The 63,106-nt window shown below is 38.3% G+C and overlaps 7 protein-coding genes across 7 annotated transcripts; 4 read left to right on the top strand and 3 right to left on the bottom strand.

Annotated features, from left to right (window-relative positions):
- Positions 1-11,257: 11,257 nt before the first annotated feature.
- LOC113448838 (olfactory receptor 5AR1-like) lies at positions 11,258-14,367 on the bottom strand. Its single transcript, XM_026719654.1, has 2 exons — positions 13,452-14,367; positions 11,258-11,295 (listed from the first exon to the last, which is right to left on the bottom strand). Exons 1-2 carry the CDS (start codon positions 14,365-14,367, stop codon positions 11,258-11,260), a joined length of 954 nt encoding a protein of 317 aa, XP_026575439.1.
- A 6,741-nt stretch (positions 14,368-21,108) lies between these two features.
- LOC148128047 (olfactory receptor 5AR1-like) lies at positions 21,109-22,096 on the top strand. The gene is given in 2 exon segments (XM_087930426.1): positions 21,109-21,149; positions 21,151-22,096. Coding segments are annotated over 2 exon segments (984 nt in total). The 5' UTR covers positions 21,109-21,111.
- Positions 22,097-26,216: 4,120 nt separating this feature from the next.
- LOC148128046 (olfactory receptor 5AR1-like) lies at positions 26,217-29,281 on the top strand. Its single transcript, XM_087930246.1, has 2 exons — positions 26,217-27,104; positions 29,195-29,281. Exons 1-2 carry the CDS (start codon positions 26,217-26,219, stop codon positions 29,279-29,281), a joined length of 975 nt encoding a protein of 324 aa, XP_087786372.1.
- Positions 29,282-34,434: 5,153 nt separating this feature from the next.
- On the top strand, positions 34,435-35,394 carry LOC148128045 (olfactory receptor 5AR1-like). The gene has a single exon (XM_087929636.1). The coding sequence runs from the start codon at positions 34,435-34,437 to the stop codon at positions 35,392-35,394; it is 960 nt and encodes a 319-aa protein (XP_087785762.1).
- A 3,972-nt stretch (positions 35,395-39,366) lies between these two features.
- On the top strand, positions 39,367-40,332 carry LOC148128044 (olfactory receptor 5AR1-like). The gene has a single exon (XM_087928406.1). The coding sequence runs from the start codon at positions 39,370-39,372 to the stop codon at positions 40,330-40,332; it is 963 nt and encodes a 320-aa protein (XP_087784532.1). The 5' UTR covers positions 39,367-39,369.
- Positions 40,333-49,751: 9,419 nt separating this feature from the next.
- On the bottom strand, positions 49,752-50,702 carry LOC113448828 (olfactory receptor 4S2-like). Its single transcript, XM_026719640.2, has one exon. It carries the CDS (start codon positions 50,700-50,702, stop codon positions 49,752-49,754), a length of 951 nt encoding a protein of 316 aa, XP_026575425.1.
- Positions 50,703-55,654: 4,952 nt separating this feature from the next.
- LOC113448827 (olfactory receptor 4S2-like) lies at positions 55,655-56,610 on the bottom strand. Its single transcript, XM_026719638.2, is given in 2 exon segments — positions 55,655-55,683; positions 55,686-56,610. Coding segments are annotated over 2 exon segments (954 nt in total).
- Between the last annotated feature and the right edge of the window lie 6,496 nt (positions 56,611-63,106).

The raw sequence follows: 63,106 nt of genomic DNA, 5'->3' as shown, positions 1-63,106 counted from the left end.
TGACAAACAGGAAGAATTTTACAAAAAATTGCATATGAAAATAATTGAACTGGACTATGCTAATATAGTTATGATGGGAGATTTTAATGGAATTGTAGACAATAAATTGGACTATACAGCAACAACAAGAAAGCAAAACAGAAAGACTCTCCCAAAATCCTTTTTTAAAATGGTTGATGAATTAAATTTAAAAGATACATGGAGAGAAAGAAATGTTAAAACTAAACAATATACCTTCTATTCAAATAGACATTTATCATGGTCCAGAATAGATATGATATGGATGTCAACAGAATTAATATCTAATATTCAAGAAATAAATATTGAAACAAGTACTTGGGCAGACCACAATCCAATGACAATTAAATGGAAAGGACAAAAAAGAAGATCAAGATGGACGTTAAATAATACTATTTTAAAGGAAAAAGACTTCACACAGCCGATGGAGAAAGAATTGGCCTTTTCTTTAGAGAAAATAAAAAAGAAGATACATCAAGTCAGAATGTATGGGATACAATACCATACAATACAATATCAAGCTAGAGGCTTGATAATACATTATACAAGGAAAGGGATTAATAGGAAAAAGCAAGCCTCTAAGGCTCTAGAGGATGAGCATAAAAGACTTGAAAAAGTGCTACAGAAAATGTCACAGAAAAAGGACATTAAGTTAAAAATGGATATAATTAAACACAAAATGGGTCAAATGGAGAAAGAAGAATTAGCACAGAAAATTAGAGGTGCTAAACAGAACTACCTTGAAGATGCAAATAAACCAGGTAGATTAACATATAAACTGAGAAAGGAGAAAGAATCAAGGAAAATATTGCAGTTAATAGATGATCAAGGCCAAGTTTGCCATGGCAGTAAAGAGAAGAAGGAAATCATTCGAGACTTTTATGGGAAATTATATAAGCAAGAGAATATTGATGAGGAAAGAGTTAAGCAGTATTTACAGAATGCTAATTTACCCAAAATACCTAAAGAGACTGAAAAAATGTTAGAAAGCAATATAACTATGGTGGAGCTAACTGAAGCACTTAAGAAGCAAAATAATGGAAAGGCACCAGGCCCAGATGGACTTCCGGCAGAATTTTATAAAACATTACAAGAATCATTGAATCTCCCATTGCTAGAAGTTATGAATGAAGTTATGCTAAAGAAGAAGATACCCAAATCATGGTCAGAAGCCTATACCACACTTATTCCAAAAGAGGAGGCTGATCCATTGCAAATTAAGAACTATAGACCTATTTCTCTACTAAATGCAGATTATAAAATTTTTGCTTCAATATTGGCAGAAAGATTTAAAAAATATTTAAATAACTTTATTCATTCTGACCAAAATGGATTTCTGCCAAAGAGACAAATTAAAGATAATATGAGAGTAATTTTGGATACCTTGGAATACTATGAGGCACATCCTGAAAAACAAATGGCTTTGATATTTCTAGATGCACAAAAGGCATTTGATAATGTGAATTGGTGATTCATGTTATTATTGTTGGAACAGATGGGTTTGCTAGAAAATTTATTCAAGCAATAGAAGCTATATACTACAAGCAAACAGCAAAGGTAATGATAGAGGGAGAATTGACAGACTCCATTAACATAAGAAAAGGAACAAGACAAGGGTGCCCATTGTCACCTTTGCTATTCGTGTTAACTTTGGAAGTGTTAAACAGAAATATTAGAGATGAAAAGAGTATAAAAGGAATGAAAATTAAAAAGGAAGAATTTAAGCTGCAAGCCTTTGTGGATGATTTGGTTTTTATCTTAGAAGACCCTCTAGAAACAGCACCAAAACTATTGGAAAAGATAGAGGCATATGGTAAGGTGGCTGGTTTGAAAATAAACAAAGATAAGACAAAGATTTTGACAAAGAATATGTTATCAAGTCAAAAGGAAGAATTGGCAGATCTATTGAAAATTCAAGTCACAAATAAGATCAAGTATTTGGGGATACATTTGACAGCAAGATGTAGTACATTAAAAGAGAATAATTATATCAAACTTAAACAGCAGATAGCGCTAGAACTGGTAAAATGGGAAAATTTACAACTGTCACTAATAGGGAGAATTTCAACAATCAAGATGAATATATTACCCAGAATTTTATATTTGTTCCAAACAATTCCAATTAGGCTTGGAAAAGACTATTTTGAAGACTTAAATAAAATTGTGTTGAAATATATATGGCAAGATAAGAAAGCGAGAATAAAGTTAAAGCTTTTGCAAGATGCAAGAATTAGAGGAGGATTTGGTTTGCCTAATTGGGAGCTACAAACCTGATGTGGGTCAAGGAATGGATAACATTAAGAAATACTAGATAGTTGACATTAGAAGGACATGATTTGTTGTTGGGGTGGCATGCTTTTTTATGGTACAAGGGAACTAAAATACAGGGGTATTTTAGAAGACATCATATACCGGAGTCTTTGTGGTTAAATTGGGAGAAGATTAAAAGACAATGTCATTTGAAAATTCCAGTCTGGTTATCGACTATTGAAGCATTTTCTTATCCTATAATATATAAAAAGGAACAAACAGTTAGATATGGGGAAATATTGAATGAAAAGGGTGAACTTATATCTATGCAAAAACTAGAGGAACAAGGTATAAAGATGAATTGGTTTTCATATGCGCAAATACATTCAAGGTATGATAAAGATTTTAAAACAGAAGGTTTCTATGATAAACTGACTGATCTAGATAAGATTTTGACAGGTACTGATGAAAAGGTGATTAAAAAACTGTATGGATATTTATTAGAAATTAAACTAGAAGAAGAACAAGTTAAAGAAACTATAATTGCCTGGGGGAAGAACTTTGGATATGGGATTGATTTAGAGAAATGGAAAAAATTGTGGTCTCAAAATTATAAAATGACAATGTCAACAGCTTATAAAGAAAATTTGTATAAGATGTTTTACAGGTGGCATTTTCCCCGATAAGAATTGCAAGAATGTTCAAGAACAAATCCAAAAAATGTTGGAAATGTCATCAGACACCTGGCTCATATTACCATATGTGGTGGACTTGTGCGGATGCTAAAAAATACTGGACTAAAATCCACATGTGGTTGGAAAAAATGACAAAAAACCATATAGATTTGAAACCAGAGATATTTTTATTGGGGATTTTACCTGAAACATACAGCAAAGATTTGAAATACCTGATTGTAAATGTATTAACAGCAGCTAGGATTGTATTTGCTAAAAACTGGAAAAATGAGAAAATACCATTGCAGGAGGAAATCATTAAGAAAATACTGGAATGTGCTGAAATGAGTAGATTGACATTTGAAATTAGAGAACAAGAGGATAAACAATTTTATAAAATTTGGGACCTTTTCTATCAATGGTTAGATAATAAAATACAGTAATGAAATATGTAGATTTTTAGAAAATAATAAATATATAAAGATGTATTTCTTTTTTATTATATCTACAAAATGTTTTTAGGATAGATTTGGGAGGATAATATGAATTGTTATAAAATAAACTAAGTAAATTATGGTTATCTCGTAAAATACGAATGAATAAAACTATAGTCAAATGATTGATTAATAATGATATTAGGGTATTTAATTTTTGATTGATAATATGAGCTTTTATGTAATGTAACTGTAATTGAAGACTACAAAATAGATGCACAAAATAATTTGTAAACCAACTGGCACACTGTTTGTATACCTATGGAAGAAAGTTTGATGTTTTTATGTTTTGTTTGTTTATGTTTGTTTTTAAAAACCAATAAAATTTACACACAAAAAATTATATATTAATTTTTTTAATTTACCTAAAGACATATCAAATACTTCAATTAAATTACATTCTCAAAGAATTAAATAAATAATATCTAATTTACAACTATATTATCTATTAATATATTTTGAAGAGTGTTCTTTACTTTGCCAAAATTAATAGAACTTTGTATACATGAATCTTGCTTTTGCATGCTTCTTTAATTCTTTTCTAATTAGCAAGCTTTGATGTCTTATTATTAGGATTTTATAATCTCTCCAAAATTTTACACATATATTTTATGTGATTTCAAAAACAGCTTATTTAATTGCAAAACCAGAAAATATAACCAAACTAAGTGATTATAATTAATGGTCCATCTGAAGGTCCTTAAGTAGTCATATATTCATTGCATGAAATAATCCTGTCAAAATACTATCCAAATAAGGATTTAATTCTCAATTTGTCTAGATTCACACAACGCAGGGACACAGGGCTTCCTTAATTATGATTTATTTCATTAATGAGAATGAATTTACACAATACACTAAGATATAAATCATAATTTATAAATGCAGAGACAAGATCATAGTTCGTGAAATACAGCAATTTATAATTTGATTTGATTAGATTTTAGCTAGGAAACACAGGTACTATGGGAGAAAGAGGGAAGGAAGAATGAAGTGTAGTGATCAAAGAGATTCTGTATTGTTCATAAATTGCCTATCACTGAGTTAGAATCTGCCCACTCTTCCCCAGCTAAGATCTTTTTCATTACATGTGATATAATGAAGCATTCAAAAAACATGTGACATTCAGAACTCTGCCAGATTCCCAGTCTTTCCATTTGCTAATAATTCTTAATGCACATCAACACAAAACTGCATTTCTCTACATTTCACACCCCAATGTATTATTTCCTGAGCCACCCGTTTCCTGGACATGTGCTGTGTCCCATAATCATCCCTCAAATGCTGTACAACCTCAAATGACAAAACCATCTCCTTTGGTAGTTGTGTTGTGCAGATGTTCATTTCCCTGTCTCTTGGAGGTACCAAATTCACCCTGCTGGCTTTCATAGCATATGACCAGTACATGAGTATTTGCCATCCCTTGTGATACAATGTTGTAATGAGACAATTGTTCTGTGTACAGATGGCGCTTGGACGTTGGCTCTATGGCCTGGTGCAGTCAGCGTTCATTCTATAATTGCCATTTTATGGGAATATGGAGGAAAAAAATTATCAACCATGTTTGGTTGTGACATGTTAGCTGTTCAGCAGTTGGCTTGTTCAAACACCTTCAGTAGGGATGCTTTGATGCTAGGAGCAGGTATCCTCATTCTGCTCACCCCTTTTTCCTGGTGCTGGTGTCTTACATGTTCATTTTTTCAACCATTCTTCCTATTCATACAGCAGATGGAAGGCACAACGCTTTCTCCACCTGCTTAGCCCACATTATTTATTCATTTAGCATATGGCATCTACAGAGGTCAAAATCGCCATAATTTGGAGCCATAGATTTTCAATGGGATACATGTTAAAATTCAATATCTCTCAGCCCACTTCACTGTGGTGACCCTGTGCTATGGGACAACTATCTTTGCCTACTTGCATCCCAGCTCCCACAATTCATCCAAGCAAGAGAGGGAAAATGGACTCATTGTTTTACTGTGTTTTCACACTGATGCTGAATCCCATGATCTACAATCTGCGGAACGAAGTGGTAATAGGAGCCCTGGGAAAAGTGGAAGTAGAAGAAATCTATGGGTCTAATTTCTCTACTTCATCAATCTTGTGTGAATATCACCAGAGAAAGCCCTGTCTGTCTGCCTTCAGTAAGAGAAATGGATAGATTTGCTACAGAGCATTTTTGTGCTGATTTTCTTGGAACGCCTTCTCACAGGAGGTACCTGCAGGGGTGGGATTCAAATTCCTTAAAAACCGGTTCTGTGGGCGTGGCCTAATTTGTGGGTGTGGTTTGGGTGGGAGTGGCTTGCTGACTGGGCGTGGCTAGGTGGTCATGTGACTGGTGTGGGCGTGGCTACATGGGCATGTGATGGGTGGGCGTGGCCATGTGGCCATGTGACTGGCAATCCAAATTTAAGTGGTCCTCGCTTAATGACCAGGTCCTCGCTTAGTGGCCAGTTGCTTAGCAAGTGTTTTTTGCCAGTTTCCAAGGCCTGGGGAACCCTGAAGAGGGCAAGGCGAGGTGCAGGCAGCTCAAGGAGGTATGGGGAGTGTAAGGTGAGGCCCGGGCAGCTATGAGGAGCTACATGGAGGGCAAGGCGAGGCTCAGGCAGCTACGGGGAGGGCTGCAGAGGCCAACTCACATTTCTCTTCTTTGCCCTAATGACTAAGTATTAAAAAAGATATACCAAAACAAAAGGTAGTTTATTATGTCATGTCTTTAATGCTTTAATAATAAAAAGCTACACAAAACTATATTGTTACAACATTTTAAAATATTAATCAAAAACTGTTACATAACAAAACTTTACAAAAAACAATCAAACTTATTTAAAGTACTCCCAATTTGCTTTTGTATTATCGTCCCAAGTTACAGCTTTCTTGTGTTTTACACAAGCATCATCAGCTGTGTGATGATGTGCCCATAACCACTTCTTTACTATAGGAACAGGGTCCCATTTTTGCACAGTAAGCCAATTAGACTGATGGTCAGGATGTTTGTAATATTGGAAACTGTAAGGCGATTTCTGCCCTCTAAACATATTATGTTCATCTGCGAGAAGCCCCTTTCTGCCTCATTTTTGGTAAGTTGCTTTTTTATTTATTTATTTATTTAATTATTTAGTATCTGTTTTGTTTTTATGATTAATAAAAACAAAAACAGATACTAAAAAAATCAATAAAATACATAAATAAGAAAAGCATCTTACCAAAAATGAGGCAGGCAAGTTGGCTAGCCAGCTATGCCGGGGTCCTCTTCAGTTTTCAAGCTTGCTGCAGTGAGGGCAGCTGGCCCAGGAGGCAGCACTCAGACGGGCTGGCAGAAGCGGAAGCAGCAGGCGAAGGTAGGCGACTGCGGGGCTTGTTATTTTGCCTCCTCACTCACCAATTGGTGGTGGGAAGGCAAGGAAGGCAACAACCCTTGGGCTGCAGCAGGTGAGGGAAGGTGGCGGCCAGCCTAGCCAAGATGGTCACCACCAGCTGGCCGAGCCAAGATGGTGGCCGCCGGCTGGCCTAGACAAACTGTCAGCCACCGGCTGGCCTAGCCAAAATGGCGGCCGTCAGCTGGCCTAGCCAAGATGGCGGCCGCCGGCTGGCCTAGCCAAGATGGCGGCCGTTGGGTGGCCATCCTGACCCAGGAGTCGGTACCGACCGGGGATGGCGGTGGCAGTGGCAGCAGGAGCAGGTAGGGGACCAGCAGCAGTGGGGTTTACTGCTTTGCCTCCTCACTCACCAATCAGTGGTGGGAAGGCAAGGTAGCTGCAATGGAGGCTGAAGGAAGATGGCAGCAGGTGAGGCAGGGAGCGTTGGTGAGGGCAGTGGGTGTCCTGGGAGTTGGCACTCGACGGGGGCTGGTGGCGGCAGGTAGGCGAATGGATCATACTTACTGATCCGTGTCTTTGGAGGCTGGGATAGGCAGTCCAGGCAGGTGAGGATGGCTAGCAGCAGCGGTGGCTGGGGCTTGTGTCTTCTTTAATGGCAGCTGCCACAGGAGGCAGTCCAGGCAAGACAGGCAGGCAGGCCTGGGAGGCAGGCTGGCCGGGCAAGGGCGGTTAGTGGTAGTGGTGACTGGGGCTTGTGGCTTGCCCCAGCAGGGCATCAGAAGGCAGACAGCGATGGCTGGCTGGCTAGATAGATAGCTGGCTGGCTGGCTGGCTGGATGGATGGATGGATGGATGGATGGATGGCTGCTGCTGCTGCTGCTGCTATGGGTGCTGCTGTTGTGAGCAATGGCGCCAGGCGGGAAAATTTTTGTAGGTATCGCACATGCGCTATAAGTGGGGTGGAGTGGGCAGGGGAAAATGAGGCAAGGATAGCCACACATGCGCAGTAAACAAAACCCGGTTTTTGGAGTGGAGGAGAGTGGTGGGGGTGGGGCCAGTGAAGGGAGGGGTGGGCGGTGGAGAGAATGAGGCAAGGTTTGCCATCCATGTGTGAAAAACATCACGCATGCACAGTAAAAAATCGCTGGTTTTTGGAGCTTAGGAGCAGCAGAGAGTTGCAGGGGCGGGGCCAGCAAAGGGAGGGACGGCGGGGGACAGAATGAGGCAAGGATTGCCAAAAAATGTCACGCATGCGCAGTAAAAAATAGTTTTCGGCCCGTAGGAGTGGCGGAGAGGAGCAAGGCCAGCCAGGGGGCGATTTTACCGGTTCTAAGAACTATCGGTGATGTTAACAACCAGTTCTATAGAACCGGTATGAACCAGTAGAATCCCACCCCTGGGTACCCGTGTTTCAAGTGAGACAGGTCATAACACAGATGAATACAGAACTTTAAGCTGGTTGACAAACTATTGAGCAACTAATGCTATTGCTTCTTCTTTAGATTGTAGCTACATTTCTTGTATTCAGTTTTTAAATGTTGCATATACCTTTTGGAGATTCCTTTTTGCTGCAGCTCAGCTATTGCAATAAATGTAAAATACATTCATAAGAAGATTGTTTGATTTATAATTTCAGAGAGAAAAATTGCAACATTTGGGGAAGCTAATTGGGGAAGATCATCTACTGACAAAAACTGCTCCAAAACTAGTAACTTGGATATTTTTCCCAACCCAAGTCAATCCTTACCATCCATCTATTGACTCTGTTCTAACTCTACCGTTGGATAATAAGTTCTATATTATGCATGTGTAATGTATGAGAAGCAAAGTGCTTGGCTGAGCCCTCCAGCTTCACTATACACCTTTTCCAGCACATCACCATCAATGACAACCCCAACGCAGAAATAGGGCAAGTGTGACTATACAACTCTGAATCTGTCCACATAGTCAGGTTGATGTATGTCAAACTATCATCTAAACAAATTACCATAGCATAATATACATATATGATTAATGGCATGATAAACAAAGACTGGAAGCACACAGTACTAGTACAAAGATTATCTTCTTACCCTTCTAAGAAAGAAAATAAGGAACAAAATGGGTTCCCTCAGGATAAGATTTCAACCCCCAAAGTAGTATGCTACTAATACTTTTAAAAAAAATTAGCACTGCTTACATGCTACCATAAATATTTCTTACTTGACTAGCAGGTATTTTGAAAGACTAAATTATTGTCCACTTCAATTCTTAAAAACATTTCCAGAATAAAGAATATCCTGTTTTACAACTCGTTTTAGAGGCTTTTTTTTCCTTCTAGGCAAATATCATCCCCAAGTTCTGTTTAAAATTTTCCAAAATAAATTAGGTTCCTCTGACAGAATGCTGATTGCTGTCCCTTCCTATAATTTCTTCTTTTGTGATACTTTGAATTTATCTTTCTGTTAACATAATATCTATGAAGAGACATGTCATTCTCTGGGCTTACTAGTGTTGCATTAATAATTATTATTACTATAATTGTTATTATGGTCTTCATTGGCATCCTCATCTTTTCTAGTTTAAAGTTAATCAATAATAGTGTCTTTGACATGCCTAGCTAAATCACATTGTGTTTCATCTGTGAATACCAGTACCTCTTTAAAATTCAAGTATAGCAGCTGATTTTTTAATGTAATATGAAAAATGATATCTTTGGATGGAGAGGATTCCCTTGTATTAGAACAATCTAGGAGAGATTAATTAGAACTGTTTATGTGGGTAAATACACTGCTCAAAAAAAATAAAGGGAACACTTAAACAAAACAATGTAACTCCAAGTCAATCACACTTCTATGAAATCAAACTGTCCACTTAGGTAGCAACACTGATTGACAATCAATTTCACATGCTGTTGTGCAAATGGAATAGACAACAGGTGGAAAGCATAGGCAGTTAGCAAGACATCCCCAATAAAGGAGTGGTTCTGCAGGTGGTGACCACAGACCACTTCTCAGTTCCTATGCTTTCTGGCTGATGGTTTGGTCACTTTTGAATGCTGGCGGTGCTTTCACTCTAGTGGTAGCATGAGACGAGTCTACAATCCACGCAAGTGGCTCAGGTAGTGCAGCTCATCCAGGATGGCACATCAATGCGAGTTGTGGAAAGAAGGTTTGCTGTGTCTGTCAGCGTAGTGTCCAGAGCATGGAGGCGCTACCAGGAGACAGGCCAGTATATCAGGAGACATGGAGGAAGCTGTAGGAGGGCAACAACCCAGCATCAGGACCGCTACCTCTGCTTTTGTGCAAGGAGGAACAGGAAGAGCACTGCTAGTCACTGCAAAATGACCTCCAGCAGGCCACAAATGTGCACGTGGCTGCTCAAATGGTCAGAAACAAACTCCATGAGGGTGGTATAAGGGCCCAATGTCCACAGGTGGGGATTGTGCTTACAGCCCAACACCGTGCAGGACGTTTGGCATTTGCCAGAGAACACCAAGATTGGCAAATTCACCACTGATGCCCTGTGCTCTTCACAGATGAAAGCAGGTTTACACTGAGCGCATGTGACAGACATGACAGGGTCTGGAGATGCCGTGGAGAACATTCTGCTGCCTGCAACATCCTCCAGCATGACCAGTTTGGCAGTGGGTCAGTAATGGTGTGGGGTGGCATTTCTTTAGGGGGCCACACAGCCCTCCACATGCTCGCCAGAGGTAGCCTGACTGCCATTAGGTACCAAGATGAGATCCTCAGACCCCTTGTGAGACCATATGCTGGTGCAGTTGGCCCTGGGTTCCTCCTAATGCAAGACAATGCTAGACCTCATGTGGCTGGAGTGTGTCAGCAGTTCCTGCAAGACGAAGGCATTGATGCTATGGACTGGCCCACCCATTCCCCAGACCTGAATCCAATTGAGCACATCTGGGACATCATGTCTCGCTCCATCCACCAATGCCACATTGCACCACAGACTGTCCAGGAGTTGGGGGATGCTTTAGTCCAGGTGTGGGAGGAGATCCCTCAGGAGACCATCTGCCACCTCATCAGGAGCATGCCCAGGCATTGTAGGGAGGTCATACAGGCACATGGAGGCCACACACACTACTGAGCCTCATTTTGACTTGTTTTAAGGACATTACATCAAAGTTGGATCAGCCTGTAATGTATTTTTCCACTTTAATTTTGAGTGTAACTCCAAATCCAGACCCATGGGTTGCTAAATTTGATTTCCATTGATAATTTTTGTGTGATTTTGTTGTCAGCACATTCAACTATGTAATGAAACTAAAGGCCCAAGGGCTGGATGCAGCCTGCAGGGTGCTTAGATCTGGATCACATGGCTGCCCTGGAAACAGTGAAGGACCAGACCTCTGCCAGCAAAAATCTGCCTCTGCCAGCAAAAATAGAGTTTGGGAGGGCTGCAAGTGGCCTCCCAAGCTCCATTTTCAGCTGTGATGGCTTCCTGCAACCCTCTGCCAATGAAAATGGAGCTTGCTCAAATTAATTTTACCCAGACATCACACTGGTGAAATAGACACTGAAATTTTTGCTCTTTCTATATTTAATAAAAATAGAAAATTAAATTTAAAAAAAGAAGAAGAAAAAGGAGCTTGGGAGGGCCATTTTTGCTGGCAGAGTGTTTGGGCCACCACAGGGGCCCCTGACATAAGTGACATCAAGCTGACCATTCTCATCCCAACCATGCCCCCCCTGACCCCCCAAGATCAAACAAAATCCTAATGCGGCCCTCAATGAAATTGAGTTTGACACCCCTGCTCTACATAAGAGAAATTAGAAATATTTTGGGAGTTTTAGTTAGCATTTCTTTTAAATTAGAATTCCTGAACAATTGGGAATATCATGCATGAAATTACAACTCCAATTTGCACTATGGATTACAGGTGTTTCTCAAGGTAACATTGTCAAGGTAACATTAGGACAGATTGCATCCTAAATGAAGAGGCCAGTTAACAATATATTAACATAGTTTTATTGACCATGTCGCATCAATTTAAGTTATAGAAATATAATTATGATGATGATGGCCACCCATATACTAAAGATAGTAGTATTGTTGGCCATTATGGGAACCAAACTATGAGCTCATTAGCACTGCCACTTTTGAATGGAAGTGTGGCAAGTGTCTTCCCAAATCTATTCCCAATGTTTCTATAATGTATTTCTCTCTTGTTAACATCTCCATGATGTGCCTTGTCATGGCCATTGTGGCTTAACTCTGAATGTCATTTTTACTGGCTATTTTGAAACTCTATTCTTGCCTAAGATCACTGGTCAGGACTGCTGGCTTCTTCTAAATGGAGCTCCCAGAAGATGTAGGAGGTTCTGAAGTGAAACAATGAAGAGATCTGTAATAATTCTGGTAACAGATTCATTTCTAATTCATTAATTATTTTATTTAAATTTATTGGCTACCCAGCTCTAGTGGAGATATGAATAAAGCACACATAACAAAGACTGTTCAAAATGAGACCATGAGAAGTTCAAATATCTGTAACTTTTCAATGCAGTCAAACAGAAGCCGATAAGGAGATTATATGTAGCATAAGGAAAAAAAATGTATTTAAGGTCTTGACCAGAAGATGTTGAGGCTTATATTGGGAGGGTGGTGGTGGCTAAAGTTCTCAACTAACTGTTCTCAGTCCTATCCTCTATTAATTGATATAATCTTCAGTACTTTTGATGGAAATTAATTATATAATTTATAGGAGTAGCTTCATTGATCTGTCTAAAAGCTCTTCTGAATCAGTTTTGGTGTTATGAAAAAGAGTGAAAATTGTTTTTCTGCCAAGGTTCCAAAAACGCTTTTGTGGTCCTGTCTCTTTGATTTTTTTTCCTATGTAAAATGTTCCAATCGTTTTGTTGCTTTGAATATTTAATTTGTTTTTACTATTTGTATCTCAGTTTTTAATACAGCCCTACCAACTGTTGCAACTTGTAGAATTCTATAGGGATTTTACAGAAATCAGTTCATTATTCCAGCTCAGGATTTTTTATGCTTTGTGAATTACAAAAAGGTATCCTACATTAAGGGGGAGAAACTCAGATTTTAAAAAATATTTTATTTTATGTATTTTGACTGGATATGTTTAATACAACTCTTTGGATCATTATCCCTCCATATATTCCAATGCCTTCTAATCAATATTGCCATAGACTGAACAAGGCTAACTGAGCGTATAGTGTTTTTTTTCCACAGAAAGAATTTGGGTATTTTAAACATAAAGGTGAAAAGTATGGTTAAATATAAAATCTGACTGAAATATTTGGTTTATTACATGTTAAATACTTGCAACATGTCAAATTCAGAACTAGTAACAACTTTTAATTTATTAACCATCTTGCTTTATGAAACTAGGGACTCTCATTTTCTGGACTCTTGCTATACTATCATTGTTTGTGGCTGAAGAGCCTGGGAAGTGGCTAAGAGCTGGCAGTCAAAGTTTATCTGATTAAATTGAAACAATTTCAGCAGGATTGAGACTATTGTTAGTTAAGTCTACTATGTTAAATAAGATGTGATTGTTATTGAAATAATATTCCAATGTATAAAAAATAACAGAACATTACGGTACAATGTATTGCTTTTACCGAGTGATGTCATTTCTCTTTAGAAGGGTCAGAGGTTAATTCTGAATGAAATTGTCCCTTAGATTTATTTGGGTTTCTTGCTTTTAAAAGTCCATACGATGCCCACTGATTTTACCAGAGCATCTTTCACCTCCTTGTTCCTCAGGCTGTAGATCAAAGGGTTGAGCATGGGGATCACAACTGTGTAGAACATAGAGGCCCATTTATCTTGGTCCATGGAATAGCTGGAGGTGGGCCGGATGTACATGAAGACAATGGTCCCATGGAATATCCCAACAGCTGTCAGGTGAGAAGCACAGGTGGAAAATGCCTTGCGCCTGCCCTCAGCGGAGTTCATTCTTAGGATTGTAACCACAATATAAACATAGGATATAAGACTCATACAAATGCTGCATGCTTCAATGAATCCATCGATGATAAGCAGCACAAGCTCATTAACAGAGGTGTCAGAACAGGAGAGTACAAACAGTGGAGGCATATCACAAAAGAAATGATTAATAAGATTTGACCTGCAGAATGTGAGTAGGAATGTAGAGGAAGTGTATACTATTGTATCCATTAAGCCTATGCAATATGCAAAAGTAATCAATTGTTGGCAGAGAGTTTTGGACATTATCGCTGAATAGAGTAGTGGATTACAGATGGCCACATACCTGTCATAGGCCATCACAGCCAACAAAACACACTCTACGTCTACAAAAAACACATAGAAAAAGAGCTGAGTAGCACAGGCATTGTAGGAAATTATTTTAGTTTCACTTAATAAATCAATCAGCATTCTAGGAGCAACAGTTGAGGAACAACAGAGATCAACAAAGGAGAGGTTGCCCAGGAAGTAATACATGGGTTTGTGAAGTTGAGTGTTAGTGCATATCAGTAGAATCATCCCAATATTCCCTAACACAGCAATGAGATAAATTAAGAGGAAGATAAAAAAAAGTACAAGTTGCATTTTGGGATTGTCTGTGAATCCCTGAAGAATGAATTCAGTAATGACAGAATCATTTCCTTTATCCATGATCTTTCACAATGGGTGCTGGGTTCAGAATATTAGCTGAATATGAAATGTCTTTTTTTTTAATCTATCAAAGGAAGGAAAGAAGATTGGCTTTCTTTAGAGTTCCATCTATCTTGGCTTCTCTACAAAAATAACAATGAGGAGCAGGATCATATTTCCACTGTATTTATCTAAATCAGACATGTCTAACCCATGGCCCAGGGACCGCATGTGGTCCTGGACAGCTAGTAATGCATCCCTACAAAAAACCCCAAATCAAGGAGGTTTGTTATTTATATACATAAACTACATTTTACATTTTATATGTGGCACAAGACAATTTCTCTTCACTAAATGCAACCCAGGCAAGCTAAATATTGGACATGTTTGATCTAAATGATCATTACATTTGCATTAAACAAAAATACAAGGCAGAGCAGTGTGCACAGCTATTTAATGTTTATTTCATTTGCTGAGGCATTGTATGTGAGAATTCATATTAATGCTGTGTGCTAGTTGTGTGACTATTTTTATAAAAATCTATGATGGGATATGTTAAAAATATTATATAAATTTTGAGTTGCTGAAAAACCTTCTTTCCCCTTTTTTCTTGAGAAGCCTCTGAATTAAAAAAAATAAAATAAAATAAAATCACCTGCGTTCAGGGTACTGGTAGATTCCAAGCACTTTCATATTTCTTGTTTAATGCATTTGACTGTCATATTTTGTAGATGATGTGTTTTAAAAGCTATTTTCATTGAATGTCATTGCTATCCTTCTGATTCCAGAGTATCTTCTGAATATGTTGAAAGTGCTACTGATATTTATATGGTTCCAAATATGGATCCAAATTTCATCTGAAAACATCTAAGTTGAGTGCAATAACTTCTCATCTGATGTAGTTCTCTATATATTAATTCTTTCCTATAAAAGTAGCCCACAAATATTTTAATATACAGATTACTAAAACCTCTTATTTGAAGTCCTTTATTCTCTCTCAAATCCAGAGGCAAATAAGAGGTTTTAGCAACCTATGTAGTAAAATATTGGTAGGTCAGTTTTCACTGGTGAGGCAGCATCCAAAAGTAGCAGAACTGGTTAGACAATTGTAAATGATTAAGGGCAGAAAGGGGGAGCTGTCTACATCTCCTGCTTAAAAAGTAAGAACAATGGACTAACTGGCTGAGATGCTAAACTATCTCATGATCTATCTCATGATAGTTTAGCAATTCTAAACAGATGCCAGAGAAAACTATCCAGTTAGAAAGTGGGGTTAACTTGTTACCATTTGGGGGGCAGGGGAGAAGGTGTCTCCTTGCCCCCCCCCCCCCAATTTGTGAAAGATAAAATGAAAAACACAAGACCACTGCAACTGTGAAACTTCCTTGCTTTCAAATGACTGGACACACCATAGCATAGAAGAGAACCATACACAATGTTTCACTGCAGCACACACTTCACTTTATCTTTCTAACATAGGGTCCTGTACAACCCCCCTTCATTATGGCACTCTTTGTTGAAGGGGTCATTGCAGTTGATTATCTTTTTTTCTCTCTCTTATATTACTAGAAAATCATCCTTTTTCGCACAGTATAGCAGAATACATCTGTTAATATTCAACACTGTTGTTTTAATATCTTAACATGAGTTCAGAAGAAATCTTGATCTTAATGGTTCAATCCAGGATTCTCAAACTTTGCAGAATCACAAATGCACATTGTGGACAGTATCTGTGATATACAGATTAAAATTCAGTTCTTAAAAGTAAGTTCTGTATTTAGTTCTTCCCAACCTTGACATTAATCAAATCATTAGTTTTATTTGTGGTGTTGTGACAAACGAACTTGAGAACTACTGATTTAATCATTAAGTAATATCTTAAAAATGAATGTTTAAGGCAAGGGTTAAAAAGTGGAACATTGGTATATTGTGCTAAGATCAATGGCAGATCAGTTTGGTATCTCTTGTATTTTTACCAATCTATATTATAATTAAATAATTATAAACAATTGCTATTTATAGCTATTGCATCTTTTTAGGAAAAAAATGGGCAGATTGTATTGTGGGGATAAATAGAAAGGAGCATTAAATATGTTCGCATTTTTATCTTATATCTTATCTTATCATCTTATTTATAAAAATAATAATACTGAAATACTATATTATACTGAACTAGGCTACACCATATATATCATAATATATACCATAGTTTATATTATAGACACATATATTTATAACTTTAGTAATCAAGTTATTCTGAGAACAATGTGAATTAGAACCTTGTCAATATATGAAATCCACATAAATTGCTATGGCTTATACATATGAAAATTGTAAAGGCAAAATATGAAAGTCTGTCTTTAGAACCAGTACATGTATTAAAAATCCTTCCCTGAGTTAACAAACATACCTGATGTTGATGGAGTTTTCTTTCTTACAGACTCTGTAAGTAGGCAAAAAGATCTTATATGTCTTTAGAGACCATCTGGGACATGTTCCCTGATGGACTTCAATATATCTTTTAGATACAAACACCAAGTACCAATAATTAACTTTCTTGCTTTGTTGTGATTTAATCTTTTAATTGCAGGTTAGTTGCAACTGAATAACATTTAGAGAATTATCCCCCCCCCCCGAAAGTTGTATTGTCAAATTGAATCACTAGTTCTAAAGTTTTGTATCAATTTTTTCCACGGGTAATGGCCATTCTATCAATCAATGTCAGCATTCCTATCAAAATGGAAGATGACCCTACACATTGTCCTCTTTTTTCCTTTCTCAAGAAAACAGTGGGTATTTCAGATAATAGATGAAGAAGGTCATCTGCATTCAAGTGCACCCTGACCAATTGATTGCAAAGTCTAAAAACATGACTGATCCTTGAGAAATGCATATAACATACAACTTAACATGCTATTAAGTTAAAACAGTAGGCTTTAATACAGGCTACGTAAGAATACATGTCAAAAGCAAGAAAGCAAAAAAAAAAAAGGCAATGGCTATTGATTGATTGATTGAATGAATTTATTTGCCGCCCATCTCTGGGCAACTTCCAGCATTAAAACATTAAAATCCTAACATAAATATTGTAAAAGAATCAAAATAGAAATACCAATTAAGATAAAATATAGTCAAAAGATGGGGAGGGAGGGAACAGGATGAGTGGAGGGGGTAGGTGGGATTGCCTCTTAATTCAGCTATCACCTCCAATTGATGCTCCTCTGTTATGGCCCCAAGCCCTCTCTTCAGGCTCCTGTGGAAGGATAGAAGGGTGGGAGCCAACCTCACATCTGGGGTAAGTTGTTTCAAAGGGCTATGCTATATCGGTAAATAAACCTAAAGACATTTCTACATAATAGTATGAATATGCATGCCTCCTGTGCTGAACTTGAAACTGACTTGAGAAATTGCTGTATTAATTCCAATTTTTCATCAGTGATGCCAGTCAGGCATTCAATCCAGACCAGGATTCACCAAACTTTTGGACCTCAGGGACCACCAAACTCATAATCTTAAATCCCGTGGAGCAGAGACCCTAGGAAAATCCCCCCAAAAGTCTGCAGGTAAATTTCTCACCACGTTTTCCTATCAATTGGTCATTCTTTATTTGGGATTGCAGGATACCGTCTCCAAGCTCTGTTCTCAGGGAGAGAGAGAGAGACTTTTGGCTTCATGCAAGGAAAGCAGCAGAAGCAGCAGAAGTCTTTCTTTCTCTCTCCCCCAAACTCCACCAGAAATGAGTCTTGTGAGACTTGTCACACCAATGCAGCCTCTTGCACCCAATTTAGAACATCAAGAATGTAGAATAATAGATTGGAAGGGTTAATGGCTTTTGGCAGCACACCCAGGCTCTTAGTTTCCCTCTCAGCTGCTGCATTTGCTTTTTAAAAAAGGGGGAATGACTGTTTTGAGTCTTGGAGCAGGATGCCTTGCAGGGTCCCAAAGACTCATTTCTAGCAGAGTTTGGGGGAAAGAAAGAAAGACTTTTGCTGCTTTCCTTTCATGCAGCCAAAAGCAGAAGAAGAAAGAAGCGGAAAGAAGCAGCCAGTGGTGGCCAGGCAAGATGCATGGGATGAGTGGAGCAAGTTTCCCCCCCTCTCCTCTTTCCCCCCCCTCTCCTCACTACCTTGTGTTGTTTGCAATGCAAGTGATGCAAGCCTTGTGTTCCCACGGGCCATGTGGGCGGCGCAGCCTTGTGTTCCTGCACAGCCTGGATTAATTGCTTTGGGGAGTGCTTTGGGGGTGACATTTCTCTGCTCCATCACTAGAAGCTTTCAAAAACAGTGAGGGAAGTATACCCCAAAGGGATATATTTTCCTATTTTCCCCACAAAAACAACCCTGTGAGATGAGTTGGGCAGAGAAAGACTGTCTAGACCAGCAATTGCCAACCAGTGGGCCGCAGCCCACTGGTGGGCTGCAAGAAAATTTTGGTGGGCTGCAGAGAAATCTCACCACCAGAGCATCCCCCAAAGCAATTAATCCAGGCTGCGCAGGAACACAAGGCTGTGCCGCCCACATGGCCCACGGGAACCCACCCCACACTCACTCCTTACCCGGAAAACTTGCCTGCTAAATTGCTATTTTTTCTGACCATCAGCTGTTCTGCTGTGCTGGGAGATTTAGATTAGTTAGAAAGCAGGAAATGGTTGGATTTCTTACTTTCTAGCTCATCTTTAGATCTTCGGCTCTGCTTTTAAGTACAGCTGAACCTCCCTTAGGACTGAAGGTTCTATTATTCAGTGCAGACTCACAGCAAGCAAATTTTATGTGACAGACTGAGCTAGCTGATGGCAGTTAGATAGATCACTGAATGATTCTGGGAGCAACTCAATCTGCCTGCCTGCTTTGCATGATTTTGGGTAAAAGTTGCTCTTTTTTATAAAAAATTCAATATTTACATACATGGTGTGTTGTCAGTTAATTTTATGAGTTTGCTTGCAAGCAAATTTTATGTGATAGATTGAGCTAGCCGATGGCAGATAGATAGATCTCTGAATGAATCTGTGATTCTGTGAGCAACTCAATCTGCCTGTCTGTTTTGCCTGATTTTGGGTAAAAATTGTTCTTTTTTTATAAAAAAATTCAATATTTATATAAATATAATATTTACATAAAGTCATGCCCAGCCAGTCACATGACCACCAAGCCACGCACACACAAATTAGGCCACGCCCACAGAACCAGTTAGTTGTCCCTGGGATTTAAAATTATGAATTTGGTGGTCCCTGAGGTCCAAAAGGTTGGCAACCCCTAGTCTAGACAAAGGTTAATAAAGAGTTAATTGTCTATAGAGATTCTCAGTCATCCAGGCCCTGGTTATCTCAAAGATGCTTTTTTCAAAAGGCAACTGGATTATGTTTTTGCTTCAGGAAGAAATGTTTCACACCTCATCCAAGAAACTTCATCTATTCTGACAGAATGGTGGGGTGGATGATAGGATTAGTTTTAACAGGATGGGAGTGAGGAATGGAAGGATCATATTTCTTTGTAGTCATCTGGTCATTATCATTCTTTCTGGGAGCCATTGAGTCTCTTGGAGGTTTATCTGTGCCCTCAGGGTCACCTGAATCAGAGTGCAAATGGCAGTGGAATGTTCTTGGAACTGCTGAAAGGACTGTGTTGTAGACAGGAAAAAGATGTTCTATGGTTTCATATCTCAGGTCCACTACAATAGTCCTCTATATCCATGTTCTGGATAGAGAGGACCATTGGTTTGGGTAAAAGAGGCCATCTATGTTAAAACTGACCAGCCTTGTCTCAATAGAGGCAGAGGAAAAAGGCACACACCTATGATAAGACAACAATATGATCCTTCCATCTCCTACCCATCAGTTCTAATCCTTCCATTTCCCCTCCACATCATCCTTTCAGAACTGATAAGGTTCTTGGATGAGAAGTGAACCATTGTCTTCTTCAAGGAAAAAAACATTTCTTCTTCAAAAAAGAAATAGTCCAGTTGCCTTTTGGAAAAAAAACACCTTTGAGACAGGTTAATTGAATATCTCTACCTTCTATGTTATTTGTCTCCACATAAAAAGAGATTCAGCTATGAACAAAGGCAAGAGACACCCTAAGTACAGGAAGGTATATCACTTGAGAAATATGGAGGAAAAAATTATGAAAAAGCAAAAATTTGTTTTCTTGCACCTTAAAAGGACATGAAATTCCATATTGATAGAATATTGAGAGCAAGACTCTTTTAAGGGATGGAGAAATCTTAAATTTGGAACCCAATGAATGGTGTGGGAATTTCATGTACTCTGCTACTGTCAATTTACCATCTACCTTTTGAAGGGGATATTTGCATAAAAGAAACCTGAAATAGGAGACCTAGAGCCTTCAAATGATCCTGCTTTCTAGGAGATAATGCAAAGTTCCCAAACAGATGGAAAAGGGGAAGTATGGCTGCCAGCAGATATAAATTAATTAAAAATTGATATATACATTTATAGCAACAAATCTACTGTAGTAATCTATCAATCTGCAACCTTCACATAACTGGTACAGGTAATAAAGTAGATGTATTAGAATAATAGAGAGAGAGAGAGACTACATTTTTGCATAATAAATATATTGCAGCTAGCAAATATGCTTTATACTGACTTAAGTATGGTCCTCTTCAAATAAATCCTGATTATTGTTGCATGAAGATAGGAACAGGGATGAAACTCTAAGAAAAAATATTTTTTTTTCCTAATAAGCAAGCAAAAAGACATTTCAGGATCAGCAAATCACCTGAAACAATCCATCTACTCAGCAAAACATGGATAAAGAAAATAGTTCTGCCTTTTCTGAATCCATTGGGATTGAAAGATAATCCCAAAATGCAGTTTATTCTTCTTACATTCCTCCTCTTGGTTTACATCATCACTGTATTAGGGAATCTGGGGATGATTCTGTTGATTTTCACTAAACCCCAACTTCACAAACCCATGTATTACTTCCTGGGCAACCTCTCCTTTGTTGATCTCTGCTGTGCCTCCTGTGCTCCTAAAATGCTAATTGATTTATTAAGTGAAACTAAAAGGATTTCTTACAGTGGCTGTGTTACACAATTCTTTGTATTTGCTATCCTTGCGGATGCAGAATGCCTTTTGTTGGCTGTGATGGCCTATGGCAGGTATGTGGCCATCTTCAATCCACTCCTCTATCCAACTGTAATGTCCAAAAAGGCCTGCCAGCAAATGATCACTATTGCATACTTTACAGGCCTGCTAGATTCAATGATACAAACTTCCTCTACATTCCAGCTATCTTTCTGTAGCTCCAATGTTATCAATCACTTCTTCTGTGATAAGCCTCCACTTCTAATGCTCTCCTGTTCTGATACATATGTTAGTGAGATTGTGTTATTTACCTTTGTTGGCTTTGTTGAAGCAAGTAGCATTGGAATGATTCTTATATCCTATGTTTACATTTTGGCTACAATCTTGAGAATGCGCTCCGCTGACGGCAGGCTCAAAGCATTTTCCACCTGCGCCTCTCACTTGACAGCTGTTGGGATATACCACGGGACAATACTCTTCATGTACTTTTGGCCCAGCTCCAGCTATTCCATGGACCAAGACAAATGGGCCTCTATGTTCTACACGATTGTGATCCCGATGCTCAATCCTTTGATCTACAGCCCGAGGAACAAGGAGGTGAAAGATGCTAAGTCAAAATCTCTTGGCCGAATCTGGGTTTGGAAAAGGAGAAACTTCCTTTTACAACCACTTGAAAAGGTGGCCATTGGGGGATGGGGGTGAACATACAGAAGATCTATCTAGAAGGCATGGTAAAATCATGTAAATTTTTAAATATGTGAATGTTTAAAGGCAAATTTAATAGGCAACTTAATAATAATCTCTACCAGTTAAAAAAAAAGAGGAAATTCAATGGAAATAAGATACAGGTCTAATGTGTCTTAACCAAGTGTGAAAGCCACAACCTGTCAGCTAGTTTCTATAGAAGACATTTGTGGTCAACCTAGGGAGTGTTTGTAGTCGACCCCTCTAGCTCTTGCTGATAGGTGTTAAAGAAATGCTACTTTATGTCATCACATCAAGACATACTTAAATACATAATAATTCTCCTTTTATTGTAATTTTTAATTCCTTCTATCTCCTTCTAATGTCCAATATTCAGGGTCCCATCCTATCATTTTTTAAAAGATCTCAAAATAAGAGCATGTTCCCATGAAAAAGGGTCTTATAATTAATTCCTAAATCTTATTTCAAATTCATCTGGATCTTTAGTCCATTTGCAATATTCCAAAATCAAGAAGCAGAAACAAGAGTCACAAGTTGGGAAGCCAAATGGTTGTTTCTAACAAAGACTGCAACCAAGCCAGCTACCAAAATCTGTCTTTTGACAACTGGCTCTAATTACTCGTGCTTTGTCAAGTGAGGAGTCTCATTGAGAACCATAGTTCTGCTTGCCTCTATAGATGTCTAGACCTAAAGCTTGGCGATTGTGCCTCATCACCTGATTGCTCCAGACAAGGAGAGAACTTGAGATCACCCACAAGCGCTCCAAATAGTTGCTCCTCATAAGGGGGACCACAAGACAGGAGATGTCTGTGGTTGATCAGAATCAGTTGAACCCTAGCTTACCGGTTCCTGAGGTTGACACAGGATCAGATGCAGCAACATTGTCAGAGTCAAGATCAGAATTGTGGCTCATAACAGTTATATTTAAATTTTCTTTCATTAAGGACTGAATAAAATTCACACAGTGCTGTAAAACTTGTTGGTCCAAAGGTCTCTAATAGCGGAAAAGCCATTATCATCAAATTTAAAAAAGGAATTGGAAAAGAAAATATAAGAAATTAGATAAGACAGCATGCAAATTCATGTAGGTATTAACCTCAGTTTGAGCAAGGGTAGCTTTCCTTCCTCAATCAGAGCTCTAAAACTGATGGTGACTGGTGTCTTGTGGTCTCCTTGTGAGGAGCAACTATCTGGAGCACTTGTGGCTGATCTCAAGTTCTCTCTTTGTTTGGAGAGCAATTATCAAAGAGTTGGTCTGTTTGGCTGCATTCTACCATGACTTATCAACTCTGCTACCAGTTCCCCTTTTCTTTCCTGGAATATTATTAAAATCTTGGCAAATTCTAGCCTTGAGACATAGTATGCAGGTTATTTTGTTCATGAGATTATGAGAAGTCAAACATGTTTGAGTTGTAGAATGATGTGATAGATTGTGTCTATAAAGGGGGAGGTGGTGTGATGAACTACAGCAAAGCCACAGTTTTCCAAGGATTAGGAAAGCACATTCCAAGGAGTGGGGGTGAGACAAGAGAAACAGCCTGGAGTTAAATCAGAAAAAAGGAAGAGAATTAGGATAGCCACTGCTTGGAATTTCCCAGGATATGTACTGTAGGTAAGTTTAGAGTGGGACTGTCAGACTAACTAGATTCTGTCTATATGATTTCAGCAAATAAATGACTGAATTTTGGCTGAATTGTACAATGTCACTCATTGGTTGCCTGAGAATTGTTGAGTTGTAGCTTGGGACTCAAGATATTATTTACTTAACTCTAATTTCTAATTAAAAGTATTACAATGAAGTATGAAAATACAACTACTTATCTCCAGGAGTATTGAAGTACATAAGGGACAATATCCCAAGTGATATGAAAAGAGACTTAAGATCTCTGCCCCTATTTACAAGTTTTGTAAGAGCAAAAAAGCAACTGACTCAACTCCAGGTATGTTTGCTAATTCACAATAAAATTTATTTAAATGTTGAAATTATCCTTTACATTGAATATTTATAACAATCCATATGGGAAATATTACTGAGAAGTTTCTGAATTGTACTAAAATCAATGGATTTATAATGGTTTGTAGTTTTCAGATATAAAGCTCTCTTAAGAGTTGATTCCAGATGCATTATTTTGCTGTAAGAAGAGATAAAATTCATAAATAAGAATTAATGCAGATCAAATGACTAGTATCAGAAAGTTTTGTTTAACAAGACTGACTCATCCTCACCTTATGGAATTCTTTCTTCCTTGATGTCTGATCTAAGCTTTACTCAGTTTAATTTAATCTAATTTAGTTGAATCTTTCCAATTTGAGACCCATATAAATCTAAATAAGAATAAGACATCAACTAGAAGCAAAATTAGGAAAATACATCAAAGAGTGGCAGGAAATTGCTTGAACCATTGTCATGAAAAAAGGAAGAGATATGCTTCTTGTCTATGGGATGAATTGTCCAAGGGAGCTTTTCAGGATTTCTCATTGGAACACCAGCCTCCATGGTTTGTGTCTATCCAAACACCATCTAAAATCCATCATGAGAACTTTGGAAATTCTTTGTGGAGAAAAAAATACATATTTATGACATACATTATATCTTTTGAGGGTGCATTATACCTAGGGTATCTATTTTGCTATCTGTTTCAATTAAGTGTGATTTCTTGTCTTCTCAGAAAGTACATAAAATTTTTAATCTTCATCCAGTTTCATTTATTAGGATGTCTAAGGACTTCTCCTTGATAACAGCTAGTCAGATCACCAATACCTGGTTTTCACCCTGCCTCCTTAGAGGAGGCGTTATAAGGTTCTTTATTAAGAATAATCTCAGACAAATATTTGAAATGTAACTAGACCGACAGAGAGGTTTCTATTGAACCTACAGCTTCAAGAATTCATAAATTAAACAAATAATCTTGAGCAGGCATCAGCCAATGATTTGACATACAGAGCCTTTGGTTATCATGATGAATATATCAGCAGAGACATCAGGAGAATGTAGCCCTCTTGGTGAATCTACCTCTTTTATTGTGTTTTTACATCATTGATCATGCAATATTAGCAATGAACTTTTGGAGGCACCACTTTGCAAAAGTTGAACTCTAGCCTTTTGAAATGTCTCTAGAAATGGTATGGATTAATATTTCAAGTTGTTATGATTGAAATATTTTGTCTAAAATTTATTTCTTTGTGTATATCTTGGCTTTATTATTTTTACCAGTAGCTCAAGGTGGTGAACATATCCAACACACCTTCCTTTTCCTATTTTCTTCACAACAACAATCCTGTGTGGTGAGTTGGACTGAGAAAGAGTGACTTGCCCAAGGTAAATAAACAGATTAACTGAATATCTCTACTATACCTTCTATATTTTTGGCTCCACATACAAAAAGGTTCAGCTATGAACACAAGCAAGAGACATCCTAAGTACAGGAAGGTATTGGGAAATATGGAGGGAAGAATTATGGAAAAACAAACAAATGTTTTATTGCACCATAAAAGGACATGAAATTCCATGTTGATAGAATATTGAGACCAATTGAAGCCAAGAATTTTTTAATGGCTGGTAGAACCTGAAATCTAGAACCCAAAGAAACAAAACTGGCAAATGAATGGTGTGGGAATTTCATGTACTCTGCTATGGCCAACTTACCATCTACCTTCTGAAGGGAATATAAATAGAACATAAAATAGGAGATCTGGAGCTTTCAAATCATCCTCCTTTCTAGGATATATTGCACAACTTAGGAATGTGTGGAAGGGGGGGATTATGGTTGCTCTACATAAATTCATCTAAATTTGACACAGTTCTTTTGCAACACATTATTCTTGCAATAAATTAATTTGCATCCTTTACTTAACTGAAATAAGAAATGAAGCAGATATATTCAAAGACTACATTTTTGCATAATAAACAGATTCTACCTACCAAATATGTTGTATACTGAATTAAGTTATTAAAATGTGGTCCCAGTCCTCTTGAAAAAAGTTCAGATTCTTGTGGCATGAGGAAAGGAACAGGGATGAAACTCTAAGTAATATAATTTTTTTTTCCTAATAAGCAATCAAAAAGACATTTCAGGATCAGCAAATTACCTGAACCAAGCCATCTACTCAGGAAATCATGGATAAAGGAAATGGTTCTGCCTTTTCTGAATTCATTCTTCAGGGATTGACAGATAATCCCAAAATGCAGGTGGTTCTTTTTACAGTCTTCCTCTTGATTTACATCATCACTGTATTAGGGAATCTGGGGATGATTCTATTGATTTTCACTAAACCCCAACTTCACAAACCCATGTATTACTTCCTGGGCAACCTCTCCTTTGTTGATCTCTGCTGTGCTTCAACCATTGCTCCTAAAATGTTAGTTGATTTATTAAGTGAAACTAAAAGGATTTCTTACAGTGGCTGTGTTACACAGCTCTTTGTATTTGCTATCCTTGCGGATGCAGAATGCCTTTTGTTGGCTGTGATGGCCTATGACAGGTATGTGGCCATTTGCAATCCACTCCTCTATCCAACTGTAATGTCCAAAAAGGCCTGCCAGAAAATTATCTCTATTGTGTACTTTACAGGCCTGCTAGATTCAATGATACAAACTTCCTGTACATTCCAACTATCTTTCTGTAGTTCCAACGTTATCAATCACTTCTTCTGTGAGGAGCCTCCACTTCTAATGCTCTCCTGTTCTGACACATATATTACTGAAGTTGTGCTATTTACTATTGTTGGCTTTGGTGAAGCAAGCAGCATTGGAATGATTCTTGTATCCTATGTTTACATTTTGGCTACAATCTTGAGAATGCGCTCCACTGACGGCAGGCACAAAGCATTTTCCACCTGCGCCTCTCACTTGACAGCTGTTGGGATATACCAGGGGACAATACTCTTCATGTACTTCCGACCAAATTCTAGTTACTCCATGGACCAAGACAAATGGGCCTCTATGTTCTACACGGTTGTGATCCCCATGCTCAATCCTTTGATCTACAGCCTGAGGAACAAGGAGGTGAAAGATGCTGTGCCAAAATCTCTTGGCTATATATGGATTTGGATTGGGAGTAAAAAATGTTACAATAACTGGCAAGGGTGACCATTTGAGGGAGGGTACATACAGAAGATCTATCTAGAAGGCATGATAAAATTAGTTGAGGCTATGTGGATTTTAAAAAAATGTTGCCCTAGACAAATGTAATAGACAATAATACTCTCCACCACTTTTGGAGAAAAAAAATTCATGGAGAATAGAATATACATTGTGTTGTCTTCTTTCTTCAACTGTGTATGCACGGAATTGCACAATGCTCTGAATATTATCTCAATATAAAACATATGTTTTTTTAAATATGATATAGTACACCAATAGAAGTCTCCACTTCTGCCAAAGGCCACTATTTCGGTTTCATCAGAGAAACCTGGCACTTCCAATTGGTTCACTCCTTTAGTCCCTTCCCATGATATTCATCCATTTAAAAATGGTAGTTTGACAGCAATCTATTCGAAAAAAGGGTTCCTGGCAGTCATAAATCAAAATCATTTATTGTAGAAAGCACAGAATCAAAATACATTTATAACTATGGGCTTTAAAAATCAAAAGAATGGAAGCATATATAATAAATCATTCCACAACTGTAAATTAATACTGTTGTTGGTTCTGAATTCGTCACGTCATAAGCAGTTTAGTATGGGATAAACCAAGTATTTCAGATATTTTTATTTAGTCATAATTACACAAATTGCTAGGCTTAGCTGGCCAATGTCTCTCAGACCAAGGCTAGTGTGAGAGTTGCAAAACTCCCACAGTTTTAAAGGAAGGTGTGCTGCACAAATTTTGATGACATACCTACAAGGTGCTACAACAAATGAATTTCAGGAAGAGATCATTAAGTCTCTTTGTTCAGCGCCATTGTTATTTTAAATAGTTGCTGAAAAAACTGTCATGTCAAGAACTATCTGCAAGGAACAGTAGTGCTTTCAACACATGAAGAAGATACCCTGGAATCACAGAAAAATAGCAGTTGGGATATTCAGGGTAAACAGCTTTTTAGAAAACTTAATTTATAAAATGTGAGAATCAGTTGTGTTAAGTGGAACAAGAAACATGACAACAATAGCCTAAAATCTATCAGTTCCCTGAAATCAGCAGAATTGTCAGATGATTTTTTCTTAATTCAGAGACTTCTCAAGAAAGACAGGAAAAAGAAGGTGTATCAGCACAGGGTCGGCCAGAAGTTGCAGGAATCCAGTGTGAAGAAGCCAATGCTCACACAGGATCAAAGAAAGATAAAATTCTTTTATTTCTGTACAGAAGCAGAAGAGTCTTCCTTCCCAGAGAGCACACCAAAACTCAGGCACAGGTGTGTTGTTGTTGTTTTTTTCTTTGGTTTGTTTTGTTGTTTGGTTTTGTTTTGCTTTTTGCCGCAGGAAACAAAATAAGAGAATTGCTGATTGGTACATGGTAGTCACATATGCAGACAAATAAAACCATTCCATAATATCCAAAATTATTTAATTCTATTTCATTCTCATATAAGCTGCCATAAAGAGGAGGGGGTCAACTTATTTTCCAAAGCACCAGAGGCCAAGACAAGAAACAATGGATGGAAACTAACCAAGGAGAGAAGCAACCTGGAATTAAGGAGAAACCTCCAAACAGTGAGGACTATTAACCAGTGGAACAGCTTGCCTTCAGAAGTTATAGGTGCTTCATCACTGGATGATGAAGAGACTGGACATTTCACTTATCTGAAATGGTGTAGGGTCTTCTGTTTGGGGAAGGAGTTGGACTAGAGAACCTCCAAGGAGCTGGAGGTCCCTTCCAGCTCTATTCTGATTGAAGTTCGCTACCTCTGGGTATGTTTTTGCTGTGCTAATAAGTTTTGCTTACCTCCAGGGCTTCATCTAGATGCCTGTAGTCACTGCTTAAGCTAAATATCATGTCACCTTCTTTGATTCCAGTAAAAGATTCACTTGCATTGTATCTTAGTGAAGTTCACTTGCAAGTTCCCTTGCAATGTCCCAAAACCACAACCTGTTGGCCAGTTTCTATAGAAGACATTTGTGGTCAGCCAAGGGAGCATTTGTGGTTGACCCCTCTAGCTCTTGCTGACAGGTATTAAAGAAATGCTACTTCTGGCAGGCAAAAGCTCCAATAAGTTAATGCCTCTGGCTAAAATTAATTCATAATTCACAAAAAAGCCTCTAAGTACTTATTAATAAACTATTAAGTCACCAGGCCCTCCAGCTGGAAAGATAAGTAAGATCCAAGCAAATTTCTATCCATTCATCCTACAGTAGCTCAAAATTTACATAGTATTTTTAACATTCATTCCAACATGGATTTTTGTAGAAACATCCACACCAATAGCACAAAGCATTAATATGAGTTCTCACATGCAATGCTTCAGCAAATGATGTAAATATTAGAATACCTTAAAATACTGCCTTACTTTGTATTTTTGCCCTGGTCCTCTGGATTATTGAGAAGCCAAAAAAGGTGGAACTCTAAAGAATGCAGATCTTCTTCCTTCCTTTGATAGATTTGATCTTTCTATGATTGTCCCCTCAGTTTGTGTCACGCTGTGTATTTGAGAACGTTAGGATCTTTCTATTGATTTGCACTAAATCCCAACTTCATAAACCCATGTCTACGGAGTGCCCAGTCATCCAGGTCATGGTTGTCCCAAAGGTGCTTTTTTTCCCCAAGAGGCAACTGGACTTCCTGGTTTTTCCTGTGAAGAAGTTTCAAAGAAAAACGTGAAATGGGATAAGGCCTCCTGCTCAAGCAGGATATTGGACTAGAAGACTTCCAAGGTCCCTCCCGATTCTATTATTCTATGTTCTGTGTTCATGTACCTCCAGTCTTCTACCAGCTATTCAATGAACCAAGACAAAGGGGCTTCTGTGTTCTACACGGTTATGATCCCCATGCTTAATCTATGATCTAGAGTCTGAGGAACGAGGTGAAAAATGAGAATATCACCAGATTAAAGCAATTATCTGCAATAACTATACATATACTTTGTAAATTACAAAGAAAGGTCCAACCTTGCTCTCGTCCTACCGACCAGACATTCCAAGTTCCACTGTCTCTTTGCTCTCTGTGAAAGAGTCCTCTTTCCTGGAACTCCTGACTACATTTCACCACATCAAGTCATACTTCAATACTTAATTCTCCTTTGATTGTAATGATGGCTCCCTCTAATAGCCAACATTTAAGGGGCTCCCAGTCAGGCTGCCCAGCTAGATCCCTAAGAAAAAAAGACCTTTGACCCCATTTGCTTGAAGTGATAGGTTCTTTTACTAAGGATTAGTTATTGTAGCAAAGGCAAGACAAGATCTGAGATTTCCAAGTTACATCTCTCCTTGTTCAGTTTCCATCCAAGGAATAATGGATGGAAACTGAACAAGGAGAGATTTAACCTGGAAAGGAGGAGAAACTTTCTGACAGTGAGAACAATCAACCAATGGAATGGCTTGCCCTCGGAAGTTGTGGGAGTGCCATCAGTTGAGCCTTTCAAGAAGAGATTGGACTGCCATTTGTCAGAAATGGTGTAGGGTCTTCCGCTTGGGTGGGGGGATGGACTAGATGACCTACAAGGTCCCTTCCAACTCTGATTATCTGTTATCTGAGACTCCCATGCAAAACATTACATTCTTCCCTCTTTCCCCAGCCCTCTGCCCTTGACCGGTCCATCTCTGTCCAATGGCATGCTGTTTGGTGCAATTTCACATTCTTTTCTCAGGTTAGGTGTCCTCGAAGACTGAAACAAGTTGGTCTCACACTTCTGGTTTCCATCAAACCTACCAATCCCCTCCCCTCTCATCTCTACTCTCTACATTCTGATTGCCTCCCTCCACCCCCTTAACAATTATGGCAAGATGCCAGCAAAGCACAGAGCTGAAGGTGGCTGATATGACAGCCTCACCCTATCATTTTTATTAAAAAAGATTTCAAAATTATTTTCCCATGGGAAAGAATCTTATAATTAATTCCAAAGTCTTAGTTTAACTCCATTTGGATCCTTAGTCCATTTGTGATTTTCCAAAAACAAAGAAGAAGGAGGAATAAGAGTCACAGTCGTCTCTAACAAAACTGCAAACAAAACAGCTACCTAATGTGACTTTTGACAGCTTCATGCCTTTGACAAGTGAGGAGTCTCACCGAGGACCTTAGTTCTGCTCACCTCTGTAGATGATTAGACCGGGAGCTTGTGGATTGCGCTTCATCATCTGACTGCTCCAGCTACACAGGAGATGCTTGTAATTGATCAATCTTAATTGAACCCTAGCTTATTGGATCCTGATGCTGACAGTCCTAAAACGCAGCGTCATCTGCAAAAACATTGTCAGATCCCAGGTCAGAGTCAAGTTCTGAATTGTGGCTCATAACCCTTGTATTTAAAACTTCTATCACTAATGACTGAGAAAAAATCACATGGTTCTGTAAAATGCGATGATCCAAAAGGTTCGCAATAGCTGAAACGCAGTGAACAAGCAACTTCTAAAAGTAATTAGAAAATGAAATATGCAGAAATAATTATAAAAGAAAATATGCAAATGCTTGTAGGTGTTGACTTCAGCATCCCCCAGAGCTCTAAAGCTGATGCTGACTACTGTCTTGGGGTGACCTTGTGAGGAGCAACTATCTGGAGCACTTGTGGTTGATCTCAGGTTCTCCCCTTGTCCAGAGAGGAATTATCAAACAGCTAGCCTGCTCTTCATTAGGGTTAGAGTTAGAGTAGCATTGGATTAGACTGACAAGATTCTGTCTATGTGGTGTCAGCAAATTTAAAAAATGAATTTTGGTTGGATTTTTCAATGTCATTCTTGGGCTGGATCTGAACATGGTTAAGTTGCGCATTAGGACTCAAGGTGTTATTTACTTAACGATAGTCTCTCATTAAAACTATTGCAACAAAGCATGAAAATACAACTACTTATCTTCAGGATCTGGGGTATTGGAGTACATAAGAGACAATATCCCAAGTGATTTGAAAAGACATTTAAGATCTTGGTCCCTATTTACCAGTTTTGTAATAGCAAAGAAGCCACTAACTTAATTCCAGGTATGTTGCTAAATGTTTCACCTAAACATTTATACTAGTGTTGAACTTACTCTTTACAAACAGCATGTTTATATTAACAATAATAATCCATGTGGAAAATGTTACTGAGAAATTTCTAAACCATAATAAAATCAGAGACTATCTTAGTTTAAGAGTTTCAATGGATTTATAATAGTTGTACTTTTCAGATATTAAAGCCTTCTTAAGTCTTGATTCCAGATAGATCATTTTGCTGTAAGAAAAGTAAAAATGCATTGGTTGCAAGGCTCCTTTCAACAGAGTCCCATGATGTAGAGAAAGTCTCAAAAAATAAGAATTAATAAAATCAATTTCTGATACTTTCTGATTAGTATCAGAACGATTCTTTTAATAAGACTAGTTCGTCCTCACCTTAAGGAATGCTTGCTTCTTAAAAGTTTAATCTAAGCATTACCAAGTTTAAATTAATCTAATTTAATGAAATTTTAAATAGGAATAAGACATCACCTGGAAACAAAATTAGCAGTCTCTATCAAGGAATGGCAGGCAATTGCTTTGGACCATTGTGGTGAAAAGGGGAAGAGAAATGCTTCCTGCCTTCTTGTCTATGGAGTGAATTGTCCAAGAGAGTTCTTTAGGATTTCTCAGTTGAAGACCAGCCTCCAGGACTTCAGTCCATTCAGACACAATCTAAACTCCACCATGAGAAATTTGGAGACTCTATGTGGAGGAGAAAACCCATATTTAGGCAGGATGTCTTTTGAAGGAATATTATACCTAGCATATCAAGTTTGATATCTGTTTTAATAAGTGTGATTTATTTACTCCTCATAAAGTGCATAAGGTTTTATCTTCCTCCAGCTTGGTTTATTAGGATGTCTAAGGACTTCTCCTTGACAACAATCAATCAGATCACCAATACTTGGTTTTTACCCCGCCTCTTTAGAGGAGGTGTTGGGAGGTTCTTTATTAAAAATAATCTCAGACAAATATTTGAAATTTAACCAAAACCGACAGAGAGGTTTCTATTTATCCTACAGCTTCAAAAATTCATAAATAAAATAAATTATTTTGAAAAGGCATCGGGCAGACATTTGACATACAGAGCTTTTGGTTGTCATGATGGATGGTTTTTATCAGCAGGGACATCAGAAGAATGCTACCTACCTCTTTCAATGGCATTTTACATCATTGATGATAGAGAGATATATCAGTGAATATTTGGCAGCACCGCTTTGCAAAAGTTACACTCTTGCCTTAAAGATCTCTCTTGAAATGATATTGCCAAATGTTGACTGATATTTCAAGTTGATATCATTGAAATATTGGTCTAAAATTATTTATTTATTTGATTATTTATATTCTGCTTTTTATTTTTACCAATAAATCAAGTTGGCAAACATATCCAACTCCCTTCCTCCTGTTTTCCCCATAATATCAACCCTGTGAGGTGAGTTGGGCTGAGAAAGAGTGATTGGTCCCTGATTAATAATATCTCTACCTCCTATATTATTTGGCTCCGTATAAAAAGAGGTTCAACTATGGACACAGGCTAGAAACACCCTAAGTACAGGAAGGTATATCACCTGGGAAATATAGAGGAAAGAATTATGGAAAAGCAAACAAATGTTTTATTGCACCATAAAAGGACATGATATTCCATATTGATAGAATATTGAGACCAACGGAAACCAAAGATCTTTTAATGGCTGGTGAAACCTGAAATTTGGAACCCAAAGAAATAAAACTGGGAAATGAATGGTGTGGGTATTTCATGTACTCTGCTACGGCCAAGTTACCATCTACCATCTCAAGGGAATATTTGCACAAATGGAACCTGAAATAGGAAACCTGGAACCTTCAAATGACCCGCCTTTCTAGGATATAATGCAAAGTTCCCAAACAGATGAAAGAGGGGGAATTATGGCTGCCAACAGATATAAACTAATTAAAATTTGTCACATAATTTTATAGTAACATATCTTCTGTAGCAACCTATTAATCTGCACCCTTCACTCAAATGGGACAGGAAATGAAGCAGGTATATTAGAATTTTATATATATATTCTCAAAGACTACATTTTTGCAAAATAAATAGATTCCACATAGCAAATATACTTTATACTGAGTTAAGTAAGTAGTGTGGTCCCAATCCTCTTGAAAAAAAAATCCCGATTCTTGTTGCAATAGGAACAGGGATGAAGCTCTATATAATTTTCTTTTTCCTAAGCAAGCAAAAAGACATTTCAGGATCAGCAAATCACCTGAACCAAGCCATCTACTCAGGAAATCATGGATAAAGGAAATGATTCTGCCTTTTCTGAATTCATTCTTCGGGGATTCACAGATAATCCCAAAATGCAGCTGGTTCTTTTTACAGTCTTCCTCTTGGTTTACGTCATCACTGTATTAGGGAATCTGGGGATGATTCTGTTGATTTCCACTAAACCCCAACTTCACAAACCCATGTATTACTTCCTGGGCAACCTCTCCTTTGTTGATCTCTGCTGTGCTTCAACCATTGCTCCTAAAATGCTAGTTGATTTATTAAGTGAAACTAAAAGGATTTCTTACAGTGGCTGTGTTACACAGCTCTTTGTATTTGCTATCCTTGCAAATGCAGAATGCCTTTTGTTGGCTGTGATGGCCTATGACAGGTATGTGGCCATCTGCAGTCCACTCCTCTATCCAACTGTAATGTCCAAAAAGGCCTGCCAGCAAATGATCACTATTGCATACTTTACAGGCCTTCTAGATTCAATGATACAAACTTCCTCTACATTCCAGCTATCTTTCTGTAGCTCCAATGTTATCAATCACTTCTTCTGTGATAAGCCTCCACTTCTAATGCTCTCCTGTTCTGATACATATGTTAGTGAGATTGTGTTATTTACCTTTGTTGGCTTTGTTGAAGCAAGTAGCATTGGAATGATTCTTGTATCCTATGTTTACATTTTGGCTACAATCTTGAGAATGCGCTCCGCTGATGGCAGGCACAAAGCATTTTCCACCTGCACCTCTCACTTGACAGCTGTTGGGATATACCACGGGACAATACTCTTCATGTACTTTCGGCCCAGCTCTAGCTATTCCATGGACCAAGACAAATGGGCCTCTATGTTTTACACGGTTGTAATCCCTATGCTCAATCCTTTGATCTACAGCCTGAGGAACAAGGAGGTGGAAGATGCTATGTCAAAATCTCTTGGCTGTATCTGGGTTTGGAAAGGGAGAAACTTTCTTTTACAATAACTTGAAAAGGTGGCCATTTTGGGGAGTGGGGTGTACATACAGAAGACCTATCCAAAAGGCACAGTAAAACCAGATTGGGGAAATGTGAATTTTTAAAGGATGTGGCCGTAGAAAATTTAATAAGCAACTTAATAATAATCTCTACCACTTTTAAAAAAAATAGGAAATTGAGGGGTGGAAGCATACATTTTGTATTCTTGTTTTTTCAACTCTTCTTTTTCAACTCTACATGAAATTGCTCAATCCTCTGTATATTATTTCAATAAAAAGCATACGTTTTTAAATATAATTTGCCAATACAAGTCTCCACTTCTGCCAAAAACCACCATTTCAGTTTAATCAGAGAAACTTGGTACTTTCAACTTGGTACATTCAACTGGTCCCTTCCCACAATCTTAAGCCATAAAAATGGTAGTTTACATGCAGTCTGTTAAAACAAAAGGTCCCTAGCAATCATGTATCAAAATAATTTCTGGTAGAAAGCACAGAATCTTTAGACTTGAAACATATATAATATTATACCATTTCAAATCTGTAAAACTAAAGCCTGTTGTTGATTCTGTTGGAATTCAGAGCTTTAGCACTTCTACTCTCTGGCTGTTACATCCATGTGACCAAACTGATTTTACATCCTTTTTTGCAGCACTCATTAAATGACTCACTACAATAGTTCACTATGGGTGCAGCTTTGCCCAATACTGGACATAAATGCCGGTTTCAGGAAAGCAGTTGGAAAATGTTTCATGTAGCTGGAAGACACTGCAAATAGCTGTAAAGTAGCCCAATTGCCAAGCACCCAAAGTACAGCCAGGTGACTTTATTTATTTATTTATTTATTTATTTATTTTGTCAAGCAATTATAAGATAGCAGGTATAAGTATAAACATAGTTGTGGATACATGAAATGGATACATATAAGAAAAATAAAATAAATAAAATAACAAAAGAAACAATAGGACCGGGACAGTAGGCACATTGGTACGCTTATGCATGCCCCCTACAGACCTCTTAGGAAAGGGGTGAGGTCAATAGTAGAAAGTCTAAGGTTAAAGTTTTTGGGGTTTGGGGAACAAACCACAGAGTCAGGTAGAGTATTCCAGACATTGACTACTCTATTGCTGAAGTCGTATTTCCTGCAATCAAATTTGGTGCAGTTTACCTTGAGTTTGTATCTATAGTGTGCTCTTGTATTGTTATGGTTGAAGCTAAAGTATTTATTGACAGGTAGGACATTGCAATGTATTATTTTACATATGATACTTAGATCGGACCAAAGGCGGCGTAGCTCTAGGTTTTCTAGGTCTAGAATTTCAAGTCTGGTGGCATCAGGTATGCTGCAATGAATAGAGGAGTGTAGAACTCTTCTTTTGAAATATTTCTGGACTTTCTCAACTGTGTTAATATCAGATACATAATATGGGTTCCAGACTGATAAGCTGTATTCAAATATTGGTCTAGCAAATGTTTTGTATGCTTTCATTAGTAGTGTGATATTACCAGAGAAAAAGCTACGTAGGATTAGGCTAATAACTCTTAATGCCTTCTTGGTTATGTAGTTACAGTGGGCTCTAGCACTTAGATCATTAGAGATGAGAACTCCAAGGTCCTTGACAGAGTTTGGATCATCAACAAGGTCTTGACTATTCAGCTTGTATTTTATTTACTGGTGGGTTTTTTTGGCCAATATGTAAAACATGTCTTAAATGTAAGACATTTTTTTTGTTGAGATTTGAAGCTGCCATTTGTTTGACCATTCTGATACATAGTCAAGGTCTTTTTGGAGGGTAGCAGAATTATCTGTGGTGTTGAATAGCTTTACATCATCAGCGGAGAGAACGCAGTTGCTCTTAATATGATCACAGAGGTCATTTATGTAGAGTATGAAGAGAGTTGGTCCTAGAACACTGCCTTGGGGGACACCACTGTTGACAGGTACAGAATTTGATAGGACACTCCCAATTTTGACCATTTGTTGTCTGTTTGACAGGAATGCTTATATCCAGTTATGCAGGTGTCCAGAGATAACATAAGATTTTAATTTTAGGAGTAGTTTGTCATGTACCACTGAATCAAAGGCTTTACAGAAGTCTATGTAGATTGCATCTATTGCTTTGTCCTGATTGAGTTGTGTAGTCCATATGTTTCTGCAGTGTAAGAGTTGCAAATTACAGGATAGTTTTTTTCTGAAACCAAATTGTTTATTAGAGAGTAGGAAGGATAGTATTAGAAAGGAGGGAATTTCAAATCCAGGTCATAAGTACCCCTAGAATACATTTGTTAGAATTTTGAACAGTCTTTAAGTGCCTGGTCATGTCAGTCATTAGTGAGATCATGGAGATTTTTTTATTTATTTATTTTTATTTGATTTGTCAATCACTTACAAGATAATAGGTTTAAGTATAAACATGAGTAAGAATACAGGAAATAGGTACAAATGGGGACAATAGAACAGGGACAGTAGGCACAATTGTGCACTTATGCACGCCCCTTACAGACCTCTTAGGAATGGGGTGAGGTCAATAGTGGATAGTTTAAGGTTAAAGGAGTGGGGGTTAGAGGATGTGTCATGGGTAAAAATAACATAAAGCTAGAGAGCTGAATTTAATTCTACAACCATCAAAAGGAAACTTTAACATGACTACTTTTTACTCTAAGATTCCTCCAATTAAAACTATCACAAGAAAGTGTGAAAATGCAACCACTTATCTCCAGGATCTGGGGTATTGAAATGCATGAGAGATATTATCCCAGATGGATTGAAAAGACATTTAAGAACTCTGCCCCTGTTTACTAGTATTGTAAAAGCAAAGAAGCCAATGACTTAACTTCAGGTATGTTGGTTTAGAAAAAGATTTATGTTCATGTTAAACTTTGCCATTCTTTCCTTATTTTTTCTTCCTAATGTTTTTCCTGCAAGTACAGCATATACTTTTTTTCAGATCAATGGAGTGTGTTGATCCATTGATTAGAACAAGAACTGATCCATCAGCTTGTACCCAAGCCTCTCATTGTGCATGACTAGGCAGCATTAGAAATCAGAGTGTCCTGGTTTTTAGCCTGGTGCCTTCAACCACTAGACCAGGGGTCTGCAACCTATGGCTCTGGAGCCATATGCGGCTCTTTCAGCGCTCTGCTGTGGTTCCCTGTCAGCTGATCCCACCACTGGCTGGCCCTTCCCCTCCCCATCACTTCTTGCCTGGCCTGAGAAGGTAAGGGGGATGGTGGGGGATGGAGACTTGCTCCATATTCCAAAGCAGGAGGTGAGTGGGTGGGAGTGAACAATGTCGAGTTCGCCATGCCCACCTAATCACACTGGTTTTTAAATTATTGGGTTTTTGTGTGGCTTGTATTTTCTTTTCCTTTGGAGATGGGTCCAAATGGCTCTTTAGGTTGCAGACCCCAGCACTAGAATAGACCAAATAGGCTCTCCCTAGACTTTTTGCCATTACATACTACATATTTACAGTAACAGTAACAGTCCATATATTTAATTTAATATATAATATATTTTAATAGTATTCTATATTGTATTAAGTCTCCTTTTCCAGAATATAATAGAAGATTTCTAAATTGGAGAGCGTAGAGTAGAGATGCCAGCAGCTAGAAAGACATTATGGTCCAACATATAGTTTACAGCAACAGATATAGCAATATTGTGGTACATTATTTGTAGCCTTCACTTATATGACAGTGTGTAAATGAGTTTTTATACAATATGCTTCATGTTGAATTTTCCTTAACTAGGATTTTTTAAAATGTATTATTCTATATAATAAAAGTTCTCTTGCTAGCATATGATATATGTGATATACTGTAGTAAATATGATAAACTCCTCTTGAAAAAGTGTCCAGTTATTTTATGAAGAGAAAAACATGAATGAAGCCCTTAATAATGCAATTTCTTTTGCCCTAACAAAGGATCAGGTATTTCAGGATCAGCTAATACCCTGAACCCAGTGCCCATAGAGAAAAATCATGGATAACAAAAATGAATCTGTCATTACCGAATTCATTCTTCAGGGATTCAGAGGCAATCCCAAAATGCAGCTTGTTCTTTTTACGGTCCTCCTCTTGGTTTATGTCATTACTATATTAGGGAATCTGGGGATGATTCTGTTGATTTCCACTAAACCTCAACTTCACAAACCCATGTATTTTTTCCTGGGCAACCTCTCCTTTGTTGATCTCTGCTGTTCTTCAACCATTTCTCCAAAAATGCTGATTGACTTCTTGGTTGAAGGGAAAAGAATTTCATTCGGTGCCTGTGCTACACAGTTGTTTCTGATTGCTATATTTTCAGATACAGGGTGTGTTTTGTTGGCCATGATGGCCTATGACAGATATGTGGCCATTTGCAATCCACTTCTCTATCTGGTTATAATGTCCAAACAGGCCTGCCAGCAAATGATTGCTTTTGCGTATTGCATAGGTCTAATGGATACAATAATATACACGTCCTCAACATTTCGACTGATATTCTGCCAGTCAAATGTTATTGATCATTTCTTCTGTGACATACCTCCACTCTTAATGATCTCCTGCTCAGATACTTACATCAGTGAACTAGTGATATTTGTCACTGGTAGCATTATTGAAGTAAGCAGCATAGCTATGATTCTTATATCCTATGTTTACATTTTGGCTACAATCTTGAGAATGCGCTCCGCTGACGGCAGGTACAAAGCGTTTTCCACCTGTGCTTCTCACCTGACAGCTGTAGGGATATACCATGGGACAATACTCTTCATGTACTTTCGGCCCAGCTCCAGCTTTTCCATGGACCAAGACAAATGGGCCTCATTGTTCTACACAGTTATCGTCTACATGCTCAATCCTTTGATCTACAGCCTGAGGAACAAGGAGGTGAAAGATGCTGCAACCAAATCAATGGGCAACATTGGATGGATTTTTAAAGGGAATAATCCTAGATACATCTAATGAACAACTTTATTACAAGCACTGTCATTTCCAAAGAGGAAGACCATCAATTAGAAAAAGAATGTACTTTTAGCAATGATCAAAGGGGGTTCCTGGTAACCTTAAATCAAAATTATGATTTTTACACATCACAGGATCAAAACCTTTATCATTACAGATAATAAAACTCAGAAGTTTGTAAATATAATACCCCAGTGGTTCTCAGCCTTTTCTTCACTGTGGACCCTATTTAAACACCTTTTGTGGCCCATGGCACAAAGGGTATTTTATGGGCCACAGACCCCCAGGATCTCCAATACTTAGCTCAAGATTTAAATCATAACATTTTTCCAGCCTTCACAGACCCCCTGTGATGACATCATGGGCCCCCAGGGGCCTGCAGACCTTAGGTTGAGAACCACTATGATACACTGTTATATAATCTAACTATAAATATTATAATAGTTCACAGTTCGGCAAAAATAAAGGTTGTGGTTGGTTCTGAATTTTCAAACTTATAAGCAGTTTAACATGCTTATATTTCTGTGATTTTATATATATAGCTTTAATTATTATCTTTAGAAACATAAAAATATCCCAATCTAATTTGGTTTGTGGCAAATGAGATAACCTGTTCAATTAGCCTTGCCAAATTAGAGCAATACTGTTTAGAATTTATGTGATTTGGAGTATCAAGGAGCTCATAAATCCCCTGAGAAAAACACTTAGTAATAAATGGCTTTCTTTCATAATTGTTGTTTCTAAAGAAGAAAAATATTAGTGAAAATTAATATATTTGTATGGTTTTTTAAAAGCTGAGCTTCTGTATTCTCATTTTTTGAGGATTATCATATGTTAATTGAGTGCAGATTAATACTGTAAACATACTATTGTATCATAAGCCTGGTATTTTATTCAGATGGTTTTTTTATTCATGATTATCACATTTGCAATGTTAATAATAGCTATTTCCAAATTATTCCAATCTATTGCTTTATCCAATCTATTGCCATCAAGCTTTATCCAATTTATTGCCTTGAAAGCTTGGGTTTATTGTATCTGGAATTCAACATATCCAGAAAGAAACCAGAATGAAGGAAAACACAGTATGCTAAACATTATTTCATTATCCTTTGAACAAAAATATTTTATCAACTTCGACTGGAATGATTTCTCTATTTCTTTAGAGTTGCTTCTGAATGAATATTATTCTTCATAGGAAAATTAATGCCAAAAAGGGATAAAGATAATTTCTGATTAAATTAATATGGGAACCTGCAGAAACTTATAAGGATTATATTTTATTTCAGTCCATTCATGAATCCTATTTTTTTACTTAGAAATATATTTCTCAGAGTGCATTTTCCACATCAGTCAGTGAAACTATATGGCAATAAGTTCAATATATGTAAAAGGAAGAAGTTCTCACACAACATAGAATTTGTTCACTCCAAAACCAATATGTTGTATAAATATTATACAAATTCATCAACACTGAGATGCTTGGTGGCATCAAAAAAACTTCAGCTTTAGCTTTTGTTATTAGAAAAAACAGAGCATTGTCAAGAAACTTTTGAGAGATTACATTGGGTTTTCATACCATCTAAACCCTATATGAAGCTGAGGACTGCTCCTGATCAACACAACCATGCCCAGATTCCCTAACAAGATCCAAATATAGATTACAAGAAATATCAGGAAGAGACTGTTCTGTAGTGTTGGGTACTCTATAAATCCTTGCAGAATGAATTCTGTCACAGCAGTGCTATTTGTCTCCATATTTTTTTAAAAAAAACATATTTTTATAGGGTTGGGAGGCTTACTATCATCTTGTGACTCCCTTACAATAAAGAACTGGATATGTCTGAGATCTTCCTGGGGATGATTTTAGTTGTTCCAAAGTGTGAAATCTTGAATTTCCTGGAAGGCACGGGAATTAATGGTTAATTGTTTCTGAAGGGAAAGGCAGCTTCCTGGTTATAAAGAATGGACTTTGTAATTAATAGTGCAAAGAGTTTGTATTTCATCATGCAAAGGACATTCAATCCAACTGAGTTATTCTAGATACTAATTTTATTTACATGCAAACATCAGCTGATTACAATAAAAAAAGGAAACAAATGACCAACTAATATATATGTATCACATTTAAATAAGCTTGCAATGAATGACAATACGCCCTCATAGGATCTGTAATGCACCTGGTAATTGCTAGGAATTTCTCTCTGTGGGTAGAATGTGTAGAGAATTGTAACACAAACACAGTAAGCTATTTGCAACTATAGAGAAAAATATGGGGAAAAAATAAAATTAAAGAATGCTCATTCTCCGTACACCCTCATAGAATCACATAACTATAAAATTAGGGTACTAGTCCAACTCTCTGCAATATGCAAGAAATCCTGTTAAGGCATCTCTAACAGGTAACTGACCAGTATCTTCTTAAAAGCTTCCAGAGATAGAAAACTCACAACTTCCACTGTTCTTAGTGTCAGGAAGGTTTTTCCTTATATTTAAGCATAATCTTTGCAGTCCATACTTTACTACTTAACCAGCTTTGAGCAACACTTTAGGACAGTGATGGCTAACATATGACACGCATGTCACTCGTGACACGCCAAGGCACTTTGACTGACACGCCTGTTGGTGTGGGGAAAACCTGCACATTTAGAGGCTGCCTGTGCTCTGCTCCAATCCCTGCTCCCTGCTTGTTGCGTGGAGGCTTTGCAGCAGAGAACCAGTTTTTTTTTTTGAAAACAGTTTTATTGGTTTGTTTAACAAACAGACAAAAACAGACAAAACATAAAAGCATCAGCTCTCTTCCATACTTATATACAAACAGTGTGTCAGTTGGTTCATCAGTTTTGTGCATCCAATTAGTTTTAATCTCCATAAACTGAGGTTTGTCAGTTTCATTACCTCAGGAACGCTACAGGAGGAAAGGAGATCCATGAGGTTCACAGCCCTGTAAGGTGGCCTTCTGATCCCCACATCCTGCACCTGCAGCCCTGAGACCAGGGAGACGAATTTCACAGCCCTGTGTGATCACCCCAGCCCAGTCCGTCATAAACCAAATTATTGATATTTCCTGAAGTGACACACGACCCGAGGAAGGCTACACTTTTTCCCAATTTTCGACACACCAAGCTGAAAAGGTTAGCCATCACTGCTTTAGGAGCTATGCAGATTTGAACATAACTTCTGATTTTACTCATCATTATGTAGCTGCCTAGGTAATTGCAAACTCCTGGGAAATAATGTGCAGGTACCAATCTTCCTACCTTGAGCCAAAATGTCTGAAAGAGGCTTCTGCTCAGGTTTTCCTGGACTTTGAAAGACAAGTTCACAATCCCAACAGTATGTTGTAGATCAAGGGTCTTCAAATTTGGCAAGTTTAAGATTTGTGGACTTCAACTCCCAGAATTCCTGAGCTAACATGACTGGAGGAGGAATTTTGGGAGTTGAAGTCCACAAGACTTAAAGCTGTCAAGTTTGAAGAACCCTGTTGTAGATATTGTTTACTTTTAAATTTACTTGTATCCTTTAAATCAGTGCTTCCCAAACCATAAATTACCCAAAGAATAGTCTTCTCTGGATAACAACACACAAATTCATTACCCAGCCACAATAGGGACATTTAAATTGACTAACATTGCATAATAAGGACTTTCTGGTAAGCAGTTTTGGGCAATGAAGAGGAAAAAATTGGAAGCACTGTTTTAAATGCTTTTTCTTTAAAATAGCCTCTGCCTGTCCTTCAAAAGCAAAAACATGTATGGTAAGTCACTCAAATTTTTCTCCACAAAAGCCACTTCTTGAAGTAAACTAGTCTAAGAAATGTTAATTGAAAGACACCTAATGTTTTTCTGTGTTTCTGTGTTTCAGCTGAAATGCAAGTTAGTATGTTAACTTAAATCTTTGCATTGGTGTTCACTTTGACTATCCCTTCCTTTGAAAAATAAGAAATAAATCTTGCTCACCCACTGAGTCACTTGGAGGAAAAATGAGATAACCAATAAATAGAAACAAAACAAAAATAATAGATTACAAGGTTTTTCTTTTTATGTTCTTTTTGTCTGGACCTATAAAAAGTGACCCAAATGAACATGTTTGAATCTGGGTTTGCAGCCATAAATCTTGAAAAAATAATGTGATTCATTTGTTAACTCTTTACCAGAATGTTTTAGAAAGCAATGCTAACTCAAAGATAGATTAAGGAAAATTATTTCTATACTTTTCATTTGATATTTTTAGGCAATTTGAGCGTTCAGCGGGCTTCCTAGCCCAATGCAAAAATAACTTAGAAGCCTTTATTGTTCTAATTGACAAATGGTCTCATTTCCAACCCTAACTCAAAATTACAAGATTTACCTCTTGTAAAAATGCATTGCCTTAATGGACTCTCGACTTTCCCACTATGGTAGCAATAAAAGGTGATTTAGCATCTAGCTTAAGTCCTTGGACCCTGAGATTATAAAGGCAGCTTTGCTCAGAAAGGGAAGAAGTGTGCAGTGGAATATGTTTTTTTTTTCTTAAGTAGAATATAATTTAAATAACAGGCAATTCCTCTATGGATTGTGCGAATGCCAAGATTTTTCTTCACTGTCCCCATAGGAATATATGTTCATTCTTCCTTGAACAGTAACATTTTATATTAAACTTGTAATAATGTAATGAAGTCTACAATAAGTGTGACATGGAATATTATTTCATGGGGGATGTTTAAAATAAATGATTCATCTTCCATAATGCTAAGGCAACTTATAAAGTACTGTAACCTTAGCTGCATGTTTAAAAATTGAAGAAATTTTTAAAGACAATCTTTGAAGAAAACAAAAATGAGCCATAATTTTTTTTTTGTCTCTGTAAGTCTAGGGAGCAGAATTGATTGAATGCACACCTTTACTTTGTTCTATATAAATGGTTGCTTCTGTTTAAAGGAACACACCAGTCATTTTTCAAAATAATACTGTAATTATGGAAGTAGTATAATAGTCATTCCTTTCAGTACTTCAGTACCTCTTCCAAGTATTGACACTTTCCCTCCCTTGAAAAGTGCCCAAGGCCAAGCGAACAACTACAGTGTGCCATGGGTTCTGCTCTTTTCCTCCCCCCACTGCAGATGTCTCCTGTCCATCTTGTACCTCCATGATCTTTTACACCTTTCCTAACACTTCTGGATTTTATTTATCTGCCTCTTTAGTCCTTGTCACAATCCCTGCCTCATCTGGTGGTCCATAATTCAAACATTCTTTATTGGCCCAAAACTGTCTAACCGCAATTGCCTTCTCTTTTCCTTCTCTCCATCTAATTAATTAAACCTCCTTCTGAAAGAGGTCTTTTTTTGACTACCAGTTATGGATCAAAACTGGCATACAGTTTTTTTAACTTCCTTATATCTCATGGCACCAATTATTTCTTTTAATGCCTTCCCAGTCAGGTGGCTGATGGAGGCTTCCTGGCATTCCAGTGGCAGTGTGGTAGATGGAGTGCACCATTGATCAGACGTTAGCTAATAAGGTAGTTACCGGCACAGTCATTCCAGTTGGAGGAACATGAAGCTAGAAGGCAGATCTTTCTGATAGTGCGGCTACACCTTCTATTCTGTCTGTTATCAGCCTTGCTTGATTATGGGATCTGCACAAGCCACACAGCTTTTTGTGAATTATAGTGGCAACAACAGCCATGGAAAGCCTATTCTCAGACTGACATTGATTACTTGACATCCAAGCTTGAAGTGGAAATGAGAGTGGAAGTAGTTCTGTGGCTTTGGGAGACAGCTTATCTGTATCCTATCAGTGGTGGGATACAAATATTTTTACTACCGGTTCTATGGGCATGGCTTGGTGGGTGTGGCAGGGGAAGGATACTGTAAAATCTCCAGTCGGAGGTGGTATTTGCCGGTTCTCTGAACTACTCAAAATTTCCGCTACCGGTTCTCCAGAACTAGTCAGAACCTGCTGAATAGCACCTCTGCTGTGTATCCTACCTACCAGCCCAATCCTTTATTTTCATATACATATTGGACTGAACTACATTATAACTTTCTGATTTAATAGATATATCCTGGGAGATTCTTTTTTTTTTTAAGCAAATTTTATTGATTTTAACAACAAAGACACAAAACAAAACATCATTAAATATTAAAAACATAAAACCTCTTTCCATTATAAATCTTTACAAGGCAGGTAACACATTATTTTATATCACATTCTTCTAATTTATCCCATTTCCGTATAAACACGTAAATTCCCTTTAACAAATTCCCCTAAATTGAAATTTGAAATAACATCTAAGTCCCAATCTGATTCTGCTTAGTACATTCTACTATTTCAAAAACAAATACTACAGTAATAAATCTATAATAATCAACACATTAGCCCATTAAACTCTATAATTAAACTAATATTTTAAACATTTCCTTTAATGTTTTATTAAAACTTAAAATCATTCATTATTAAACATAACATTGTGCCTTAATATTTAAATCTTTTATTAAATCTTATAAAGTTCTAATTTTCTATTTTTGATACAAATACAGCTACTACAATACTATCATGTGTACTATGCAGAATCCCCCTTTTTTTTAAAAAAAAAATCATACGTTACCCTTTGTCCCTAAAAAATTTTTTATTTTTCCCATCTTGTTTTATACCTTTATAACTTTTCCCCCCCTTTTTCCTTTCTTTCTCGGCCCACCTAGACTTTTTACCCACTCCTGTCCAAACCTCTACCTTCTTAGCTTCCCCTTTCTGTTGCATTCTTCTTTCCTTTTGCTTTCTGGCATTATATTATTTTTGCATCTTATTTTTCTCTTTCATAGATATTTTTTTATGTCTTAAGTCCTTCCTTTTCCCTCCTCTCTTTCTCCTTTCTTTCTTAATCACACTATTTAATTCATTAAAAATGGCTTCTTCTTCTTCCGCTTCTTCCAGCTGTTGTTTAATTTGCTGACACATAGCAAGCGCCATATCTAGAAAACAAAGGGCTTCTCCCATAGCGTCCTTGCCTTCTTTCCTTATTTTTAGATATTGTTTTTTTAGTTCATTGAGAGGTAGAGCCATTATAAACTTTTTCTTCTTCTTTTTCTATATCCTGTATCCTCTTCCTGTTTGCCTGGCTTCGGTGACAGCAGGGATTCGCGTTTCTCCACGATCCCTGCTGTGCTAGCCGTCTTGGTGCCTCCGATCCTGACGGATTTGGAGGATAAGGCTGCCCTGTTGGGGTAGCTGAAGATAGGGGGGATCCGGATAGGGGTTGAGGGGTATCGCAGACCCCCTCCCCAGCCGTCAATAACCCCCTTTTCTCAAGGCGGTGGAGTGGCGGTCTCAATGGCCGCCATGAAGAAGCCGGCAACTGGATTAAGAATGTGCAGGAGGAAGAAGAAGGAAGTTTTAAAATGAAAGTCTTCTTGGCTGAACCGGGACTTTAAGGATATATTTAATGCCTGGAAAATTATTATCTTTTTGGATGCTACAATGTCTCTAATGGAGGTTTTCAGCAGTGAAGGGAAATGTTGAAAGAGAAAGTTACTCTCCCTCCCTTATGGAATTAACAAATGGACATGGAAAATCTGCTCTCTAACAGAAGGTAAAAATTTAAAGCCCTTTGTTACAAGTGGGAAGGGAGAGGCTTGGGGGAAAAAAATCTTTTCAAGACTTTGTTGGAGGAGATGCTTTGAAAATAAAAAGATTAGAAGCAAACTGCAAAAAAGATTTAAAATACAGACTGGGTTTTTTTCCCTAATTGACTTTACCCCAGAAAGAGAAACTGTAAAAGGAAGATGTTTGTGCTTTGCCTGGACTGTTTGATGACTTTGGGACTTTGGGATTTCGGGAAATTGTTTCAAGTTTGGAAATATTTAACTGGCTTAATATCCTGGGAGATTCTATGGTGTGATTACTCTGAACTTCTTCCCCTTTCCCCCATCCAGCTCAGGACTGCACAGTCTCTTAATCTGGGCTTCTCTGCCAAAAAGCTCTGCATTGCCAAAACTCCTATCCACTGATTCACAATAGGAGGAGGAAAAAATATTAGCTATGTTCATCACTCTGAATTATTTATAAAAATGAAAAGGGCGGGGTATAAATAATTTTTGTCTTGCTTCCATAGAAGATTATAAAGAATACCATGGCTTGCATAATCCTGATTTTTGTAGGTATAGACCCATCACTGCATTTGGATACCCTTTCATAGACCTTCATGGCTGTTCTACTGAGGGCTGGTCTGCAATATACTCCTTGACTGCTTGTTCCTGTACTGTTGATGGAAAATCATAAAAGGCAGAAGTTACCACCATTTGGATGTCTTCATTGTCAGTTCTAAGAGTGATTGTTCTACCTATTTTTATTATTAGTTTGGTCTTCATTATATTAATTTTGGTTCCATTTTTTAGTATGAATGATAAGCAGCAACATGCATAATAAATCCCAAGGACACCAAAACAACAGCATGCAACCAATGATGTCACCATTAAATGCCACAATCATGCATTTACATCTTGATATCTTATGATGTACACACTCCCTCTCATCTCTAAATTAATACAATGAAGCCATCTCTTTTTTTTAAAAAAAAAAAAAACTCTTTGGAATTCTCCAACTTATTCAAACATAGGCACCTATTTTCCTTTATTTTTTACAGAGCGAAAACATCAGGAAATAAGAAAGGAAAATGTGGTCATTTTTAGTGTTTCTTTTGAACCTTGAGAACACAGATATACTGGCAACAGGATTCAGATATCATCTTTGACTATCTCCTGCTAGGCAGGCAAGCTGTCTGTTTTTAAAATTAATATTCTGCATGAATTTTTATCAGATGCAAGTTATGCTAAACAGCAACTGCATTCAAATGTGACTAAATAGAGTTAAGATTTACACAGCTTCTTGGTACCTCTCAGGTGGTTAACACACAATATCAGTGCTCTTTGGATTATCGGAAGAGAACGATCCCATAGGGAGAAGAATAAATTACCTTCCAGAAACCCAGATAATAACATTGTATGACCTTTACAAAAATAAGTGAAACTTTTTCCCCTCTGTGTTGACCACAGGTAATAGCAACACAAGGTTGTAACAACAATATTTATTTTTAACTAAATATTAAATCTCAAGATGTAACAGTTATGGTTTACCGTAACGACAATATTTATTTTTAACTAAATATTAAATCTCAAGATGTAATAATTATGATTTTCAGTGTTTATCAGGACAAGAAATTAAATCTTCTTTCGTTAGCCATGAATCTTAAAAGAAAATATCCTTTATACGCTTTAAAACTTAAGGCATACTAATTAGACATTTCACTTATTATTTCAAGAAGAAAAGATGCATTTTATTGAAACCTTGCTAAAAAATAGAAAAGTCTCTTTTCCAACAGGCCCGGTTCTGATACAAATACAATTTTCTGCACCATTGATATGACATGTGATTAAACCAAGCTTATATTTTTAAATCCACTTTTAATTTCCTAGACAAAAATACTTTTTTGCTCCATAATTTTCTCATGGCATTCTTTACCTCCTCATTTCTCAAGGTGTAAATTAATGGATTGAGCATAGGAGTTATAATAGTATAGAAAACAGCCACACTTTTGTCCTCTGAGAATGTAGTTGAAGGCCTCATGTAAAGGAAGATGCAGGGGCCAAAAAACAGAATCACAACTGTGATGTGAGAGCCACAGGTGGAAAGAGCCTTGAGACGGCCTTCAGAAGAATGAGTTCTGATTGTGAGTAGGATAACAATGTAAGAAAAAGTCAACACAAGAAAACAACTGAGGGAAATCATGCCACTGTTGGCAATGACAATAAGTCCAATCATATAGGTATCAGTGCAGGCTAATTTCAATAAAGGATGAACATCACAAAAATAGTGGTCAATTTCATTTGGCCCACAGAAGGGTAGCTGTGTAGTAAGAAGTGTCTGGACCATTGAATGTACAAATCCACCCAGCCATGACATAAACACCATCCAACTGCAGATCTTCTTGTTCATAATAGTGCTATAATGGAGAGGCTTAGAGATTGCAATGTATCGGTCATATGCCATCAGTGTGAGAAGAAAAATTTCAGTACAACCGAAAAAGTGAACCCCAAAAAGTTGTGCTATGCAACCGACAAAAGAGATGCTTTTCTTCTTCACAAGGAAGTCCGCTATCAGTTTGGGAGCAGTGACAGAGGAGTAACAGATATCTATGAAGGAAAGATAACTGAGAAAGAAATACATTGGAGAAATCAGGTGGCGACTGCTCTTGATTGTGACTATGATCAGTATATTCCCCAGCAGAATTGCCATGTAGAAGATCAAAAACAGACCAAAGCACACTTTCTGTAACTCTTGATCCTGAGTAAGCCCCAGCAAGATGAATTCAGATACATTATTTCGGTTCTCCATATTTTCAAAGCTAGGTAACATATTACAACACATCATATAAAATTAGGAATACTGGCAATTAAAGGTTTAGCATTCTTTTTACAAAAAAAAATGTATACACACCAATGCAGATTGAAAAAAGTCTTGAATTCAATGTTCTCAAGGCCTTAATTCCTTCACATGCAAGGCATGTTTACCCTAAAATTTAATGAAGATAAACAGTTGTCAGAAATTTAATGGGTGTCCAGCAAATCAGGGAAATCACTTTAGGAAGTACTGAAGCACAGCAATATTATAGGACACTGGAGAAACTGTTCTTGAAATATAAAGTTTGTAACCTATACAAATGTGTATAGTCAAATTAAAAATTTGTAAAGCCAAATGTTTAAACTTCAAATGCATTTTTTCAATGTTTAGTCAGACTTCATGTTAACCATGTTTCATTCAGTCATACAAATAACCCTATCAAAATCTTCACATTTCATAGATGCTCCAAAATCAGCTACTGGTCTTATAGAAAAGCACCCCTGAATGCCATTGGTGTTATTTTGTTCTGTTGGAATCAAATGTAAATCACAGCCAATGTCCTGATTTAGTCATCTAGCAGTGAGAAAGACCCATGACAAGAATAAATTTTTCAGTTCTGTTGTCCCTTTTTATACATGGGTTTTTCTACCTCTGTTGCAGAGAATTAAGTTGTAATATACTCTTAGATAGGAAGGCACTCAAATTTTGGAATACTGTCTCTTGCTGCCCTTTTACTTTTTTTTTCATCTGGACAAAATCCTAATAATTAAGACAGCAATTTGGTGCTCACTGGCTTAAATGAAGCAGTAAAGGACACTGTGACTGGAATGTAAACATTTAGACAAGCACTAAATAGCATTAAAGTTGTTGCTAGCTGGTAATCATCTGGAATTCTTTAGTCCTCAGGTATTTCTACGACAGTGGAAATTTAAATGTTGGCATACATGCAGTTAGGCTCTGCAACTTAAATGAGCTTGTTCTACTACTATAAAATGAAAATCCAAGTATTGCCTAATCAGGTAAACAAAATGACCTCAGATAGGAACACAACACATTTGTGCTAGAGATGGGAATCAGAATCTGGAAAAGTATAAAAATGTTATGTATAACCAGCATGTTTTCAAAGCCTCTAAAAGTGGCTAAAAGCGTAACATGAACGCAGCACATTTAAAAAGACACCAATAATCTCCATTATTACCTGATTGGTTGAGGTATCCCTAGACTACAGGATCTTCCAGCTCTACCAAAGATGCCCTCAGAATTTTGCTCCCCCCCCCTCTTTCTTTCTCTCTCTCTCAGCTAAAAGAGTATCCATGAAACTCTGCAATAGCAATAGCACTTAGACTTATATGCCGTTTTATACTGCTTTGCAGCCCTAAGTAGTTAGTATATTGCCCCCAACAATCTGGGTCCTCATTTTACCCACCTCCAAAGAATGGAAGGCTGAGTCAACCTTAAGCCTGGTGGGATTTGAACTGCCAAATTGCAGGCAACTGATAGTCAGTAGAAGTGGTCTGCAGTAACAGCACTCTAACCACTGCGCTACCAAGGCTCTATAAATAAGAATTTGAATGCTTTGTACTATCTACATCATTCCCAATTGTATAAGCCATTCTATAGCTGCCCACTGTATAGAAAAAGCCAAATTGAAACCAATGGCATATCCTGTTTCTTTCTCTTCACCATAGAGTTGCTTTTACAAGTTGTTGCTCTTGTCTTATTAAGAAGTATGAAATTAAATGTTTAAATAGGTGCTACCATTACATCACTGATCCAGTTAATAACCTCCCATAAGTATTTCAATCTTTCCCAATAGAAAATAAATGCTAAATATGAACTTTTTTTAACATGCAACTCATTCTAATATATTTTGCATTAGTTAATTAGCATCCATTTGAAGTGAAGTCTTCTTCAACCTCCAGATATGTAAGACCATAGTGTCCATCATTATCTGAAGAACATCAAAATTGGGAAAGGCTTTTGTAACACAAGATTGATTTACTAGGAGCTAGAACAGAGGCAGAAACAAGAAATAGGGGGAATATTATTATACATATTTCTATATAATATACTAAAAGTAATAACTAGATGTAAAGATTAGATGTTGAAAGATGGTGACACTATGTATGTTTTAGTGATATTGTTATTGTCATTAGAAAGGCGAACTAAAATGCTGAACAACTAAATGATGAAGGCTTATATTTTAATACAAATATGTATAATAACATTACAATTACATAAGTGCGATTTAAGTAACAAATATTATTAATACTGCTTATATCCAAATGAATGATGTCTAGGTGCCTCATTGTTCATGTATTGATACTGAAGTATATTCAAAAATTTTAAAAAAACTTTATAAAAAACAAAATTGGGAAAGACTTAATCTTTATTGAGAAATTATGAATTTTAGATATTAAGGCATGCTGCTAACATAAGAATAAAAAGCCAGGCACTGTGTAGGTGAGATAATCATCCAGTTTTTCATAGGCAAAATTGTGGCTGAACTATGGAGGGCCACATCTGTGGCAGTTAATTCTGTCCTCATGACAATATGTCTTTAAACATTGCTGCATACTATGGAATTGACCCCATGGACAACTGGCTCTAACACATTTTGTGACCAAAATCTAAAAACCGGTCTATACAACTGTTAATGAAAATGTACAAAAATATGTACATAGGAAGAAACACAGAAAGGAAATGGAGCAAGGAGGTGGAGGAACACTGGAATTTGGTGGGAATAATCCCAGGATCTAAAGCTCTACTCCCACAATCTTTAATCTTGCAGAGTCACAAGACAATCCAATTTTAACGATTCATCCAGACCTGTAATCCAAGTCCTTGAAAAGGAAAACAAATTTGGGTGAATATAGGATCTTTGTCACTTCCACACTTCTCTGAAAAATGCACCGAACATCTCCCCATCAAGAATCTTGCAGGAACCTACGGTAGAAAAAAACTGCAGATGGTCAGATACAATGAGGTAGAAATGATGGTTGTAGGCCACTCTGACAACACAGACATTTACTGGTTGATTCTTTCTCTTTCTCCCCTAGTTATTTCTTCCCAGCATGAGCATTGAAACTTAGAAAGAAATGAAATTTGCAGAGTACCAAATAAGTTCTCAATCAAAATCCTGCAAATGGCCCCAAACAGGTCTAAAAATAACGATTTGGGGTCTTTCTTTGAGGTTCATTTGGGAAATGGAGGTGGTCTGTTTTCCACTCATATTATTATCCTTAAAGCTTTCTAGAAGAAGACAAAAAGAAAACTATGGTCCGTAAGAAGTTATATCATCTCTTCATTCATTGGATGATATATTGGTGCCTTCCAGAGAGTTTAGGAGCTGAATGTAGCCTCTATCATTCAAAGGTTGCCTACTGTCATGGCCAAAGATAAGCAGATCATCATGACTGGGCACTCCATAATGATACAACCACTAGTAAGAAAGTGGCAATAATACACCAGTGGCTTTTTACTTCTGGACTCTTAGTACTATAGTTAGTACAATGGTAAATACCATGATTCTACCCTTTCTGGGCTTAACTGAAAACAATAGCGTCTGATTCCTGCAGGCAAAACACTCCAAAGCTGGATCAACTCAACTCATCAGAGGGCAAATGTCAAGGAAGGAAGGCGTGTCCTTCCCTGTGCAGCAGCAGCAGCAGCAGCAATTATTGCTCCCCCCCTCCACATCCACCTCCCCTCTATCTTTCTCCCCTTCTCCCCAGTTCTTGAAGAATGAACTTCCACTTCTCACCCTGTCAAAATCCTTCATGCCAAAAGGAAGGAGGCGCCACTGTTAGCTTAGTCGGAGGATCTGTGTACACCAGCCATGCCAAAGGGTAACTGGCAAGAGGTGGCTTTAAAATGCAGGAGGATAAACTGAAGGAGAGGGGGGCAGGCAAGGGAAGTGTCACTTTTCCTTCATTTGCATAGACTAGAGTGCATCATTCTCCCAGTCAGAAAAAAAATTACTTGTGGGCTGCATGGGCTCCAACATCATTTCTCTGTACTTCATCCTCACACACATACCCACTTCCTGATCTGCTTTGCTGCTCTGGTAGTCCCCCCTTTTTAATGTCCCCCCTTTGCTGCTCTGGCAGTCCCCCCTCTCACAGGGTGATGGGGAGGGGGAAGGGAGACCCTTGTGGTTGTGTTAACTTAATGTGTAGGTGAGGGGGCCCATATTAGTCTTGTTCCAGCACTTAATAATCCTCTTGGTGGCCTTGGGCATGGCCAGGGCGTGCGTGGCCACAGTGGCCCTCCTGAGCTTCATTTTCACTGGCAGAGGGTTGCAGGAGGTTGTCGCAACTGAAAGCAGAGCTTGGGAGGGAAGCACACAGCCCTCCCAAACTTCATTTTTGCTGGCAGAGATGCCATGGGCCAATCCTTCACCATTTCCAGTGCAGTCCTGCAGGCCAGATCTAAGCATTCCATGGCTGGATTCAGCCCGCAGGCCTGGAGTTTGACAGCCTTGCTCTTGGTTGTCTTGCTATGCATTTCCGTATCAGTGTGTGATCGTGTTGTTGCTAGAATATTTTCTGACCTGGATTTTAGCTTCCAAAAGGTGACCTCCAATGTTGTATGGCCAAAATCAATTTGCACTTTAACATACCTGCTAGAACCTATGCATATATCTAAATAAAGTTAATGAAGGGGAACTGTAAAAATAATAAAATCCCAATAGGAAATCTTGAATGTTTTGTCAAACCAAATTTGATTTATTTGTTAACTTATTCCTGCTACCAAATGATGTTCAATCCAGTGTTATACTGCTCTATAATCAAATCATCAAATGATTTACAAGATATAACGAAGTAAAATGCAAAGTGTCAGTGGAAGAATTATATTAAAAGCAGCATAATATATTGACAGAAGTAAAATAAAATCTTCACAACAAGATAGGCATCCTGTTTTTATTATTTCTATGCATGCTCTGTTTACATATTTGTTTTTTCTGTTGAAAACATTTTTTGCTCCATAATTTTTTAATGGCATTCTTCATCTCTGAATTTCTTAATGTGTAGATTAATGGGTTCAACATCGGGGTGATAATCGTATAAAACAAAGCTACTGTCTTATCTTCTGAGAAGTTGCTAGAAGGGCGTATATAAATAAAGGTACATGGTCCAAAAAATAAAATTACTACTGTGACATGGGAAGCACAAGTAGAAAGAGCCTTACGACGTCCTTCAGAAGAATGAGATCTCAAGGAGGTCAAGATTACAATATATGACACCACTAAGATGATGAAGCAGTTTAAAGCAACCATCCCACTGTTTGCAACCACTATGATGCCAACTATATAGGTATCTGTACAGGCCAGTTTCAGCAGAGGGTGGACATCGCAAAAATAATGGTCAATTTCATTGGGCCCACAAAAAGGAAGCTGGATGGTGACAAGAGTTTCCACCAAGGAGTGCAGAAACCCTCCAAGCCAACAAGCTGCTACCATCAGCCCACAGACTCGCCTAGTCATAATGGAGGTGTAATGGAGTGGTTTGCAAATCGCAATGCACCGATCATAGGCCATCACTGTAAGAATGAAGGTCTCTGTGCAGCCAAAGAAATGGACTCCAAAGAGCTGAGCCATGCAGCCAATAAATGAGATGGTTTTTCTTTCCAGAAGCAAATCTGAAATCATTTTGGGAGCTGTAACTGAGGAATAGCAGATGTCCACAAAGGATAAGTAACTGAGGAAGTAATACATGGGAGACATCAAGTGGGTGCTGAAGATTATAGTGATTACTATGAGAAGGTTGCCCAACACAATGATTAAATAGAAGAACAGAAACAGGACAAAGCATATTTTCTGGGTTTCTTCATTTTGCATGAGGCCAAAGAAGATAAATTCAGTCACATTGTTTGGGTGGAATGTCATGGATAGGAAGTCCATACCTAGATGATCTGCAAAACAGCATAAATATCGACTGACATATTTTAACAACATATATTTTTGATGATTTATGTCTGATCTTACATGCCTAAAAGAATTGTGATAGATGTCTGAAGATACAGAGTACATACTAATCATTTCAGAGGGCAGACTTGGGATCATATACTTGAATTTGTGATTGAGAGTCTATGCATAAAGCTATAAATGTTCTCATAACATTTTTAAAAAGAGTGGTGCATCAGGGGACAGTATTTCATGCTGTTTTATTTTCCAGTTGCTTTACCTTTTTTTTCTTAAAAAACAAACATGGGAATATTAAAATAGAATAGAATAGAATTCTTTATTGGCCAAGTGTGATTGGACACACAAGGAATTTGTCTTTGGTGCATCCCCCACCAAAGAAATTCCAGGGCTTCTTTTCCTACCACCTCAGAATTCTATCCATCCACTCTATCTACCCCATCCATCCATCCACTATATCTATCCCAATCGTGCTATTCCTACTCAGGGTAAGTAGTTCTTGTAAAATGTTCTATGCTTCTACCACATCTGTATTCACACATGATCTGTTTTGTTCTCTTCACCTCTTTCTGAGAATCAACTTCATCCAACTGTAACTTTCTCATCTCTCCTTTCTCTTGACCTTGCTCCTTCATAAGTTTGTGATGCGATTCAGTCTCTTAAGTTATCTCTATACGACTAAATCTCTTCAACATACTTCTTCCATACTAATTGTTCATGTTTGTATTCCATCCATATTCATTCATCACTCATCTATTCTTGACCTTATCTTCTTTTATTACAAATACACTTACAATATTAAGGGCTCTGTTCCTGTTGCATACAACTTACTCTCATGTCTTTCCTATTATATCCAATTCGCACTTCTACATAACGGAGTGGGGAAAAACACACTCTCACACATAAGAGTTGTTGCTTCTGTCAACCAACGTTCCTTCCTTGCAACAAACCACATACCTCCCACCATGTTTATACCAATATTTGTAGCTCATAAAATGTTCCATTGTTTTCTCCTCTTTAGTAAACCATTCATCAGATTGCTGTATTTTTCTTCCATCTATGTATAACATTTGCAAGCATTCACTCAGTTTTTCTGTCAATTACAAATTAAATATCTTGATCTTGATATACAGCTTTATAAGATCCCTACTTCACATTTCATCATACAATTTATCTTACATTTAGTAAGATGATTCAAGTTCACAGAAACAATATGATATTGTCTGCACACAAAACTGCATCCTCTTCCTTATTCACATCCTCAGTCAGATGCCTCTAACATTACCACAAGCATTCCTTATACAGGCATCCATAAATACATTTAAAACGAAGGGATATTATGTCACCTTGTCTTGCTCAGTGTTGAACTGTTATGTATTTGATTTATTCTCATATCTGCTTGATTTCCCTCATATACTGCTCTTATCACATTCAGAACCATCTTTTAGCTCTATGTTAATGCCAAACATTCCCTAATTCAAGACTATCCACTTTACTGAGTCCTTTCTCTAAATCAACTAATGTACAATAAACTTTCATTCTCACACTTGTTCACTGCTCAGTGAATATTTCTTACAGATGTTCAGGTGTGGGCAATGGAGATGGATAAGATTTTCATTACCCTAAGAGAAAAATGTATTCAAAATTCTATCCCTGCTCTTTACGTTGACATTTTAATATGATTATCTTGCTGAATATGTTCAGCTTCTGATTGCCAAAATGTTGTCCGTCACTTCAGTAAGCAGAGGTATTTTTCAGATGAAGCAATATAAAGAATTCTTATAGTCTAATAAATGCTGAAATAAGTTTCCAACATATATGTAGATTATACTGAACAAACAAGGGGGTAGGAGAGACATGTTACAGATCTTCATCACTTAAATTAACAAAGCCTGAAAAGTTTATAATAAGTAGGCTTATTTTATTATTGTAATAATCTGTAAAGTTTCTGCATTCAATGTAATCTTGTTAAACAATGTGTCTACTATGCATCAGGTAATTTTATTTAAAAAGAAAACACTGAGACCAATAGTAAAATTACTAACAAATAGACATGAACATATATTTCTTTCCTGCAGTTTTAAATCAGTGGACAAAATTCCATCAAAGTTAAGCATATTTAGATCATGCTGATTACAGTAGAATTATTTGGAAACCTGTTTATTTTTGTTTTAAAAGGAAAGCAAGTAACTGATACATACATCAAGACACAATATATTTTTAAAAAACAAATGCATTCTGGAATAACATACCATGTTTATGATTAAGTTTCTGATGCCCTCTCTCTGATATATTTGTTGAAAAGCAAAGAGCGCATAAAAGTAAGGAGGCTTAGAGAAAACCCTGTATTTTATGCTACTGGATGAATAATCTCTAAATTATACCTGAAATATTTGCTGGCCCCACCTCCTTAAAAAAAAGCAGTTTACCAGTACTCTGCTGCTCCAAGAAATGTTTGTCCTATTAATATAATGACTAATACGTTAAATGCCAGTGGGATTATTCCAATTGACGTCCCTTAAGTTGTTAATTTTCTTTGAGTGTTCTCAGAAAACAGAGTATTTTTTTTTAAATTTTTAGTTTTGGAAAATGCTATTACCTTTGGTCATTACTAAACAAAACTTGCCCGTTGATAGAATCCTTAGGGAGATGAGTGATGGAGCTGGAATATCTCACTGTTATTATATTTTGCAGAGTTTGAGCAGACATATGAGTTGGGAACTAATATAAAATCATAAACCAAGATAACAAGAGTCCAGGAACAAAATGAAGGACGGCAAGGATACAAAACAATGAAAGAGCTAAATTTTATATTACTTTCAAATAAGTACTGGTAGTTTGTTTAAAGATCTCTTTTAGCATCCTAGCTTCATCTTTATGTTTATTTCTGGAAAGTGATTCATTTAGGATGGTTGCTGTTATGTCCGGTAGATTGGTCCCGGGTAGATCGGGTCGCATAGAGAGGCGAGACTCAAAGTGCACATTCAGCTCTTTATTGAATATGCAGTTGGGTTCAAGACCTGCGAGCTGCTTGGCTTTATTCAGCCGGCCAGCGGCTCGGTGGCCAATGGCAGCGCTTTGAATTTCCCACGATCAGCTTGGCCAATCGCGGTGGATTCTTAGCGCACCAATCACAGGGATTTAGTTAGCCAATCAAGTTGTAGTCCGCATGGACCAATCAGAATTCAGGATTTCGAGAATGTTAATATAGAACACCCCTCCCCTCTTGGTTTTGTCCGACAAAGCGTGGTGACGTAGTCGCGCAGGTAGGCGGGGCTCCGTACTTGCCTAGTTGACTTGCGTGGCTCAGTCTGTGTGTGATCGTCGGCCGGTTCGGACGGGGTCCGTGTCGCTCTCAACCCCTTTGGTGGAACTGCCTGGAAGGGTGAGCCAGGCCTGTCGCTGCAGCTCCCGCCCGGTCTACCTGGGTCAGTTGAGCTGCGGTCTCTGCTATTCCCACCTGGTCTTTCTGGGCTGGTTGAACTGGCTTGGCTTTTCCTTCCAGGTGAAGCTCCCGTCTGCAACAGTTTGGGGTCTGCTGGTAAGTATGGCTGGTTTATTATTTGGAGTTGGCTTGCCCTAGGTGGGGGGTGTTCTGCTTGCATTTTAGGCCCTTTGTTTTCCCCCTGCTTGGTTGTTGTAGTTTCCCCCCCCTCTGGTTTCTGTAGTTGTTGTTGTTGGGGTGTCGGGGCTGTTGGCGGCTAGTCTTGACCGTAGCTGGTCGATGTGCCGCTTCCAGCTCCTTCCATCGGTGGTTTGCAGTCTGTACGACCAGGGGCCTGTTACCTGGGTTATTTGCGCCGGAACCCAGAGTGGGTCTCCCGTGAAGTTCTTCGCGTAGACTGTGTCCCCGATGTTAAATGCTCGGTGCCTGCTGGGGGGGTTCTGGGGGGTTTTCTGGGTTGTATGTGGGGTGTAGTTGGTCCAGCGGGGATCTTAATTTTCTGCCCATCAGTAGTTCTGCCAGGCTTTTATTTGTGGTCGTGTTTGGTGTAATGTGTTGTATGAGTAGCATTTTGTTTATTTTCTCCTGTATTTTGCCTGTTTCAATTTTTTGGATGGTTTTCTTTGTGTATTGGACCATCCATTCCGCCTGTCCGTTCGCCACCAGGTGAGCTGTCAAGGTTAATGCGTGCCTGATTCCCCATTCAGCCAGGTATTTTTCAAATGCCAGTGCTGTGAACTGTGGGCCGTTGTCCGACACTAGAACATCTAGCAAACTGTGTGTCATGAAAAGTCTGTTAAGCTTATCTATGACTGCTTCTGTTGTTGTTGTTCTCATGGTGCTTACCTCCAGCCAGTTGGAGTAGGCGTCCATGGTGATGAGAAATGTATGTCCCTTGGTCGGTCCGGCGAAGTCTATATGTATTCGTGACCATGGGCCCCTGGGGGTTTCCCATTCCAGGACTGGAGCGGCGGAGGGGGTGGACCTCGTCTCTTGGCATCTGTTGCACCCGGCTACCCATGTCTCAATTTGTTTGTCCATCCCTGGCCACCAAGCGTAACTTCTGGTCAGGGCTTTCATCTTGACTATGCCCGGGTGCCCTTCGTGTAGCATTGCCAGTACTCTTCTTTGTAGTGTCTCTGGTATGACCACCCGGTCTCCCCAAAGTATGCACCCTTTCTGTGTGAACAGTTCAGTTTGCCGGTTCCTGAAGGCTTTGAACTGTTCGCTGCCGTTGCTTTCCGGCCACCCCCTCTCTACCCAGCTCAATAACCGCGCCAGCCGTTTGTCATTATTTGTTTCTCGGGCAATGTCTGGCATGGTTAGGAGCAGGCTGGGTAGAGTCTCTATTTGCAGGGTTGTTGTCATGGGCGCCGGGTCGTCATCCAGATCTGGTAGGAGGGATTGGCTTAGCACGTCTGCGTGCAAAATGTCCTTGCCGGGCCGGTGTGTCAGTTCGTAGGTGTGGGCAGCAAGGAACTCGGACCACCTTGTCATCCGGGGTGACAGGATGTTCGGGGTGGCCTTGTTCCCTGCCAGTATCCCAAGTAGAGGTTTGTGGTCTGTGATGATTGAAAAAGTCCTACCGTAAAGGTATTTGTGGAACCTTTTCACTCCAGCAATGATGGCGAGGGCTTCTTTGTCCAGCTGGCTGTAATTCCTCTCCGGTTTGGACAGCGTTCTCGAGAAAAAGGCGATGGGTGCTTCCTTCCCGTCTGGGAAGGTGTGACTGAGGACTGCCCCGATGCCAAAAGGTGACGCGTCGCATGTCACCATCAGCGGCAGGGTCTCGCTACACTGGATCAGGACTGCGTCTGATGTTAGCAGGTTTTTGGTCTGTTAGAATGCATTCTCCTCCCACTTCCCCCAAGTCCAGGTGGCTGATTTATCCAGCAGCCTATGCAGGGGTTCTGCCACGGCCGCCTTTTGGGGTAGGAAAACATTGTAAAAGTTAATCAGTCCCCAAAATGCCTGCAGTTCCACCTTGTTCGTTGGTGTGGGGGCTTCCTTAATGGCTCTAAGTTTCTTTCCGGTGGGGTAGATTCCGTGTCGGTCTAGGAGGTACCCCAGGAATTTGACCCTTTCGGTGCAGAGCTGGCATTTCCCTTTTTTGACTTTAAGGCCGGCATCTTTGAATTTTTGCAGCACTGCCCTTAAGCGGGTTTCCAATTGTTTCTTGTTGGCAGCTGCGACCAGCACGTCATCAAAGTAGGGGACCACTCCTTTTATTCCCTGGAGGAGTCTTTCCATGAGGCTTTGGAAGACTCCTAGTGCAAGGCTGACTCCAAACTGGAGTCAGTTGCATCGGAATGCCCCCCGGTGTGTGACAATTGTTTGCGCCTCGGCTGTCTCGGTGTCGACCAGCAGTTGCTGGTAGGCTTGCGCCAGGTCGAGCTTTGCGAAGACCCGGCCTCCCCCCAGTGAGTGCAGAAGGTGCTGTACTACTGGGATGGGGTAGGCGCTTTGCTGCAGCGCATGGTTGAGGGTGGCCTTATAGTCACCGCAGATTCTTATGGAGCCATCCAGTTTGATGGGGGTGGCTATGGGTGTTTCCCAGCGGGCATGGTCAATTGGCTCTAAGACCCCTTGCGCGATGAGTTTATCTAGCTGCTCATTGATTTTGGGTTTGAGCGCGAATGGCACTCACCGCGGTTTGAGGAGGATTGGGGCGATGATAGGGTTAAGGTTGAAAGAAATAGGGGCCCCTTGGTACTTGCCTAGGGTGTCGTCGAAGACCTCCCGGAAGTCCCTCACAAGCATCGCTTCCCAGTCTGCCTCGTCTGTGTGGTGGATGCCTGTCACTTCTATTCCCAGCGGGGAAAACCACTGCAGTCTGAGTAAGCTGGGGCAGTCTTTGTCTACGATCGTGAGTGGTAGTTGTTAGTGTTTGGGGACAAACCCCCAAGCAGAATGCACAGCAGCAGTCAAGCCAGGCAGCCAAATGAGAGAGAGGCTGGGCCCAAGAGTATACACACACTGGAGACAAAAACACTGTTTGTAGTTTTAAATAGTTATTTAATTCATACAGAG

This window comes from Pseudonaja textilis, chromosome 1 (genome assembly GCF_049901715.1).
Source record: "Pseudonaja textilis isolate UNSWEBS1 chromosome 1, rPseTex1.2, whole genome shotgun sequence".
NCBI classification, from domain to species: Eukaryota; Metazoa; Chordata; class Lepidosauria; order Squamata; family Elapidae; genus Pseudonaja; species Pseudonaja textilis.
The sequence above is the reverse complement of the archived record's forward strand: the minus strand, read 5'-3'. Positions and strand labels throughout refer to the sequence as shown.

Coding starts and splice junctions, on each gene's coding strand:
- LOC113448838 (XM_026719654.1), bottom strand. CDS start 14,367: ATGGATAAAGGAAATGATTCTGTCATTACTGAATTCATTCTTCAGGGA. Junction 11,296..13,451: donor TGCTCTGGTAAAATCAGTGG/GCATCGTATGGA, acceptor TATTAAATATAG/AAAGAGCAAAAATTTCAGTG.
- LOC148128046 (XM_087930246.1), top strand. CDS start 26,217: ATGGATAAAGGAAATGGTTCTGCCTTTTCTGAATTCATTCTTCAGGGA. Junction 27,105..29,194: donor ACAGCCTGAGGAACAAGGAG/GTGAAAGATGCT, acceptor TGACCCCTCTAG/CTCTTGCTGACAGGTATTAA.
- LOC148128045 (XM_087929636.1), top strand. CDS start 34,435: ATGGATAAAGGAAATGATTCTGCCTTTTCTGAATTCATTCTTCGGGGA.
- LOC148128044 (XM_087928406.1), top strand. CDS start 39,370: ATGGATAACAAAAATGAATCTGTCATTACCGAATTCATTCTTCAGGGA.
- LOC113448828 (XM_026719640.2), bottom strand. CDS start 50,702: ATGGAGAACCGAAATAATGTATCTGAATTCATCTTGCTGGGGCTTACT.